The sequence below is a fragment of the Channa argus genome, chromosome 1 (assembly GCF_033026475.1).
Source record: "Channa argus isolate prfri chromosome 1, Channa argus male v1.0, whole genome shotgun sequence".
Classification (NCBI taxonomy): Eukaryota; Metazoa; Chordata; class Actinopteri; order Anabantiformes; family Channidae; genus Channa; species Channa argus.
The window spans coordinates 28,712,892-28,773,839 of NC_090197.1; the positions used below are offsets into that span (position 1 = coordinate 28,712,892).

The 60,948-nt window shown below is 39.9% G+C and overlaps 2 protein-coding genes, 1 long non-coding RNA gene and 1 pseudogene across 3 annotated transcripts; 1 reads left to right on the top strand and 3 right to left on the bottom strand.

The window, feature by feature from the left end:
* Positions 1-25,153: 25,153 nt before the first annotated feature.
* On the top strand, positions 25,154-29,212 carry LOC137102494 (uncharacterized). Its single transcript, XR_010911235.1, has 3 exons — positions 25,154-25,304; positions 27,208-27,294; positions 27,877-29,212. It is a non-coding gene; the product is annotated as an uncharacterized lncRNA (long non-coding RNA).
* A 636-nt stretch (positions 29,213-29,848) lies between these two features.
* LOC137131166 (TBC1 domain family member 12-like) lies at positions 29,849-52,112 on the bottom strand. Its single transcript, XM_067512053.1, has 13 exons — positions 50,411-52,112; positions 42,643-42,778; positions 37,604-37,737; positions 36,872-36,954; positions 36,401-36,518; positions 36,181-36,287; positions 35,654-35,737; positions 35,439-35,533; positions 35,118-35,189; positions 34,484-34,612; positions 34,268-34,377; positions 33,539-33,797; positions 29,849-33,458 (listed from the first exon to the last, which is right to left on the bottom strand). Exons 1-13 carry the CDS (start codon positions 51,763-51,765, stop codon positions 33,387-33,389), a joined length of 2,754 nt encoding a protein of 917 aa, XP_067368154.1. The 5' UTR covers positions 51,766-52,112; the 3' UTR covers positions 29,849-33,386.
* Positions 52,113-53,809: 1,697 nt separating this feature from the next.
* On the bottom strand, positions 53,810-55,140 carry LOC137131174 (CD48 antigen-like). Its single transcript, XM_067512065.1, has one exon. It carries the CDS (start codon positions 55,106-55,108, stop codon positions 54,404-54,406), a length of 705 nt encoding a protein of 234 aa, XP_067368166.1. The 5' UTR covers positions 55,109-55,140; the 3' UTR covers positions 53,810-54,403.
* Positions 55,141-56,188: 1,048 nt separating this feature from the next.
* Positions 56,189-60,516, bottom strand: LOC137131180 (CD48 antigen-like; annotated as a pseudogene).
* Between the last annotated feature and the right edge of the window lie 432 nt (positions 60,517-60,948).

The window sequence follows — 60,948 nt, forward strand, 5'->3', positions numbered from 1 at the left end:
TGTGACAACGCTCACGTGCATGAGATGTGTTTTTTTTTTAAGAATTTGCAAGGACAGCTGTTTAAATGTGTGTTACAGCTGCTCAACAGTTTGATTTTCTCCACAGAATCAGTACAATCAGACATAAAACATCCCTAAAAAAATCTCTGCTGCCAGCCAGCCTGCAGAAGACAGTTTGTCCAGCCTCTGTCTCACTGTCCTGATGAATGGAAATCAGAGGTAAAACATCTGAAAAAGCCCCTTTGGGATAAGCATCACCCAAATGACTGGGTGAACCTAAAAAGCACTGAGTGAAAAATGGCTACATTTCATACATATAACTCAGTGACCATGCAACCTACATCTACATGCTGTAGATGCTGCATATGGAAAATAGTATAGCAAATTAGCAGCCCCCCAGTGAGGCTTTTAGATAAAAACAGGAAACAAAACAAAACCTACATAAAACAGACAAAGGTAAAAACAAGAACCAACACACAGACTCCTCCCTCATCCCCAAGACATAGAAAAGTGAGAATGCCCTGCATGACTGGCTGATGTAGCCAAGACGACGCAATCTCCACACAAACACAGGGAGCGAAGCGGCTCTTTGAAGCTGAGGAGAGATGAGCCAGGGATCACGGAGATCGATGCGGCGACACACGGCTTTTGAAACCAAACTCAGAGTTGTGGCAAGTGGTAATTAGCAGCGTTTGTGTCTTTAAGATCCACCCTATGTCTGTTTCCAGGAAAACATGCATTACCACCACCCCCCCCCCCCCCCCCCCCCTTTTTTTTTTTCTCATTTACAGTGTTTGATCCACACATGTCAGGGTCTGTGTGACTGTGTGGGTGAGATTTACTGTTTGTGTAGTAGGTGTGCATGCTGAGGTATGAGAATTCCATCCCATTTGGTGTTTGTCTTTGCAGGTGTGACCGATTAGCAGAGACAATTCTGACTTTTTATTAGCTATAAAATATACAGACTGGAACAATGACATTATATTACAACATTTTGGGGTCTGAGGAGCTTATACACTAGCGATTTCCTCCACTTGTAACTTTAGCTCCTCCCACACATGAATGAGGATACAATAAACTAATCCTACAACTCTTTTAGACTTTACATGGCTTGTGAGGCTAAAAATATTTCAGCGTTTTGCAGCCGCTCCTTACCCACTCATTTTCTCTGACAAATCCTTTTGTGGGCCAGTGTGTGTCACATGAGTATAAGTATAAGTTGTAATGCCACTGCTGACTATGGGGGTTTGTGCCAAGCCTGTCAGTGTTTTAACATAACCGTGGACAGAATGATGAACCAAACGCTTCCTCTTCTGTTTCCACAATTTATTATATAAAGACCAAAAATGGGCAAGTAGAACTGACTAGAACCTGACTCGTTTTAACACAGAACCGTCACGTTCAGCTTCACTTGCTGGCTCACAGCGTCCACTGCAGTGTCGGAGGTCCACGCAACACTGGGTACTAGTGCCACAGATATGTTTTCTAACATAATCTGATCGTCCATCTACTCCCCTCCAACACTGCCTCCTCCTGCTAACGTTAGCAAGAAACGCAAGATGATCAGAAGTGATGGTGCTTTCAACAAATCAGAGCTGTGTATACCAACATCTGTATCAGCGGTGAAAACGTCACTGGTTTTACCGACCACTGAAAAATAAGTTAAAATGGAACAAATGTACAGTAGACTGTGTCTGTTGTTTATATGAATCATAGACTGATGCTGTTAGAAATTGGTGCTTTTGACACAGCAAGAAATTCAAGTTTGAACTAATGTGATTTTAAACCTTCACTAAGCCGAAGTGAAGTTAAAGTAGCTGGTGCATGGATACAGAGCAGAGTCAGCACGTTTTTACAGTGAACCTGCCCAGCAGTCTTTTGGAGGCTGAGGTGACTGTTTTGCTCCGAGTGCTCAGCAGGAGCGGATCTAAGCGCTGAACCAGTGCTAAGTAGAGTAATTGTCTCTTTCCTCCTTAACAGGATGAGAGCCCAGCGGTGTGGCATGTTAAGGCTTCCAGTCAACCATACGACTGGAAGTCACCCGAGGCGGCCAGCTGGACAGCTGCTAATGTTACCCAGGGTCACCGAGCTCCTACCCAGTGTGGACGTCTGCAAGCTGTTACTGTATGTGCCTCAAAGAATGCTGTAAGTTGTTCGGGTGGGTGCAAAAAGAATAAATTTTCAGGTGTAGCATTAATAACAATTACAAAATTACCCCCCCCCCCCCAGGCTGCTGAGACCCTTACTTGATCCCTTACAGTGAGAAACAGATGATTTATCTGTGCACATGAGTGAGGAGACCACTCACACTCACATTCACACTCAGGCCATTACCAGGAGCCAATTCCACTTCCTGTAACCTGCTGTGCAGTCTGACCTGTCTCTGCTCACGGCCTCCTGGAACCTGATATGATAATAACAGCAGGTCTGATCTGAACATTAATGCGAGGTGACATAATAACAGCAGACAGGGGAATGAAACAGCCTCAGGACCTGTGGTATTGACTCGCTTTGATCTTTGTGAATGCTAGTCTTCGTTTTAGACCATCAACAGGGCATTTGTGCAGAGCAAACCTATGATGACATTTTTAAACAGTGAGAATATTTTAGGAATGTGAGGACATTGTTAGACAAGGAGAGCATTTTTTTTTTTGTGCAGACTATTTGTGGGTTGATGGAAAGCCATGTGGGTTTTCTGGAAGCCATTTTCTGGACACATGGGAAAGTGAAGGACTGAGCAAGGATCCGTATCATATTGACTGCACATTAGTAAGCCTCATTATCTAATGGTGTGGGATGAGAAGGTTGGTTGTTGGTCTTTCTGATGTTGTACAGGGAAAATGAAGGAGATGTGTTCGTCACTAGTAAACACAGTGTGCACATGAAGAGAAGCATGATTCCAGCTTCTCTTCAGACAGAAGATTCAGGTCCACATTCAGTTTCAGTTAAAAAAGCTCGTCCTCTGTGTTTCTTCTTACCTCTGTATAACCTCACAGCCCACCACACACAGGCACACACTCGCACATCTTCAAACTTTAATGACACTAATTACAAGCAATTACTCGACATATCTTGTGCTGCCGCCCTCCGGCTGTGTTTAGGTGAAGTGGCCTGCAGGCTTCACGCTCTCTTTGCTATTTCACTTTACACACTTTTTTTTAGTGTACATGTTCTGAAACACCACTGCACGTTTCAGGTCTTGTCACCTCAAATCCAGGTTGAAGCGTAAAGGAAAAGGCTGCACTTCATGCAAGGAACAACAGAACTATTACCCATCCACAATATCCTCACCAAAATATTGTGAACATTTTGGAAAAGATAACCTTTTCTACAACAGTGTGCAGAGGATAGTTTGTAATGAGCAATTAAGTTTTTTGCAACACTTTTAGATAAGAGGACATTTTCTGAAACTATTCTTTTGTTATAGGACATTATAGACATATTTGGTGGTTTTTCCTGTAGAATTAAAAGTCTGGGCATGTAAAACAAAACAAAAAACACAATGTGAAATAAATCCATAACATGTTTGCATCATGAGATAGTTTAAACACCATTTTAAAAGTCTTGGTAGCATTTCACATTTGCTAAACATTCCTGGAAAAAAACACATTTCTGAGCAAATGTCTGATAAATACATTGGTGGTTTTAAGGTTTGAGTCAACACCTGAATAATGTATTTACAACTGTCTGAAGTTCCCTGTGGGACACAAATTAAAGAAGCCTAATTACAGTGTGTGGTTTCAGCAGCAGACGTTTAAACTGATCTTATCTGCTTCAACAAGCTCCAGATCCATTTCAGTCCAGAATGCAAATCCCTCTGATTGTAACTGTGCCTCTGTAAATGTTTGACTGAGTGATTATGCAGAAAGGCTGTGGAAGAGGTGGAGGAACCCAAACCTGATGCAAACATCTGTGGGTGGGAGACTTTCAGTGGAACTTGGCTCATTTCATTTACTGCAATTATTGATAATGAGGCTGTTTTGGACATCGACAGCAGAAAAACACAGATCTGTGCATCCAGTTCAAAATGAATTAAATGTCGTGCCTAATATCTTTCTTCTGCAGATGAACAGATAGCAGCAGAGCTCCTCTAATGAGTGTGTTTAGGCTATCAGTGTGTATTTGTGTTTTATCAGCGGCAGATCACTTAGCAGAGCTGAGAGCACCGACAATCACCTTCTGTCTGAGTTTACTCTCCATCCTGAGCTCCAGATAACAGCGCATCAAATTAAAATGTCACTTTCCTGCACCTTCATTTTGAAGCTGTGTCAGTGTGGATTGAAGAGGCGTGGTAAAGTGGGGGAAAAACATTAGAGTCTATATGTTAATTTTTGGAAATGAAACTCCGAAGGTGGTTAATTGATGAACATTTCACTGTCCACACTAAAAAACTAAAGCTATGAAGAGGCCTGATAGTTAAAGCATTTAGAAAACTTGTTCCCTATCCTCCGCCTCTATGTGAAATCTTTGGTTCAGTTCACATTTTTCCATCAGTATGTCTCTTCTCCTGAAATAAATATCTGCAAGGATCTGGATTCGGTATGTATGTTTGTAAATGTGCACGCACCACAAAACTAAAAAGGTCACTTCTTTATAATTCATCACAAAAACAGTATGAAGACACCAAAAGTAAGACTTTAGGCTTTTATATTTTGCTTTATTTTAGATTAAGTTATTCTCTTTTCATATACTCTGGTCTTGTTTAAAGAAAGGAAAGGTGAAAATGTGAGGGAAGTATGGGAATATGGGGGGGGGGGGGGGGGGGGGGGTAAAGTGTTTACACAACAAACTTCAATTAGCATGAGGTGACAGCGGGCGAACTGTGCTGATTAGCAGAGCACCGAGGATGTGTGTGTGTGTGTGTGTGTGGGGGGGCTACCTGTGTCTCCCCTGAAGACACCAATAATAGAATGTGTACTAATTACAGCACAGCAGGTTAATGTACACAGTGATTATAGTAAATTGTTCTACAGTTATTTCACTTTGCTCAATCGGTTAACTTATCAAAATCTGTTGTTGACAGCCACTGTGTGCGACTTAAGCTCAGTCAATCCTCCCTCTCTCTGCTCCGCTCCATCACACTCTGCACAGCCCTTCAGATGTTACTTATCATCAAATTACAATAGATAAGAAGCTGCAAAACATGATTGGTCAGTGGGTTGAGCCTTGCTCTGAACCGTCGAAGCAAGAAAGGAACCTATGGTATAATCCCAGCTACTGCTAAGGTGCACAGACGTTTGCGTGGTTGATGGTGTTTTTTGGTTTTACTATGGAGCACGTGCATTTCCTTTACCTGCTTAACACTCTTGTCAATGACCAAACACACCCCTTCCCTCTGTGCCAATTTGAAAAGACGATGAGTCCAAAACCATATACCCACCCACTAATGGAATATGATATGCGATATCTGCGACGCTCCATACTTCTGGCCACACAACAAATTAAAATGAATAAAAATATTATGCTCTTATCTAAAGATTTCCAGCTCCTCTATAATATTTGTGGCCAAACAAAAAGCGAAGCTGGTTCCAGCGCTTTCGGCAGAGACATAAAACTGATTTGAAGTTTGTTTCTGCATCTCAGTCGCAACAAAAGAAAGAATGCAAAGGATTCCTCTGCAGAGGCAGCACATCTCCTCTGGACACTGCAGATTTGTTCTTACCTGTTTGCAGTTGCAGAAGACACATACCTGCTTTGTGAGGTGTGTTCTGCAAACAGCGATACTGTAAGATGCTACACACACACACACGCAGAAAGACATTTCTGCACAGGATCCACAGATACAGAGTGTTAACATGTTAAAAGTGGGCACATGTTCACACGTGCACGCTCACATGCAATGCCAGTGCAAGCACCGATTTACTCATGACGTGATTCTAAAATGTGTTCTGTTGTCTCAACTCCATGGAAGAGGAAGTGACAAATATAACAACACACTCATCTGCACCTTTGGTTGTTACTGCAAAAGTACACAAGCAGTAGTTATAGGTTTAATTGCCCTGGGATTTGTCTTTCAGGCTACACACAGGCAGCGCTATCATCTGACTGCTGACAAAACATTGACCTGCACTGCATTTTGTTAATGCAGTGCAGGTGTGTGTGTGTGTGTGTGTCCTGAATATCCTGTCCTGACGAAGAATAACACATGTTTTATCATTATGTCTAGACATAATTAATTTATTTAATAAGTTTTACTTTGACAAATAATAGTGTTTAGTAATATCAAACAGTAAATACTGAACCTTCTCAAACATCTCAGCTGCACCTCACATTAACCAAGTTGTTTTCACATGTTAGAAACCTAGAGGAAGGAGGATGTGGTGCAACATTCTTACTGAGTCGAATCAGTGGAAACACGAAGAGGTGAGTGGTTACAGATGTAGTCATTCACATGAATTTGTCAATCTTACGGCAGATGCTTGGGATGGAGTGTGATTACAGTATATGGTGTGCAGGTTACAGCGCCGTGTGTGTGCACATATAATAATCCCTACTATATTCATAGTAAAATATTCATAAATGCAGTAGAAAACTGTACAGAAAATTCCTTTTTATTACGTCTTTATATACAGTGACAACACCTGTGGGGGAGCACTGATAAATTCATGCCTGGGCAGGGTGCGTGCTCACCCACACTCGGCTCAGTCGTACATTTGTGGGATGAGCACATGATGAGACGCATCTTTGAGTCAACAACAGCCCATAAAACAGGGGTTGCGGCGAGGTTGTGACCTTTACTGCAGGCGGTTCTGCTCCTCCCATCTCGCTCTCTGTGATGCACGTCGTCTGTCATCACACAAAAATTAGGTGATGGAATGATCCTCTGTTAGTAACATCCACCCTCAACTTCAATGTTTCCTTCATCTCAGTTTTCTCTCCTCGGTTTTTTTTTCAAGTTTATTCGTGTTGACTTTGGATGGCAGCTTTGAATGACTCTGAGCTCAGGTAATCTCAAGGCTTTTATCATTGTGAAAACACAGACACCTACACCTGGGATTGTTTCCTAATGAGCCATTGTTACAATTTGTGTTACACCCTTCGGGGCTCGGATTCTGCACGACTACTGAGAAGGAATTTGGGAAAGGCTCAGTTGTCTAAGTGTGTAGAAAATGTGTGACTGCATGCATTAGCTCTGTTTTCTGTGTCTGAGCTGAGGCAACTTTAGTGCTAAATGGTGAAATTAAATATTAAATTACATATGAACCACTTTTTTAGGGGTGTCGGTGGTTTATAAGATCATTTCAAAAGTATAAGTAAATGATGAATAAACTATTTAAATGTACATTAATACAGCTAATTGTCTACATGTACTGTTACTGCTTCATAACACACATTCCTACTATAAATCATGATTAGTTTAGGTAGTTAAAAGGCAGTTGACTTCCTAGTTAACTATTTTTGACAGCTCATCTAAGGTGAGGAATATCTGTGCCTTGTAAAGGAGATTTAACGACGGTTAGTTTGTCGAATGAATAGGAAACAAACCCAACACAGAGTGATACAGGACAAACAAATATTTACACCTCTGCAATCTCATATAAAACTAAACAAAAACTTCATTCAACAACAATAAATAGAAAGTGACAAAGTTGCCACAAAATGAAGAAAATGAGCTGAATGTAAAAGGAAAATTTAATTTATGGTTTTTGGAAGTAAAACAAAAGGGGACAAGAATATTGAATTAAAGATATGTGATGACAAAATTGAAAAAAAAATGAGTTTTTGCGATAACCTTGGGTTATTGATAGATGATACATAACAAGGAGACATGTTGATTATATAAAATATCAAAATCAATATCAATTTTAAATAAATCCAAGGGTATACTAAATTACAAATGCTAGCATATTGTTTATAGTTCACTTATTCTTGGTTATATATCTTATTGTGTAGAATTGTGGGCATCAACTATTAAAACAACTATTAATTCAATACTCGTGTTACAAAAATTAACTATTTGTCTCATAAATATGGTTGCTTATTATGATCATACAAATACATTGTACATGAACACACATTTAAAAATGCAGTGATTTAGTTCATTTTAAAAAACAAAGGAGGCCCTAAAGGATAACGTCTGTCATTATTTAAATGAATCATCGTACAGATACATCTTCTCTACTAATTTTTGGTTAGTTTTCAGTCAATGGCCTGGATTACCTTGTTCATCTGTGCTGTAGACCTCTGTTCACACACCAGCATGTTTCTTTATTTCAAAACACGTGGTTGACATGATAAGAAGCATTGCGTCACATGCTCTGAATCTGCCTTTCCTCATACTCTGGCCAGTAAAATGCACAAGTGTAACATCTTCAGTGGAGTTACGTCAAATCTCATCAATTCGGGCAGATCTTATGCCAACCACATACAATTACTGTATATTTAACCTGTGCAAGAGTTCACATGTGCATACTCACATCCAATGTCAGTATAATACTCAGTTTAACTCCTGTGTTTTCACTCATTCTAACAATGGACCTGTTGACATGTACATTTATTAGCTGTTCCTTTCCCATCATGACCTCTGAAGTTGTCAGTGTTGGGGTAACACCTTAATATTACTATACATATATCACTATGGTTCTTGGTTCTGTCTTTATTCTTTACACACACACACACATACAAAATGGCTTAAAAGGAAGCAGGGATGTGCAGGCTTCACCATTAGAGTTTCATAACTTCTTTTTTGTTTGCGTGAGTTTGAGGAGGTGGTTTGAAGCAAAATCAGGTATGCAGATATGATCTAACAGTCTCCTCCGATGGAGCCTGTGGAGATCCTCATCATCTACCACATCAAAATCATGGGGACACTGGGGATATGTTCCCATCGTTTTTTGGGTTTTTTTTTTGTCAGTCTCTACTCGCATTTAAATTTGATCCAAGTCGATGTGATTCTTTGCATGAAAGACTTCTTATTGAGCCCTCGAATGCCACCACTACCCCTCTGATCTTTAACAATCATCAGCCGCTTTCTTATCACTGACATCATTATATTTGTCTGTGGGATTAGAGCCGAACAAAGATCATGGTAATGCTTTGGGAAATGCCTCCGTCCCTGCAGTGATCACCACTTCTCACAGTTGTGGGCCTCAGTCCTTAAAGGCTTAAAGGTTCAATGCGTCTTTGGCAGCTCTGTAGCTTCTGTGTCTTTTGTAGACAACCTTAGGAGGTTTTCTATCCAGCCCAGGGTGAATTATAGCCGTCAGCACTTGGGCTATATGTAATTAGTGTTGGGGTCAAAGGTCAAGGCGAGATTTAAGCCTAAGACCTACTGGTTGGTCAACAAACCTGAGGACCAAATCTCCCTGGACTCTGGGGATGGAGAATCTGCTGCTGACAGATTTGAGCCCACACACACACACACACACACACAGTGAGTAAAATAATAAAATAATCACAAATACACAATTGCAGATGTCTACATTGGTTCAATAACAAATACAACAGCTGGGTTCTAGTTACATGTTGAATTGTACTGTGTTTTTACATCCTTCCCATTAGCTTTACCCTGGAGGATCTTATGGTGCTTCCAGGTCAGACTGGATCCCAAAGAACTTCAATAGACTTCTTCAGACATGATGGAGCTCCTTACTGTGTAAGATCCCCAAAAAAGATAAAAAAGATAAAATGTTGTGACGGGGACAAAAAGCAAAGTTAATAAGGACTGTGTTTACCTCCACAACAGAAACCTATTTAGTTTAAATCCTCGTATACGTGCAGCAGCAGAGTAACCTGATCTAATCCGTCTCTGAAAAACACTGCTTTCCAACTTTTCTTTTTGTGTCTTTGTCTCGCAACAGAGTGACAGCACAGGGGCAGAGAAAGGAAAAAAAGTGGGGAGACACATACCACTGATCAACAACAGGAACTGTCAGAATTTTAAAAATCCACAGGGGAAAGTGACTTAGTTAGACTTCTATGTGGCACTTTAATCAATTAATCATTAATCAACCAACCATTAATAAACAGCTTTCTAGACAAAGCCGACTGTAACCTGGTTTCTTTAGTCCACATACACTGACAAATAATCTTATGTGAATAATTTATTGTTTCTAATGCACTTTTTAAAATAGATAAGGTGGCCAAAAAATTAGAATCACTTATCTTATAATGCACTCCAGGATGACTCCACTTCCCACTATGACTTCAATAAGAAACAGAGAGTGGAATTATCACCTTTCTGACAATTTCATCTTAGAAACTGAGAAATTATAAAACTGTAGAAGTAGAATTGAAAGGGAAAACAGGCAAAAGCTTTATAATTTGACTCACTACATAAAAAAAAGTTTATACTATAAGATAAAATTATGATAAAACATGAAATATGTGACTTTAGTTTTCACTCTTTGTTTAATAATTTTGACTTTTTCATTTTATAATTTGACTTAAGTCAAAACTTTGAGTTTTATGTCATAATTTTGATCATCACAGAGGATTTCTAACCTTACACTTCTTTATGTCTCGAGATGACTTTGTTGTGAATTTAATTTTTCTTGCAAAACTGGGCTTCCACACCTTACAGCTGTCTTGCCCTGCAGTGCAACCTGTGTCTTAATGGGGCTCAAGCCAGAACTCAGTCATGTTTTATTTTAACAATGGGTCAAATTCTTATGCATAAAGTGAAAACGATTACCTGCAGTGACGAAGCTAAGGAGACGTAAGCCTCCGATTCACTCTCAGGGCTCTCAGCGGCCATGATTCCAGCAGCAGGCAGCTGCTGTCGTCAAAGAAGCATATGAAAACATCGAAACCTGTCCAGCAGCAAACAGACACAGCTAGAAACCAGCTGGAGGAGAAGGTGGAACATTTAGGGTCATAAAATAAAATGGGATGATAATGTTTCTAGTAAAGTTTATAGTATTGGTAGGAATTGGTATTTTTCCATAGTTACATTACTCCCTGTTTTTAAGTCACACTAGTCTGCATGTCCTTCATATTACCGCAGACACTTTACTTTCAGTACTTGTTTACTGTTTCTTAGGTAAGACTTTAAATGCAGGATTTCCACATATAATGATGTTGTGTGGTATTATCACAGCACACACTCCCTTTTTCTTTTTTCCACACAGCTCTCTTACACAACAGCAGTTCACACCTGCAGCCAGGGGCAAATAACACTGATACACGCACGCACACACAGGCAAGGAAACACACACATCAAACGCGGAGGCATTTTGTACATGCAGACACAACAGCACAATATCAGCGATCATAAACTTGTATGTCACAATCAATGCATGTGAAAATTTAAACCCACGCACAGGATCCTGTTCCAGCTTCCACACAATCCAGAAAACCTGTAATTTAATCGCATGAGTGCACGGAAAGTTCAGTAGCCTTTCTGAAAGTTTAAAGACTGAAGTGTAAATACTTTTTTTTATGGACATTGAGAAATGTCACACTTATAACAAGATTTTGACTCATCTGTGATCCAAGGCTTTAGGTCAGATGCACGTGGTTGCGCTCATATATTCGTTTCTTATACTTGCACCATAAACCTGTGTGTCCACAAGAAGACAGTGTCACAATTTACTGAAGAAGTAGAATGGAAACATAAAGCATCAACAAATCACTGCACTCAATTGTTGAATTATGGTAAGACGTGTTGACATTTTCTAAGCTTGTCTGCTCACTGTCCTCCATCTTTCTGTTTTTCTGTTTTGCTTGTTAACATCCCACCTCTTAAATTTAGGATTTTAACCAATTGGGTTGCTTGACACACAGCTCCAGTCGTCGCGTTGTTGAGATTTTGGAGTTACCCACAACACCCTTCTCACTGTGGGTCTGTGTAGATGTTTACGTATCCAGAAAAAACATTATTTTATTTTAACAGACTTCATCCACATTTTACTGTTATCAACATAGTGTAGACTCTTGAATATTATCACTCGTGTGTGTATGAGGAAGGATGATGCTTGCTCTGTTTTCCAATAATTCAGTTGTTGTGCAACAGTGTGTAGTTGGCAGAGATTTCAATTATGATCAGTAATCTGCAGCAGTTGTCAGCCTCCCCCCACCTCCCCTGAAGCAGATGAAATTATGATTGGCTTTGATGAAACATTCCAGTCATGTCACAACACTCTCATTTCACCGATTAACCCTTCTGATTCTTATTGTCAACACCATGCTGATAGTTAGATGACGATGTAAAATAGATTTATTTAACCCTTTGACTTGCATCGTAACCGCGCTGTTGACCTTTATTTGCACCCAAATTGCTAAAGTAAAAACTCTGAAAACCTGTCTTTGACTTTATCCTCATTACCCTAATAGAGTAGTGTATGTTACATCGATTATATCCACTGGGTGGAGATGCTGTACAGGAATATTGTTGTCTGAAAGCTGTTGAAAAATGGAAGTTACTTAGAAATGGCATGGAGTACGAGGTAAAAAAAAAAAAAGTGAAAAAGTGGCATAAATCAGACAATAACATATATCTATGATTCGTCAGAAAACAGGGTCAGCCACTCAGTTGAGCTGCCAGTGTAAAGGGACAGTTTAAACAGCCTCATTTGAGGTTAATTTCTCATTTTGTACCAGTTTTCTAACCATTGCTAGTCGTTCAATTTGTAAACTACAGACATAATTATATCAAAATGTTTGCCTACTTGTGAACACATTACACATATGACTCCTGATTAATATAATGTAAATATCTAAGCAGTTGTTTTTATACCTCTTTAGATAGAGCGGTCTGAAACTATCCATGCAGTTCTGGACTGCAGATAGCGCTATTCATTTGACTTTTGAGCACTGATGTTAATCAAATGATCATAGCACCAAACAACGTACAGGATCAATATCTACATGTTCAATTGTGTGAAAATTTTGATAATGATATATCAAAATACTCAATTTGCAATATGCTGTTTGACTCTCACACACACACATACCGAAAGCTAGCTAGATAGGTAAATTTATGTAGCTCATATGAACATCTGTAAAGAGATTCATTATTGTTGCATTGTTGTATTTGCTAGAGTAATGTAATAATAACTGGCAGGTTGACTTGCACATAACGCCCAAAATTACCCTAAACTGCCAGGTCAACCGGCTGGTTGACTTGCCAAAGAAGTAACAAGCAAAAACAATACAAGATAAAGTGAGAAAACAGTCATAATAATGTCCATAAAACAGGACTGTTTTTTAAAAAGTGGACAACACGGCAGACCCAGGGAGTATGAGACTACACATAATAAAAGAGTTGAGATAAAAATATACTATCAATGAAAAAAATGTAACACAATAAAACAAATTTAATTCAAAATTAAAAAGAAATATATAAGTCAAACCGATAAAAGCAATGATGAATAAAAACATAAAAATGGCAAGTGAGTAAAGGAAAGTAAAGAATAAAATAAATGAATAGTGCACATAAATATTTAAATAAAAATTGGAATCCAGGCTAAAAAGTTGTTTTTTAAGTTTGCTTTTAAAAGCATCGAGACTTCCTTTTTTCTGATATCCTCAGACTGTAAACGCGATCAGCTGCATCCAGAGGATCTGAGCGCACAGACCACTGATGCACTGGAATAGGCTGCTGCATGAGCAACAGTTCTCCGAAGTTCTCCATCTCCACAGCTCCTTAGTCTGAGAGAGCAGGTATGCTGCTAAATTATAGTTAACTTAATCCTAAACTGACACAAACCTGATGCCAGCAGGGGGCCAGGAGAAACAACGCATATAAACTTTATGATAAGTTTTGTGACTGTAATTGCAGAGGAAGCACAATTACACTCTTTTGTCTTATGGAATATTTCTTCATTCAAAAAGAAATGTGTATCTTTGTTGGTACACTAACCCAGTCCAGGGGCAACATTTAAAGGTCTATCTGCTGTTTGTGATCATCTATGTTCACCAGCTGCTCTCTTACTGCCTCTGACTGTTGTTTGGAGGTCGACTGTGGCTCTTTACCTGTCACACCTGTGTGTGTGTGTGTGTGTGTGTGTGTGTGTGTGTGTGTGTCTGTGTTTGCTTAGAAAGATGTTCATCCAATGAGCTCAGTCACAGAAATGACCCCAAAAATCAATCAGTTTTTTTCCATAACACGCCTCTGGTCAGCTGGGCCACTTCAACATGAAACTCTCATTTGCTTCAACTCTATGAGACTAAACAGCCCAGAACAGCGAGCACTGCTTGCTGAGTGTCGTGACTGTGTGAGGCTGGAGGGGGCACAGAGGCTCAGGGCTTCATTAAGTGAACTCATGAAGTGTGTTAGAGGTCAAAGCCCATGTAGCGCTGCCTAATAAGAACATCACCACCCCTCCAAAGACCCTTCACCCCGTCAGACACTGGGCCTGTCAGTTAGCATCTCAGACCTCCTTACTGGTTCTCTGTTCCGCACCAGTAAGCCTGCCTGGTAACCACTAACCACTGGGTGGTGCGTGTATGTGTGTTTGTTGTGATGGAAATAAGAATCAGACAGAACATATGAGTTTTAATGCAGCTCTGTTTTGTTTTTCCATCACACTAACTCTCCTGTCATTTCACCTGTTTCCCACCCCCTGCATAAAGCTTCATTTTCTCCTAACACTTACTCAATTTACCACCTGTGTAAATCAAAGCACTTTAACCTTAAACTCAAAGTCTAGTTTGCTTTAAGTCGTGCAGCGCTTTCCATGTGGGGTTCACTGTACCACAGACTTGTATGAACTAGATTTAGCTAATGCTGCTGCAGTGAGAGCGGCTTTAGGCGTCCTGCTCTCACTCCTGTCTTTAAAACTTTTATAACTTTTATAACTGAATCATCCAACTTGCAGACTGGAGATTATAGACAGTGTAGGAGCCATGTACTATGGTGTTATCTATCATTTTGTCATCATTGTTACATGGTGAATTTTGCTTTTTGGGAAGGAGAGACAGTGGGCTAATTACCTGTGGGCTTACCTGCTGGTAGGACGGAGGAGGAGAGGGTTGTTTTGTTTTTTGTTGACAGCTTTCTTATTGTTTTGATCTTGAAAGATTTGTCAATTTAATTATTATCATCTGCTTTTTTAATGTTTCAAATAGATCCTTGATTCAATTCAAAATACACTTTTGTTGGATCTCAGAGGATCTCTTTTTGTTCAGCGCATCAGACAAACACGGCCCTTTAGTGGAACTTGCTACAAACAGTTTGGTTCTGACTTTTATTGTGTATAAAAGTGTCCAATATAAACATCAATTTGTGAGGCTGGATTACTAACTGTGCAAAGCAGATAACTGTCCAGGAGTGCCGGAGCTTCAAGGGCCACAAAAAAAAATTTATTCCACATTAAAATCTGATTTATCATTAATGTAGTGAGTCTAAAGTATAGCAGGTCCTCCATCATCTGATAGAGAAACCAACCAATTATTTTGCTTTCACAATTAGTGAACATGTAAATGTGCCTCAGGGTAATAACATGGATTTGACATCCATAGGGAAGGGTGTTGGATTGACGATGTATTTTCTGAGTGTGCCGCATAGAATTTGTCAGTCTACATTATTATAAGCATGTATTGTGCTGTTTTGGACATGCATGGGAAAAGCTGCTTTCAATGTCTGCAGTATTAAATGGCCATTATCTTAATGGGAGGATGTTAGCACTCCCAGCTCCCTGTCGACTGAGAGTGTCCAGACCTTCATCGTCATGGTTACAATAATAAACACACACACAAACATCCTGTTTACGTTTAGGTAAAGAATGTGGTTTGGGATAAAACAACAACTTAGTAAACAAACAACACTTGGGAAACAAACAATTTCACACTCACTCACATATTAACTGATAATTTAAATTTTTCAAGTGGATCTTGGTAACAAACAGTTCTACTGTTACACTCAAAGTCTTGATCGAGTCCAGACTCAACTTGTAGACAGAGATAAGAAGAGAAGCAAAGACAAAGGAAGGAAGAAAACAAAATCATGGTGCTACTTATATATAACATATAATGACATAACTTGTGAATCCTTTTCTACACACTCTGCTGTCATTCAGGAATCCACACAGATGAACACTGTCCTCCAACAACACACTTCAGCATCTGTTTAATTGTTTCACCCAAAGTGGGACAGCAGAGACATGAGCTGATCATTGACCTGTGTGTTTGTCTTGTTAAAACAACACTTAAAGTACCTTTGGCTGTTTCCTGTTGTCTGCATAGATTTCACATCTGCACCAGCTGTGTGTGTGTGTGTGTGTGTGTGTGTGTGAGTGAGACAGGATGCCACAGCTCTGTGATCAGCTCAGTCCACTGACCACACACACACACACTCCAGGCTGTCCCCCCTCTGTCAGTAGCTCTCTGTCTCTCTCTCTCTCCCTTACCATCTCCACAGTGATGAAAGCGGCGAGGCAGCAAGCGAGAGAAGCCATCATTAAGTACTACAGCATGTTTCCACAACAACCTATCAGTGATTATTATGAGGTAGAGCTTCCTGGTTTGGCGACAGGTCGGGCGCCACTCACCTCCGAGGTGCGTTGAGTTGACAAGATGGGAACAACAAACACACAACAGCTGCAGGACATCCTGTCAGCTTCACTTGGAGTCTAATGTTGAACCTCCTGTCACACAGTCCATCCCTTCCTCTGGTCCTCTAGTACTTTCACTTGCTGGTGAAAAATTAGCTCCTCTGTGGGTCACAAAGATTCAAACACATTGTAGCTGTTACAAACAGACAAAAAATTCACAGCATTACATTATTCCCCTCCTGCAAGGTTTAGAAGAAGAGCTACAGAGCTGAAACCTACACACCAGGAGCAACTATGGCTTCAGTGTCCAAGTTGGACCAGAGAAGGTGGGGATCAAACCACCAACCCTGTGATTAGCAGACAACTCCTTTCATCACCTGAGCCACAAAGCAGAGGAGTCATCTTAGAGGCATTTTCTCTTATAAAAGATTTATGTGGAATAATGTCATTGGATTATTCACTGCTGTTTGTGCAGCTTGTTTAACACGTTCTCACACACTGCTCGTCGGCAGCTGTCAGAACCATCCATCACTTGTCTGTAACTGCTTTTCCTGTTTAAGGTCACAGGGTTGCTGGAGATGGCGTCCACCATGGACAGGTCTTCAGTCTCAGGGACAACACAGAGAGACATTCACACTCACTGGCAATTTTAGACTCACCAAATAACCTAACATGTATGTCTTTGGAATGAAAGGAAACCCACACAAGCTCAGGGAGCACATGCTAAAGGCCACAGCAGGCTCAGGACACAAACCCACAACCGCAGAGCTAACCACTCCACCACAATGCCACCTGCTATCCGAACCCCTGCAGGATAATTTGGTATAACAAAATAATGGAACCTCTAACAGATTCACTGTAAACAGAGAAAAATTTCAGTGACCTGGCAACAAAACCAGAGACTCACAGCAGTACTCCTCATGCATAGAATGGTTGACCTTATGAAAAACACATTACTGTGTACTGCTTAATATAAGGCCCCATTTAGTTTTATTTGGTGCAAATTAGCTCATCACACTTTAGATGAGATAATAGTCTTTATTCGTCCCACAGTGGGGAAATTTCCGCATCAAAGCAAAGTCAGCAAAAGTGTGCTAAATGTGCGGCAAGAACGCCACATTTAAAATATGCAGCATTTTTTAAGATGCAGCTACACATCAGTTTTCTTCCTTCTCCTTGTCAGACAGAAACGTGTGCAGACGCTTCCTGTGCCTCCTCTCTGTTCTCATCAGCAGCTCTATTGACAGAGGCCGACCATTGCTCCCTCGCTGCACCTCTTCCCCCTCCTTCCATTCTTCTGAGGGGCACAACCTGCACTAATCTGCCACCCGGCACTGGTGGGTTCCCTCGTTCACCCTTCTCGTTCATGCACAAGAAGAATACCAGCTCCTCTTCCCTCTGTTTTTCTTTTTCATTCTGTTTCTGCTGCTGCGGGGTGAGGAGCAGGTCAGCCCTGTTAGCCTTTTCACTGTTAGTGGACTGCTAAAAAAGACAAGGAAAAAAACATACACATGGACACACAAACCCGGCAGGCACAAAGGCTTGTGCACCAACAAGCTCTTTTACCTCTACATGGTCATTTTCTAATCTTTCTTACCTTTCAATTCCTCCTATTTTCTTGCCTTTTATTCTTATCTTCTCAAAATTTATGATTTATGAAAGGGATCATGGGTACTTTAATTAGCTTAATAACTCTGAGCAGGAATAAGAAATTCTAGCTGTGTTATATTAACGTGAAGGCTGTGATGTACTTTAGGATAGAGTTTGGATTAAAAGTGAATTAATTAAAACCCTGACTTACGTGGCTCTTTCTCTGAGTGGGAACCTGTGTTGACAGGTGTAACTACTTAGGCCCATCAGAAACAGTGGATGGGATCAGAAACAGTGGAGGGGATCAACAATGTAAAACTGTTTTAGTGCAACTTTTTGAGCTGTGTTTTCAAACGACCACTGTGCATTTTTGAGACTTTTGTTTATTTTAGTGTGTAGCTTCAGTAGACAAGCAGTTATTATTAAGGTAGCTACTGGCCAACCACCAGGAAGACTTTGTTATCCCAACTCAAAGGGCTGGTTGCTTTTGTGGTGGGCTTTAACACAGGTGTTTAAAATTACCTGGAGGATTAGAGGTTAATAACACTCTCAGTGGCCTCACCTCGGCTTTTAGCAATTGGCTAACCACATTTAGCCTCACCGAAGCTAAAGTTGGCTGCTAATGTTATTGGCCTTCCACTACGTGTCTCTTTTGCTAAAAACACTTGACGTATTTTGAACCTAACCAGATTTAACCTTGTTTTACTTGTTTACATTGACCTTTAAATTGCCACATGTAGCTGCAAATATTTTATCAAAACATTTTGCAATGGGCAAAGCCAAAATTACACATTATTACCAAAGTTACCGGTGGATGTTAACGTTGCATATCATGTTTCTATTTCCATATTTAAAGCTTGTATGATTTTAATGTTTCACTGTAATAGTTTACATCACTTTAGTGTGTGTGTACAGAAAATAAATACAATTTTACTGTAACAGTTAGATGCTACATACTGGACACATAAATGTACATTGCTTCAGTTGTAGCCAGGCTCTTTAATTTTTTGAAATTTATTTTAATTAGCTAATCTCTAATGGTGTTAGTGTGAAGGTGTGGTTTGCTTGAAAGTTCGCCCACTCGCTGCAAATATGAGTGAGTAATAAATAAGTGAATGTTGTTTATCATAAATGTAGGAGGAACCACAAAGCGGCTCTGTAGACATTGGACGACAGTCATCACAGAATCTCAAGTTCTTTAGTGAAAAGAAGAAAGGAGAGAATGCAACTGATATTGTGTATTTTTTCCATAATAGAATAACCTTAACCAGGATTATGGTCCAAAGAATATTATGTATATAGGTATTGCTAATGAATAACTGTTACTAACATTAGTTACATTTGTTTTAACCTTGATCCTGTGGGGTTTCTAAGTTTTTAGATCAGCCAAATTTAAATATTTTTAACCAATGATCTGCTGAGCAAATGAGATTAAATTGGGATTGAACTTTAACTTGGCCTAATTGTTGCTAAATAAAGTAGTGTATAGTATCAATAACTAATCCGTGAGCAACAGTGGCAGCACATCAATGAATTCCGCTTGCTGTAATAATTGATATTCTGGTAATGATGCAGGTAGTTAGTAATGGCATTTTTTTTCCACATATGACTGAAGTTTGATCACCAAGCCATCATACGAGATGTGTATTCTGTTTCATCAACAGCTATTCAAGAATAGATTGGATGGATTTTTCTCTACAAGAAATGGCCTACGATCATCCCACCTATTATCGAGCAGCTTTTTGCCAAACTTGTAACAGTGGCACATTTAAAACTTCCTCTATTTTACTTCTTAATACCCAAATCAGGATATGAAGACGTACCTGTGTTGTTGACTGGACAAGACTGTTGGACGTGAGTTGGATCTTGTCCGTGGGTTTTCACTGATTTTTGCAGGTGGGAAATAAGTTGCTCCATTGTAAGATTGGCTTGCTATAAAGTGATTTTTCATCCAAATCATTTGAGACTTTAGTTTCCTGAAAAAAACAAGGTTCAAAGCTTCATCTAATTTTAAAAATGAACTTTTTAAACTTTTGCTGATTATGGGTTGAATGTAAGTAATTTCTCACTGGTACCATGAGTACTTCAATTACTGGAGTATACAAGGTTAAGAAAATTGAAGAAGAAGAAGCGAAACATAAATTCCACAAAACACAAGTGAGTGGGTGTAAACTGACAAGAGCACCATATTATTTTTGGAGGCCATGACCACATAACCTGAATAATAAAGTTAAACTTGAACTGTTATTAATTTTTGAAGCTTTGTCATTAATGTGCCTTTGAAGAATTTGGTGACATGATGATACATGGATGATGCTGCTTTTTAAAAGCAAAACATCTTGCATCCTTCTTCACTCATTGTCAGAGGATAAATTATTTTGCTTCCTATATGGTGTTGCCTCTAATATTTTCTGAAGGAAAAAGTTTTTTCATTCAGTAGTTTGTTTGTGTGCATGCATGTGTGTATTGTGGTCTATATGTAATATGCATTCGTTTGTATCCTGTGTTGCAACCAGTTGCATTATGGGGCATGGGAGCTTGCCACAAACTGAGGAATTGACAATCTTTTTTTTTTTTTTGGATAAATCTGCTGCATCACTTCGTTACACTACCCCAACAACATTTTGGATGTGTAATATAACATGGTAGAATACATGGTGATAAAGTAGATCAGTGATATATAGAAAACATTTTACATTTAGGCCCATTTGTGAAAGCTCTTTGGATTAGTGCAGCATCTACTTTGTTATTGAAGCCGTCTATAGCAGCCTGATTGTGCTGAAAGTGGGTGAAGATGAGTGTGACATTGAATGAAAACTTGTTTTGGTCCTTATGAATAAGCTGGTTATTGAGATGCTTATCGATATGTCAGCTCTGTTGTTGACAGTGATTAATCACATTACGATTATTGAGAAATATTAAACATCAAGATTCTCGGCCATCTTCGTGAAGTTATCTAGAAGTTGAGTCAGAGCAGAACAGTTAAAATATCTGTCAAAGTACCTCCTGAATCACTGGATGTTTGCAAACGTCTAAGCAACACATTTCAGTGTCTGAGCAATGGGCCAAACTCTCACAATCAAGACATGTAAGTGAAATCAGCATTGTTTAGTCTGTATTTTCTTGTCTTTGTGTGTCGGTCCATTTCACAAACTTGTCACTTTCTCATGTTGAAACTTAACCTTTATGTAGCTCAACTGCCCTTTTTGAAGACCTTTTCTTCATGCTGCCTACAAATTACAGATTGTTTTTGGCTGGTGCCCCCAGCCCTCTGCTCACCCTGGGTGTGCCAGCTAGGAGTGGATGTGAACTCTGGGAAAACACCGGGGCTGATTAGGCCATGTTCATCTGCTGTCATTAGGACACAGTGGAGACACTCAGCTTAATGGGGGAGACACATCGGAGCTAATTGCCTCAATTTGGATGAAGCCTTGTGACAGCTCGCTGGTGAGGAAGGGCACACACAAGGTCAATTGTCCTGCGCCTGAATGCTAAACTCATTTCTGATGTGTTATGATTGACCAAATAGACACTAATGAACAACGAAGGGTCATTATTTTAGGGTTCAGAGAGTACAGAAGCTGCGACTGAGCACAAGGAGCCCATTTTCTGCTTCAATGCACTGAGCTCGGTGTGCGAAATCATATCATTTCAACTTCCGTCATTCCAGCGTCATCCCTTGTCATTTGGAAAATGACCTGCGATAAAAGGATTCCTTGGGGGCTGTGTTTCACTTTTGTGACACACTTATAAAACGGACAAAAGTACAAGATTTACAGTGGACCAGGGACGCACGCTCCCAGTCTGAGCAGATGGCAAGTTGTAACAATGAATAGTCTTTAAAAATGCATTTAGTAGACAGTAAGATGACTAAGTGTTTATTACTGAGGCCATAGCTGGTGGTGGAGTCCTACTAGAGTGCATTATAAAAGGTGGTTCTAATGTTTTGGCCACCTCATTCATTTTAAATATGGTGGCAAGAATTATCACCTTTCTGACATTTTCAACCTCAAAACTAAGAAGTTTTAATCTTGTAAAAGCAGAATTAATATCAGAGCTGCTGTATTGGTTTGCATTAAATTGCACAGATGGTCATAATGTTATGCCTGATCGGTGTATGCGTCAATGGGAGGTAAGTCATGGTAATTAGAGTTCAGGATTTTGGGGTCCACCATCAGGACCACTGCCTCATTACATTTGACTTGTCCCAGCCTACCTCTCTGCCTCAGTTTTAGCCTCCTGCAGCACAATATCTAAGATTATCAAACACGGTCATGTCATGGAAAATACACAACTTGATTACATGCATTGTGTGTCACGAGCGCCCGTCCCTCTTCCTCTTGGACCTGAAATGGAGCAGGCAGTTGATTGTTTTGGTGTGGTCGTCACTTATCTTTTGAATATCTCCAGAAAATACAGTTCAAGTTTGAAAAATTAAATATACACAGTATAATTAAATTTTCATCATTTGGGTCTGGTGGAAATAGGTGAGGAAGACTGGAGGAGATGGAAAGAGGAGGGGGGGCACGGGAACAAAGAACAAAAAGGGAGCAGTGTTTTGTTCTACGCTGCCCTTTTCCACTCTGGAACACCACTGGTGGCATGTTCAACCGCTGAAGCTGGTAGCCAATCGCCTCTCCTCGTTTGCCCTGTCACCCTGCATCATTGGGGTCAAAGGGCGCTGTTCCTCCTAGTTAATGAGCCAGCAAGCGCCTCGGCCCCATCCCCTCTCTGCAAAACTCCCACAATTCAGTGGGAGACAAATCGGGCAGAAGGTAAAAGGAAATCTTTTCAGCAAACCTGGATTTGAGCTTCACTCCAACAGTTTTTCCACAGGTGTTTGTCCACAGAAAGCTGGTGGATCACTAGCAGCGCTGGGAACTCTTTATTTTAAACAAACTGTTCAGCTTTGTTGGACAAAAGAGTCTAGCGAGTTCCCACTTCCCCTAGAGGTAACTGTTCACCATTGTAATCAGATCATGCCTGCTGAAGGGTCAAGAACAAAGGCATGCAAATTCTAATTAAATGTGCAACGTTGGGACAGGCCCTGTTTGATCGCTGAGCCCTTTCATGCCCCCTAATCACTCCTGACAGCCCCTTCCAACAGATTCTGTGACAAACTTCTCGATTCAACTGAGGGGGATTTTTGAACTTTGCTTGCTCCTGCAGCCTTGTCCCTGGGTCTGTCAAACAATCCAAATCAATGACCCAATTGACCAGGGGTCCCCTTGTTGATAACCTCAATGAGCTCTATATTGCCATTCATTGTGTCACAGGGCTAAATGCCGATAGCATTTTATGGTAATTAAACACTCGTTTGGTGTTTGCATTCAAAACTACAAACCAGAGAAGTGGGTCCGGGAAGCACGGGGCAGCACTGGCGGGGGTGCAGGTGCAGAAAAAGTACGGATGGATGAAGTGAGGAGGGGCCCACCCAAAGACTGGTACAACCAGGGTATTTTCCCACCAACATGGCCCGGCGCCACCGGCACACTCATTAGGTCATTACAATAAGAAAGGATGCATTTTTTTGTTTTATTAAAAATCTCATTAATCCCAAAACAAAAGGCACGTACTGACCTCATCGGTGCCCCTGTTATATGAATATGCTTTTATATAATGGTGTCTAATTGCAACTCGACGCCTTGTCGCTTTCCCTCTGTCTGACCCGGCGGTGTTTGGTGTGTGTGTGTGAGGAGTGAAAGGAAGCTAAAGACAATTGGCCTCCCCACTGACCTAATGGGGAACCGGCTCAGACAGTTCTTCTCTTTAAGTTCTGAACCTTTCTGTGGAGGTGTGATACCCCAAGTCTTTTCGTAAGTGACACTACTCTTCACTACCATTTTAGTGCCAATTTTACAACATACTGTCAAAAGTGAATCTTAAAAAAGTTGTGAGCATTTTCAAAACTGAGGTGATGCATTTCAAGTGGTACATATACTCAATATAATGATGACAAAGCTTCTAACTGATGTTTAAAAACAACTAAAAATACTCACTAGCACACCAGATGTGTATAATGTCACTGAATAGAGTCCCCAGTTAATGCGTTATGTCACATTCATTTGATTGATATTTCTGTCACTGTCCTTCAGTGTCCAGTTGATTTTAATACATTTTTAAACTTTTTTTTTTTTGGTCACTAATTGAGTCTAAATCTGTATGGGCTAATGTTAAATCTGATCAAATACTTATACTAAATAATTATCTACAACAGAACTTAATTAAATATGTGCACAACACATTGAAAATGAAGGTTGTATCTGTTGTAATATTGGACACTTTTTTAAATTCTGAAAGAGCTTATTGGTTCAACAAAAATACTGTTTTATAACCTTGGGTCATTGATATGTGAAGGGAAGAATAACTGTCAATCAGTTAACAAACGGTACAAACTGTAAAGAGCATTACATTTAACTGTTGTTTGGTTGTGACAAATTAAAGAGGTTTAGTGTACAAAGTAGTTTGCTCTGGGAATGCAGAATGTGCTGCAGCTTTATTTTAGAGGATCCTTTTTAAATATCCTTTAGATGAGCTGAGGAGTTCTCTACTGAGTAGTGTTAATTTTTATTAATACTTCCACAGACAGAGATGGGGAAGTCAGTCTTCTGTCTCACACATTATCAGATTTGCTTCCTGGGATTGTTGATGATAAATAACATGATACCATCAGCTAAGTACCCCATGTAAATTTGAAATTTAACATTTAAATTGTTTCCTGCATTTTGTGCGTCACTCTAGTTGAAAATCCTGGTGCAAGTAGTCCCTTAATCTTCTGTGCAGTTGTAAGAGGACATAGACATACAGTATATTACGGCTGGAAAACAGGGAAGCCAGGGCACACATGAATGAGCCGTGTGTGTGCAAATCTCATTTCATTGATAAGATATCCTAAGGCGATGTGTGTATGGCAGATTTTCCTTTCCCTGTTTATAAAGAGGACAAGAAGTCACGTGCAGGGAGCAGGAAGATTGTGTATTCGTGTTAATAAATAATAGATCAGATAAAATTATGCTAAAAGGAAAACAACAACTGGAAAGTATGGAGCTAATTCTGTGCAATAAATATTTGTATTTGTATCTTATAATTTACAAATTTAAATTATAGTGATGTAACATTTGTGCAAAATTGCATTTGTCAATTTTTGTGCACAAAGACTCTTTCAAGTACAAATCTTGTTATGCAAATCTTGATTTAAGCATTTGTTGACCTCGAGTTGTGGATTTACAGCTCTAATCCTGTGAATACAAATCTGCTCACACATACCCGGCTAATGTGCAAGTGAGTTCATATTTAACAAGCTAAACATCTTGGAGTATGGAATTAGCGTGGATATATAGTTTCGTCTATGTTACTCTGTTTATTCTGCCTTTAGTTGAGAAAACCCCAGCTAAGCACCGACGTTAGCATAATAGCTTAGCTTAGCCACCGAACTCTGAGGAGGCTAGTTAGCCTGCAGCTGCTCACTGACATTAGTTTCTGTAATATAGAAACTCGGTAACTGTTGGGTCATAAGTGTCGCTGCCTCCGTGGTAGTTGGGCAGATGCAGATGAGATACGTAGTTCTCCGCTTTCTCTTTAAAATCCCTCCCGACCTGGCGAACAGCCGTGACGTACACCGTAGTGTTCGCAGGGAGTGACGTAACATCAGTGGGAGCATCATTCGTTCCCCAGACTGGGATCAATTATAGGAACATTACAGTTATCAGGGTTTATGGGAGAAATGTCATAAACACAGTTACACTAAATAATGTTGAACTTTTGCTGCCTTGGCGGCTGGACAGCTGTGGGTGATGTTTGCTGTTGTCATGGGGAGTAACGTTAGTTCCCGATTTTTCTTCTTGAATGACCTCGCGACACTGGCCACCACTGTGCCCGCTGAGTGCAGCGCTCGGCCCGCAGACGCCGGCCTATTGGTCGCTTCATCAGTTTGAACACTGCATTTAGATATCTGAGGCATCTATAATACCTTATAGCGGAAAATTAGTTAACTGAATAAATGAAATGCTTCCAAATTTTTGCTGTACTGTAAAAAAAAATTGAATCTCATGATTATTCTAAGGTTTATCCAACCAATAATCAAAGTGCAATAAGAAACAAAACCTATACATTGGTGTTAATATACAGCCAGTAATGACAGTTTGTTATTAATGAGTGAATGGACACAGTGAAGCAAATTCATATGGTCATAGTTGGATGAACTCAAAGTCTGCCTTCCAGGTGTGTCCCTGAGCGAAATATTTGGCGCTAGCTCCCCGGGCGAGTGTGTTTATGCAACATCACCTTTGTGAACTTTTGAGCGCAAATACTCAAATACAAGTACAAATCTTATTTTCAATGCATGTATTTTTATAAATCATAAAATACAGATATGAATATTTATTGCACCGAATTAGCTCCATAGGAATGTCATTATCAGGCCTTTTTTGAGTTCAAATTTAGGTTCCTGTCATGTCCATGACATAACATTTACATTGACTTAATGATTTGCATAAATGGACAAACTTATTAACCAATTCTCCTGGGATGCATTGTTTAAGAGTTAAAATTTATTTTTGTTTTGAAGAGACCACAGTTGATACAAACTTTTTATTTTAAGATGAATCATAGCGTTTCCATCAAATTTGCCAGTTGCTTCAGCTCGTGTTCTCCCTCTGGTTAAATCTGCCGTTATTGTATTTGAACTGATGATCTAAAATTAAGTTTGGTTAACTCACATTTTTAAAGCGGCACGAGAACTTTATTATTAAGTTGAACCAGCTTCAAAATGATAAACATAACGAAGAGGCAGTGGATGATCCAGTGTTGGCTGACAGGTAAAAACTACCCAGTCGTTTGTCAATCAGCGTGGTAGTTGTTGTGAAGATGTTGGGATGGTTGCAACACCGTCTGCAGAGATTAACCTGGTCTTAAACCAAACAGCCTGTGTTGACATAGTGGTGAGTAGAGGAGCAGGAACAGGGTAAAGGACAGATGAGTGATGCAGTCATCCAGGCTATAGACGTCCCTTGAGAACAGGAAACAGTTTGTTGACCGATCGTCTGCACTCCCGATTTCACTTTTTTTTTTTTAAACACACTTAAGTCACTCTACTGTATCTGATGACTAACATTCTGTCATTTAAACTGTCTCTGCTGAAATGTTCAAATATACTAATCCATGTTCATGGATCCATTTGCTGCAGAGCTCAACAAACCTGTTTTTTCTCTGCCTGGACCCACATCCAAAATGCATCCAACTACGGAGCCCATACAGCCTACCCTACACCAAGGTGAGACGTCAATAACAAGATTTTCTGCATTTTAATTGCTTTAGTTCCTCTGAATGAATTATGTTATTTACAGTTCTGCATTATTTAAAAGACACTTAAACAGCCTGCAGCTTTTATTAGACTTGAGCAGTATCCAAGCACCATACTTTATGTACTTTATGTATTTTATGTATACATATTTTATAGACATTGAAATGTGTATAAAATCTACACAGTATGTATTTATGAAGTTTTTTCCTGTTTTGTGCTTTCCTTACCTTTTTAGTCTGTAACAATGTGTATTCAAATATTTTTATAACTCTTCACATTTGAACATAAAGTAAATAAAAACTTGAATTGAATTTAAATATTCTATAATTGGCACTAATCAGAAATGTTATTAATGCTGTTTTTATAACTTGAGCTAAAAGTTGCTTCTTCTTTTATGCTCTGCAGAAACATCACACTGCTCTTCAACACAACAGTTGAAATGATTGATGTTTGCAGTACAGACTTTTATATATAGGAATAGATTTAATATTCCTTGCACTTTTCGGTTTTTTAAATCCATCATCCATCATCCATCCCTTTCCCTTCTTGCAGCCTCCTTTGTTCTGGCCTCTGTCTCCCCACCTCCTGCTGTGGTATCCCAGAGGCCCCCGGCACCAGGCTCCTTCATCCCTTCCAGCCCCACCTCCACAGGAAAGCCCCCAGTCTGCTGCCAAATACCTCCACAGATTCTTCCCTTTGCTCTGATGTGGCGCCCCACTTCCAACCCTAGGCCTTAGAAATACCTGAGATCCCCGAGTGTTGTCGCTGCTTATCTGCTGAAAGTAGGCTCAAACCACAGGAGGTCACACGGTACATTTAAATCTGCGCTTGAATCTAATTTTTTTACCACACACAAAAGCAGTGAACCTACAGTGAGGTTAAAAAGATGCAAACAGCTGCAAACAAAGGAGCTACTTCCATCCATCCTCACACTGGTTTTGCAGGTCAAAGAACATTTGATCGGCTAACATTTAAGGAAAAAAGATGCACATTCAAGTCTTAACGATGGCATGCCAACGGTGTCTGGAAAAGTATTGTTTGCTAAAAATAATATATAAGTGTGAATATGGAGGAAATTGGACACTGGGCTGGATCAACAAACCTTCCTGAAGCTGTCAATTATTTTTTGTGTGACATAATTTATAAATATAGATCAGAGTAACAACTACCTTAAATGAACAATAATACAAAAACTCAAGACTTAAGTACAAGTACTGTTCAAAAAAGTACTTAATTAATAATTATTTACTCATGTTAAAATGTATAAATGAAAAATCCGGCACAGATTGTTTTTCCACTTAAAAGTAGTGATGAATAAAACCTGAAGCCAAAGAACAGTGTTAATCCAGAGAATGGGTGTGAAATATAACCAGCAGCAGGTTTAATAGTCTGCAAAGGTGTTAGATGCATGGAGTGGAGGGAAAAGCACATAATTCCCTCTGAACTGAAGTAAAGCAGAAGAAAGCACAGGTACCTCCGTTGTACTTCAGTGCAGTTTTTGAGTAAATGTACTTAGTTACTTACCATTTGCATGAGCTGTATGTGACAGTTTTATTCCATCACAATGTAGAACTAGACCTCTGGCTCCATCATGTGGTGTGAACTGTGCACAACACCAGGTTTTCCCCAGACAGTGAAAGCTCCTCTAGACGTGAGGCTGGAAACTCTGCGACCAAATGTCCCTTTGTTTCCATTTATTTCACCTCCTAATAACTCTGGATCTCTTAATGGTTTTAGCAAATATCTCCCATTCGGTTCACAGATCTCACAATCACAGATGCAAGAGCTCATTCCTTCATTTGGGCTGAGTTGTTTTTTCTATAACTATTTTTACTGAGTTTAATTATGGATCAGTTGAATCAATACTGAAATTCTAATTATGAATCCAACCCCCTCTACCTCAACTAATCCAGATTATTATACAATTATTTTACTTTAAATACATAATATAACGATAATAAAGTGTTATAATTTGTATAATGTTTGAATAAGGAGAGTGCATTTAAAACTTTAGAAACAGTATAACGTAATATTGTAGAAATTATAACTGCTATTGTGTAGTATTATTCACATTGCAGAATAATGTATATCATTTATGCATGGGTGGTTGCAGCAGGCAGGTTGAGGTAGTTTTTATTACATCACATTATGCTGGGTAGTAAATTTCCCACAGGAGTCAAAAGGTTTATAACAGTATATTGTTAATTTCTATTTCGTAATAAATTGAATCTGCAAAGTCACTGTGTGGAATAATGTGGAGAAAAAAAAAAATCATCAGGTTTAATGACAGTCCATGTTTTGACTAGAGGTGGTGAAAGTATTAGATTTACTGTCAGACGTGAAATTCATTTTAAAACCGTTCTCTGCTCAGCGTCCACTTATTTGCTGTTTGTACTACTCAGTGACTGAAGAAAAGACACCTACAGTATTTCAAAATGAAAAAAAAAAATTAGGTTCCTGTAAAGGCACTTTTGTATAGTTGTCACATCGGCGGACTTCTTCAGAATAAATTAAAAAAAGACAATTCAGTTTGCTGACATATTTATTTACACATTTAACTAGTGGCCATTATATGAAATAATATTTACATCCCCTTGTAAGGCATTAAGAAAAAAACTGTACATTGAAATTGAACAAAAATAAAAAACAGCCTAAATGAATGTACAAAGTATGAAGTACAAAGCAACAATAAAAATTAAATACATGGAGCGGGTGTGGTGGGGGTGGAAGTCACAATCTCATTTTTCCTCTGCTGCTGTGGGAATATTTCATCAGCATTGGAAAACTGGACAGAGGTGAGACAGTAAACCAACCTACTGAAGTTTCTGGGGAACCACACTGATCATGTATCTTATGTCAAATCCATATTGCTCTTTTACTTTGAAAACAGAGTCAGCATGAACAAAACTCCATTCATCAGAGTGGTCCAATTTTGGATTTTGTCCCCCCCAGCCACAATCAGTGGGGATCATTACTGAGCACGAGTCATTATTTATATCATGAGTTACAATCTGCTCAATCGATTTGTTGTGAATGGATTAGTTGATGTGCAGCCTCTAAAACTTCAGAATATCTCAGTCCGACTTTACAGGAGCCATCAACATTTCTGGAGCCTATTTCTACTACAATATTCAACTTTAATATTCAAATTTAATATTTTCCAAAATGAAAAACAAACATTTTTTAACATTTCAAACCATTAAACTTGAAGGTTCATCTCAAAACATCGCAGACTATTGAAACTCAGTGAACAGGTGTATCTGTCCTGACTGTATTTTCAAAAAACATCAGATTTTTTTTTTTTTTTCTTTCAGAATCTTTGACTTAAATGTGGGTCAATACACAACAGGCCCTTTTTGGTCCTATAGTGAATCAAGCTGCCAACTATAAGACAATGATCTAGTTTCCCCGACTTCACAAATGTATAGAAAATAACAATTCAAAAAGTGTTAACAAAAAAGATCTACATCGTCCCCAAGTGCAGAGCAGAACAGTCATGTTAGTGCTTCTGGTTTGTGTTAGGATGCAACATTTCTGTGTTTGAGGCTAAAAGAAAATTTTTAAGTTAGATTAATGGAAACTTGAAGCAACACGAAGACAATCATTGTTACTAGGAACCAGTTACCAAGCCTGTTTTACTTGATTACTTACTGAGCGTCAACTGCAGAGTAATTAGTGTAACTGGCTTTTTTATTTATTTTTTTTAAAGCCTTGAAGCAAAAAAGCCTACTCTAAATCTACACCAAATCTAGTATGTGCTAGTTCGACAGCTGAAGTCTTCTTTCAAAAACACTGATTTCTGGTTTCTGTTTTCTCTTTCTCTAGTAGAACATTGGTATGGAGTCTGGAACAGGTTTCTCTTTGACTCAACACCTCACCTTTTTTGCTCTTTCTTCTCACGTCGTTTGACACTTTTATTGCTCTACACACAGTAGTGATGGCAGATTGCCCAGTTCCCACTGTATTCACATGCTGCTCTACAATGTCACTGTCTCTCTGGTTTGAAACACATATGCCAAATACTTATTTGCCCTTGTCTCCTTTGTCCCTCCTCTTCCTTTCTCCCAGGGGCTACTGGTGAGTTTCCTGCTCTAGCAAACAACTAAAGGTTGCAGTCTGCTTGACGGTTCAGAGGGTTCACACGTGACCTAATTATAAAGTGGTGGCTTGGTCCACATTTTGAAGGCTTGCTCATTTGCTGGTTGGTAAGTAAAATGTTTTGATCCTCAGGTGTGTATGTGTGAGTGTGTGTGTGTGTGTGTGAGAGAGGGGGAAAATGTGTGGTCTGTGTTTTGATGGTTAATGAGCAGTAGTGCTGGAATAAATAGAGTGTTCAAGTGACAGTGGAGATGGAGGTGATCTAAAGCAACCGACAAGCAAATCATCGGACAATAATCCAGATTAGAAATTATTCAATCCACATTCAGAGAGAACTTAATTGACACACTTGTTTTTAACTGGCCATGATGGCAATATTTGCTATATTCTTTGAACAATTATCCTCATCCTTTCCTTCCTGCTGAATACTTTCTCAAAAACTGGATTTGCTTCCTATTCAGCTAAGTGCCTGAAAATGAAGAAAAATATGTATTGCAGTTTGTAAGAGTCCAAACATTCTAACACACAAAGAAAATTCAATTTTCAATTTATTTTTAAAAAAAATACATTTGAGGGGATTTTAGCTTGGAAAAAACAACGTCTTCACAATGGTTATCGATCATTCCTTTAAATATCGACAAACTAATTCGCAGAACTTCTGTGCTCTGGGAAATTGTATTTTTTGGTTTTGGTTTTTATTTTTTAGACTTTAAAAATGAGAACAAGACGCAGGTATTAAAAATGACAGTTTCTGTTGTTGTCCGAAATGTCCTAAGCACTTAGCAGCCTTTTTCTAACCTGTTTGTCTCATTTCTTCCCTATAATCACCAGCAAGGACACGACTCACTTAATGCCCCATTAGATCAATCTGTGTGTAGTTTTCAGAGGGTATTTTGTGCTTCTGAAAGCTAGTGTTCGTGATGTAGCTTCAGTGTAAAGTGCTCTAAGAGTGAACCTGAAACCCTGACGGGAAGCTTTGATGGTCCCGCACTCCTAGAGTACAAAACACACTTCATTTACTGTTGGCTCACAGTGGCTCCAAATTCTGACCCGTAAGCTCACACTTGTCTTTTTAGCTCATTTGGAAAGGGAGGAAAGAAAAAACATTTTCTTTTACTCTAAATCCTATGAAAGTCTGCCATTGTTTAACAAAACAGTAATTGTAAATATTTTACTTCTACCTTTTCTGCCCTTAACATTTTAAGATTCAGGATAACATTATTTAGTACATGGAACAATTAACTGTCAATATTTAGTCATTAGCATCAGTGTTGACTGTTTAATTCACCTGTAATAAGTCTGACTTAAATTCCAATTTTTTTTAAGATTTACTCCTACTCAAAACTTTTCATACCATAAATTATTTTTGTTCTACAGGTGAAGATTTTAAAAAGATTGAGGTTAAAGTGGGAGGCAAATTAATCAGTATATTAGCATCAGCCATGCTAGTGCAGAATTGTCATTTTAAGATCCAGAGGCCTGGTTCAAGCTAGAAATGCAGCAAACAAATAAGTGTGTGAGATCAAAACCATTAGGACATACATTAAGAATCCCACCACCGAGGTGTTTATTGGAGCCTTTAGAAAATCAATAGCACCAAAACTTAGAACTGGAGTCTTTGAGAATTACACAGGGTGTAATGCTCGGTGTTAGTGGCGTCTATGTAAGCAGACTGTAAGACCGAGCTGTGACAATCTAAAAGTCAGTTTGAATCTTCCACATTTAGTAGGCTGGTAAAGTAGTGACACTGCTGCTGAAACAATCAAAGCTGACAGATTGCGTCTGTCCGGTGAAATACTGACAATTTATCAGAGTTTAAGTTTGAAGTTTGGATTCCTGCTCTGGTCCCAACACAGGTTTTAGGAAATGTTGCTGCTCATGCTGTTTGAGGCACATTCAGCCCCTGACATCAGGCTTCCAACTTCAGAGTGAGCATCTGGCATTAGTGTCGAGGTCGGCTAGTGTTAGCTTCTCAAGGCTGGGCTGCTGTTTTTGTCTGTCTCTTTACTTCCATCCTTCATTAATGCAGAAAACACCTAAAAGGACACAACCATTAAAACTTTTTTTTGTCTCCAAAGAATATTGGACAGGACTAATTCTGCTCTGTGACACCGACCTGAGCCCAGCGACCACTTTTGCTGGTCATGTGCGTGTTGGCCATGGCATTGAAGAGCGTGTGTGGCTGCAGCTCTTCGGGCAGGCGGGTAAGGAACTGAGCGATGTGGATAAAATCCATCTGCAGCAGGACGTCCTCGTACAGGCGCAGGATGCCCAGCCCCGTTCGAAACAAACTCTCCTCGCCGTCGCGACAGAAGACGTCCCAAACCCGGCACGCCACATCCAGAGGCAGGGACTTGCTGTACAGAGTGAAGATCCTGGATGGAAACAGGCAAAAACATTCATAGCTTTACTTTGCTGAAACTTTTCCTTGAGTTATTGTGCCCAGAGAGAGAGGGAGAGAGACCAAGACCTGGGGCGAGAGAGAGAGATGACAAGTCAATAACTTTGATCTCAGCACAGCTTCAATTATTAATGAGTTTAACAGTCTCTCTCATCGCTTTCACGTCTTCTCCAGATACTATTCCAAGTTGTTGTTGGTTTTCAGTGAGGGGTCAGTGAGTACATTATATTAATATGATGCAAGAAACTTTGTTTGGATAATGGTACATCAAATCTGTGGCTGTCTAATGAAAGAAATCCAATTTCAGAGAAAGTTGCATGCTCTCGCACATAAACTGGACTTTGTTTTAGGAGACTTGCAGCATAAAGACTGGAGAAGATCAGTATTCAAGCACGTGTGAAACAGGCTCTTTCTCTAGCTCCTAAAAATCAATGTATGTCTCACCAGTCAATCAGATAGAGGTCAGGGGTCAGACTGTTGGTCTGGAAGTGGCTGAAGAGACGAGGCAGATTCTCCTCAAAGAAAACTTCAAATGCTGCAAAATACTTCAACATCTGACACAGAGTGGAGAAAATAGTCAGGAGGGAGTCAAAGATCTCATGAGACACAATGACACTTTAAATATATTTGTTTTAAATTAATTTCAGTGCGTGTGCGTACCAGTTCATGGTCGACTCTGAAGAAGGCCATTTGACAGGGTTTATTAAGCAGGTTGGCAAAGGTGATGAAGGCTTCTGCCTCCTCCAGGTTGAGAATCAGCACAGCAGCAATAAAAGACATGCCCTGAACCTTAAATGCCACAAACAAAGATGCCAGCTCAGCATTAACCATGTGTGTATATTCATGCCGTTAGTCATTACACCTGTGTAGGTTTTGCTGGGAACAGCTATTGTACACCAAATATCACAATCCAAATGCTATGTGTATGTAGCACGACACAACTGTACACAAAGCTTTAACAAAACACTTTGCAAATAAGATTTTAACTCCTTCCTCTGAAGGTTCTGAGGTAACAACAAATTGCAGCCCAAGTGGTTTCTAACTGGAAATCATATTGTTTTGTGACCATGTCAAGAGCCTTGTAAATTATGTGTCAGTTTATTGAAGGTTAGAATGGCGTACACGACTTTAGCTTCAGAATTTTATTTGGCACGAGTAAGGCTTAATTATGTGATGATAAAGCTTTTAGATAAATTATCTCAACTACCAAATATGTACAAAATAAAAAATTATCTAAACATAGATGTGTGGAAGCTTCTACAGTTTGACTTTAAATAGGAAAAAGCAAACTCACATAGCCGATGTCAGGTCTGTAACAGGTGTACGCCCCAAGTACGCTGTGGAGGAGGTCGTGGTAAGGACCGCCCTGCAGGAAGATAAGAGGAAGGCTGAGATTAATACAAGCAACGCAACTGGGGGGGACAAACAGGGAATAAATGAAGGACGCATGCTGATGACAATGAAAGAAAATAAAATAATAAAGTCAGTTACTGCAGACTTCTTATCTTTTTCACACACGTCTCACCATCAAACCTAATCTGTATAGTCCCAATCCTTCCCCTAATTTCAACCTTTAAACAACTGTTAGATAAGAATACAAGAGGCCACACGGTACCTTCTGAAAGATGAAGAGAGGGGGGAAGGTTCTGGAAATGTCCAGTTTAATGAGGTCCAGACTGGACTCTCTGTCAGCCAGAGACGCTCCTCCATCTGACAAAAACATTTCAACATGTGATATCAGATGCAATGGCTTTACTTACTTTTTCCTTTATTCATTTTACAGTGACTTGTTAGAGTTTTCTAAGAGTCCTGACTGGTGCTGTGTCCTACCGCTCTCACTGTCGTTTACTGAACTGGTTTCACTGTAGCTCCTCCACTTCTCTTTGGCTCTGGACAGGAAGATCTCATACAGCTCTGCACAGAAAAACACATCAAGACTGTATATGAGTAATAACTCAATGGGAAAGTGAGTCATTCCGCTTGGCTTTCTGTCTGCTGTGCACTTTGACACAAAAAACATGGGAAACTGTGGAGCTTGCATAGCTTGTCTAAAACAGCTCAGTGTCACTGTAGTTTTTAATAAAGCAAACATGAGGAAATAATGGTAATTAATTTGTCAGGGTCTATTTTCTGCTATGGAATAATCCACATTGGTGCTTTACTCATTATCTATGGCACCAGGACATGTCACGGTTCAACAGTGAGGCTTACTGATGTGTTTTTGTGGCTCAGAGGATTGGAGACACAGATGGGGAAGGTATTGCACGTGGTATTAGATGAAAACATGAACCTTGTCCAACCACCACAAGTATATAGAAATGGACACAATCCATAGAGGATGTGCACAGTGTTTGTACCTGGGGTGATGTTGAGTTCGTTGCCGATGGCGAGGCTCCACACTCTTCCTCTGACACTGGGAGGAAGTCCCTGCCACCAGAGCTCCCTTACCCTCCTCGTTCCCTTCCTACACACACACACACACACACACACACACACACACACACAATGAATGAAATCAATGTGCTGCACAAAGACAGACACAAGCTTTCAGACATAGACAAAGCCATGGAGACCAACATAATGTCCCAGTGCGGCAGAATCTCGTTATTCCAGGTGACCATGGCTTTGGAGATGCTGTCCTCCTGTCTGTGTCTTTCCTTCATTTGACGCTTTTTCTTCTGTGCTTCTTTCAACTCTGACACAAAGAGATGCAGATTAAGACATTTTAGAGCCTGAGTTGATCGCATTTAAACAGAGCAATGACTCATTTTCAAACAAATGATAAAAAAAATGTATCCACCACTGAAAAATTGTTCTTTTCAAGGAAGAAGAGATAATTATAGAACCTGTTGAAAATTAGCACTTGAGCTTTGTATAATGTGTGTTTTTGAGGACTAACTTCAGTCTGAAGCATCATAGCGAGATGGACAGTCTCTCACTACTCAACATTTCAAAGGATTAGAATTAAGTTTAAGGTCATTATTAAACTGTGTAAATGGCATATGGTTACAGTTAGGGGTGAAAAAACGTGTGTGTGTGTGTGTGTACCTCTCCTCTTGGCTCCTGCCACCATTTCCTCATACTCCAGTTTGTGCCTCTGAGTTTCCTCCACAGATTTGGCAGGTAGGTTTCTGTAAGACACACACACCAAGAATCAGTTGGGGGACATGTGGACAATGTGCATATTCCTCCTTCCTCCACTCTGCTGCCACACAACAGCTGCACACCCGCATCTACATCTGCCCATCTAGATTTCCACCTGGAGTGTCCATATTTTATAACAAACTCTTTTTAGTTGACAAGGCTGAAAAGCATGCGTTTAAAATAAAAAGGTTGCTCTTCAACGTGTTTTAAACGAGTAAACTACATGAGAAGCCAGAAAGGGACACACAACAGAAATCAGGCTGCTCAAATACAAGGATAAACGCTGCATGTTTTTAAGCACGTATTAGCTCTAAACTACACAATGTAGAGATGAGCCTGACAAACTTGGCACTTGACATCTTCCCCACAGTGAAAATACACGGTGAGAAATGTCTTCTAGTCGTAATGTTAAAGTCCCTGAAACACCACAGGACAATTAAATTCTCTAATCAAGCCCATTATACTGCAAACAATAATGTTAATTGAATATCTAATTGGAGAAAGCTTGACACAAGCATACAGTTATTATTTATTCTTCTTGTCCTGGGAAAATCTAAAATCAACATTTAATCACCAAGAGGGGAACTGTCTCAGAATTAATGATATTTTAACTCCATTTGTTTGAGAGGTACTCACGCTGGCCGGTCCTCCAGGATAAGAGCTGTGGTGGAAAGAGGCTCAAACTCCAGGTTCTTCCTCCTCCCTGTTGCCAGTGGCTGCTGAGGACATGGCGATGCATCAGAGTCCTTCACCTGCTCCTCTTGTGGACACTAGACAAGAAGAAAGAGGCGTTACATAGAGCTGAAGTCCTGCAACCAGATTTCTTTTAAAGAGAAGTAAAAACCCAAGTGGACAGACATGTGCTCTGACATTTCAACTATGCCTTCTTCAGTGTGCAATCGTTTTACTTTTTTATGACCGAGTTCATGAGTTATTTTAGCTTTTCACAAAAAATGAGTGATAATCAATTCTTCAGCAGGTGTGTCAAATGGAATTTCACAAATCTGCATTTCTATAAATCCCATTGGCCCCTTAAAGAAACTATACCCTACAATAAAAAGAAAAACCAGGTACAACAAAAGGCAAAAAGCAAACACACAACAAAACTAAAAAACATTTTAAATGAAATTATTTCTTGTCTTATACTACACAATATATCAGCTAAATCTTGAAAAAGAAACATGTGTATGTCTGTGTATGTTGTCCCAAGAAAGGAAACTTATGAAATGAGTAACAGCCATGATATTGTATTAAAAAAACATATCCAGTAGGCTTCTTGTCGTGGTAGTAGCTTTTGCAAATTACAACCTCTATGTGGCAAAGTCACCTTCTCTGTATCCACACGTCTGAGCTGGAAAACAGAATGATTGTTTTCTGGAAATTGGCGAACAACCGCAGACATAAAATCTGCACGAGAGTGACTGTTGTTCTTAACTGTTGAAGTTTCTCCTACATAGATTTTTGGCCATTGAGACCGCAACATATGCATCACATTCTTAATATAAGTGAGATATGACTGGATGGGAAAATGCCAGAAATGATGCTTATAAAATGTCCCGTTTCTATAAGGAAAGAAGCCGTTATTACAAATCTCCTTTCATCTGACGACGTCAGTTCTAACAAGCGTGTCAGTGCTTTTCCACTTGTGATGAGCTCTGAGCTTTACTGTAGAAAAACCTCTGAAGACTTGGGTGTGTAAACGTTTTTACGTGGTTTTGACAATTCAAGCTGAATCCTGTATAACTGAGAAAAACCTACCAAAAGGCCCATTGTTTGGGTCACATGATCTTCCTCAGCAGACGTTTTCCCAAAGGCGTAGATGTTAATTGTTCAAACACATTTCTATTCATTAATAGTTTCTTCCATAACAGCTTCAAGATCTGAATGGTACAGAAGATCAAAAACCAAAAAAAGTACAGCATCAACAACTGCGCAAAGTCTCTCAACGGAAGACGACTGATTCGATCAAAAGCCCTGTTGATGTTAAAATATCATACTTGATATTAAAGCTCCAGCATCTTTTGAAATGCTGATGTGTCCGCATGGGATCCAACGATCGAAGCAGTGATGTGTGTGCGTGTGTGCGTGTGTGTGTGTGTGTGTGTGCGTGCAACAGCTGCGGGTCAACGAGACACCGAGACAACGGTCTTTTCATAAACGGGTTCCTGAGCAGCACCAGCAGAGGGAGACACAGTTCCTCCTCTCAATTATACTATGAAGTGAAAGTCACGCATCAAATCATGTGACTGATCCAGTGCTTTCCAAGTAAACTATAGCATGGAAGCTGATCTGTATTATTTGTAGAGCATTTGTAAAAACTACTAAAGATAAAGATGGTGAAAGGCACATTACTTCTAATACCTGTGTTCAGCAAAGGAAAGTGAGCAGGCAGCAATGTGGCTGAAGGGAAATAAATGTGGCCATTAAGTGATTATATAACCTCATTACAAATGACATTTTACATCAGGTGAAATAATTTGCAACATTTAAGATGCCAAAATTAATTAAACAGTACAAACCAATACAATACTGCAATATTACAACAGGCTGTACCAGGATATTCAACGTTCAACCATAAATCCTATAAGCTGAGTGTAGCACATCCCACTAAAACCTGGCTATAATGTGAAGTTCCATAAATGCAGCATTTAAACTGTTAACAAAAGATGAAAAAAACAGCAGTTTGTATAATGAAGCTACAGGGTTAACACTCATTTTAGGAGTGAAAGATGTGGGGAGTGAGTCATTGTTTTCTCTAAGCACAGATTTCTCATGAAGAAAATGAGGATTCTTCCCTGTAATCGTCAGAGCAGTCTGGACGGGACAAATCGACTCACACTGAACTTAATGTGCTTGGATACTACAGCTTATTAAACTCTGTAAAACAAACTGAAACACAGTACATAAGCTAAACGTGTTTATGTACATGAACGTGTTGCTTGCACAGCCTTTACTCCTCTCATTGCAGTCTTCAAACCGGATGTTGACCCAGAGAGCAAGGATTGAGCACTCATTTTGGGTGCTAATCTGTGGGATGGGTCGAAGTCTGTGCAGGTTATGAGTTCTTCTACCCCACACAAGCAAAACTGTTCCTTTAAGGAGCTAGCCTTTGTGCACAAAGACACTGTCATGTTGAAAGAGGAAAAGGCAGCAGTTGAGGGGGGAAGAGCGAGTTTAAAGCACTATTGTCTAAAATTTCTCTGTATGGAGCAGTACAAGTTTCCTTTATATGAAATCAGAGGCCTAGACAGAACTATGAAAAACAGACAGAATGTAAAGTAGGGCTAAACAGTAAATCAAACCCGTATCGTTTAACAATGTTTGAAAAGCAAAGCTACAATTTAAGTAGCATTTTTAAAACTGCAAATTCTAAACAAGACCAGCATAAACACCTTTTCCCACATGCTTCTTATAAAGCCTGTGGAGAAAGTGATTGAGTGTGCATGAAAAAGATTGCCAGGTCAGCTCATAACTGTATCCAAACATTAATCAGAAAACCACTTGCAGACTGACTGGGAGAAAGCCAAGTTATAGGAAAGGACATGATGCTCCTTAACACCATGACTAAGTCTGGAATCCCAGCTTTGGTGAAAACATAGTCCTCATGTATATACTTCAAAATTGGAAGTGTATGAAGCCGCAGGGAGAGAATTGAATTAAAAAAAACATTTAAAAAAACAGAAAGAACCTTGTGGCATCACAAAAATTGCACCGTTGCTGTAACGAAATATTTGCCTATTCTGTGTCATTCAGTTTAAAGGCCGCCAGGTCATGCGGGGGCCCACTGCTTTGTTGTAGGTTGTGTTTAATCCTTGGTATCAGTTCCGTTAATACTGCATATTATAGTCATCATAAGAGGAAATGTAATTGTTAAATGTTACAACATAATGTTGCTGCTGATTTCTGACCATGGGTTTGGATAGGTTCACCACACATAAAAATACAAGTCCTCTAAAATATAATAATACTGCCTGGAGTGTCCACACACTTTTTGTCATAGAGTTTTTTATATTTAGGATGGCGTCTGTAGTTGAAGAGTTACATTAAGATGTGTTCAAACTGCAGAAATGGTCATGCAGATTGATAATGAGGGTTACAAGACATGATCACAACAACAGTACCATTATTTATTCGTCCCTCAGCTAACTGATGCATTTCTTTACCGGCTGAAGTCAAAGAAAGTCTCTGGACTCAAATCAGTCCTCCTTGTCCTTCTCTTCCACAGTTTCGTGTCTGACGTGTCAACCAACTGAAGTTAAACCACATCTGGCCTTATGACTCATCTGCCTCTGGCTGCCACGATGTGTGTAGAGCGAGTGCAAAGGCTGACGGCCCTCAGGCAGTTTGTTGTTAGTGATGTCAGCTCTTGGTCTGTCTCATCTGTCTTCATACTACGCAGGGAGGTCAGAGGTCACACCTACAGCAACCCTGGGGCTAAAACTAGAAGTGTAGTGGTTTAGCAAAATGGGATTGTGCCAAGGCGTCCTGCTGAAAGTTCAGCCACATGATAGAATAAACTGACAGCTGCTGCCTGATAGTTTTCCTTGTCCAATATAAAAATGTATCTTTGTCTAATTATAAACTAAACCAGAAAAAGGTGTGTGTGTAGGAGATGGGCAGCTGTGAGTGTCTGAATGTGAATGTGCTGGCAGAGCCTCAGCCAGTGCGGCAAGTGTGGGACAGAGGGACGAATTGTTGGTGAGGATAATCACCTGCATCTTCAGCTGCAGTCAGTGTGTGGAGGTTGCCTAGCAATGACACACACTCACATATACACACACTTAATCCATTTTACAGCTTCACTCCAGCCATGAATGCAAGCAAGCTAGCACATGCAAGCTAACATCATTAGCTACTGGAGCCTGTCGAGCACCAGGCCAACCACACAAACATCTAAAAGAGCTGATGACACACTGCACTTTACTAGATTTGTAGGTTTAACTTCTGTGGTTGACTAAGCAAGAAGTCCCTGCATGTGTAGCATCTGGGCTTCACATCCAGCTGCTTATACAATCAAAAGAAAATGCCACACTTGCTCTGTGTGCTCTCTTATAGGCTTCACTCTAAAGCTGCAAAAACCTTTTTTTAAGAATTTTTTAATCAGAAAATCCCAAGGAATATCAGTCGAAAGTTAGAAAGTTTACAGTTTTACAAACTAGAAAAAAGCAAAGTACACCAACAAATGTTTGAACTGTTTGCTTGTTACATGTTTAAATCCACTCATTTCCTGTGTGTTTATGGGAACACCTGAAGCCACGTCAGGGGAAATAGATTTTTATAGAAATCATAGGCACTTTTGTCATCTTAAAACGAAAAACAATTTTTTATTTATTTGTTCCTTTCGGCTTATCCCGTGAGTTCAGGGTCGCCACAGCGGCTCATTGTCTGCATGTTGATTTGGCCCTTCCTGACGCAACCCTCCCCAATTTCTACCAGGCTTGGACCGAAAAACAATAATCCTTTAATTTCTATTGCTAAATGATTGGATGCTTCACACTAAGAAGCACTGTGGGAGCCGTAATTAACTTTCATCTTTCATCTTCTGTCTACAAAGAACCAGATATTCTCTATCAAATCTGTTTGTCCTTATGTCCTTCCCGAAGTGGACCTTACTCGGTCCATGAAGAAAATGAACCAGAAGAAAAGGAAGGAAAATGTGTGTTTACAGAGCAAACCTGCTTATTGGTCAATGAGGAGGCAGAGTCTTTAGCTGGATCTCCCTCTTTGGCTGTTGTCTTTCCAAACAGTCGCCACCCTGTTGCATTATTGGACACCACCTTAGGTTCTTTGGATTTCCTAGAAAACAGGCTCCTGAAAGAGACACAGAAATGCTCCAGTCAGTTTTTCAGAGAATCTGCTCAAACTGAACTTTAACAAAACTAAATGCTTAAGTCTAAAATCCTGAACCAGTGGATTGAGTATAACAGCATATCTGGTCCAGAAAATCTCTTCCTATAAATGTACATAAGAATGTATTATCTTACATAATTATGGTGTCCAGTGACTCTTTTGAGAATGTAACAATTTTATACAACAACAAGACAGCTGTGCTGCATGAAACTGCACGTTATTTGCCCAGATTTTATTGTGATGACGATGATACAATCGCTGCAGGAAACTGTGTCCACGCAGGAGGAAGCATCGAATCAGAACATAAAAGACATATGAGACTCTTTAACAGCACCAAGAGGAAAACTTTGATCCAGAAAACTTTCCACATGCTGTTCATCAAACTGAAAGGCTTACATCTGTAGAGCTTTGTCTGCCTGCACTTTTACACCTTTGGTAATTAATCAGAAAAACATAGCGTAATTTGGTACTTACCTGTGAGTTCAATCAACATACTTTAAAGATACAGTTACTGTGGAGAGGTGCTGGCAGCAGTGCAAAGATATTGAGCAAGACTTGTCCTTCTAACTAATCGGATCATTTCTATCATTTGCAGTTGATCAATAAGTTTTGCAGCTTCTAATTTATTGTAATGTGATAATGACAGATGCCTGAATGCCTGCGCAGAGTGTGACAGAGTGTAGCAGATGGTAGAATAGTTTAGCAGAACAGGGAGGGAGGGGGCTGGGTGGACTGATTTAGTGTCTCATGCTAGCACCAGTTGAATCTTGTAGCTTTGAGTTGAGGTTGAATCTAAACAACTGAGCAAAACTCAAGGCAGCAAGACTATGAAATGTGGTTTGCATTACCAGAAATAGCTGATAAGGGATTTTTGGGGTAAAACTATAGTTTTAGGGTTTAGGAACAAATTGTTAGATATCCAACCAAATATTAATAACCCAGTTTCTGCGCATATCTAGAACTAAACGTATTATAGGAAAATGGGTGCTTAACTATGTCTGCTATCTGTATTTATTTGTTTAAAATTAATCACAAATTGCACACAGTAGTTTTTTACTGGAAATTAGTAAGAGACTGGAGATATTGGAAGTATTATCGGACTGTTGTACAAAAACAAGACTTTCACAACAAACTGACAATGAGTTGATCAGTCAGCATTTCCAGATTAATAATGTTGAGAAATCAGGGAATATTGTCACTTTAAGGTTGTTAATGCAAAAACTGTGGAAAACGAATTAACTTCCTCAAACAAATGAAGGAAGAAGCAAAGTTGTCAACAGTGACAACGTAACATGGTGAATTATTCCTTATCGTCATTCTGACCACAACTCTGCAGCTGTAGCAATTTTTGAAATGATGCTGGAGGAAAAAAAAGTTGCCAGCTCGACAGAAAGAGGGGAGAGAAAGAGGGTAGGAACTCCAGGACTTATAAAAAGGAAGTTGTGCTGCGAAGAAGAACAAGAGCAAGCACACAGCACTGTGGGCCAACTAGACAGACAAGCCAGTATTATTCCCCCTCAGTGTACGCTCCAGTTCCTTCAGTCTGTAAGAATCCAGCTCAGTATCTTAACAAGGCTGCAAGTTGACCCTTTGTCAGGTGTGATTTATTATTCTATTGATTGTTTTCTCAATTATTCAATTAGTCCAAGTCTGAGATGATGCATTAAATGCAAACCCCAAATATTCAATTGACTACAAACTAGAGAAAAGCTGTTTCCGAGCAGGGTGAGGAAGGACTGGTCAGAGCAGAAAGGACTGATTCAAAGTCTTGTGTAAGCACAAGCTTAAGTTGCACTTGTCTTTCCAAACAGTCACCACCCCGTTTCATTATGGGACACCGCCTTCGGTTCTTTGGATTTCCTAGAAAACAGGGTGCACTGTAGCTTTGATTTAAAACAAATGTGTCCGCCATCTTTAAAGACTTCAAATGTAATAGTTTAAAAAGTTGTTTCAGAAAAATGGTTTTCCCTTGAAGTTCAGTGATATTCCAGTGTATGGATATTAGCACTAAATATCACTGCATTTAGACCTGTGCTCTGTATTAGTGCTGTCTTTAACAGTTTATTTTGCATTGCACTTCATGGCGGAGTCCTGGATCAGAAGAACAAAATTTAAATAATAGTAGGGCTGTTGTGTGCAGATCAAATAGTTACTGTAATTCTGTATATTTTTGGTTGTTCGGTCAATGATTTATTCTATCAAAAATCAAAGTTGTAAAAACAATAATTCTTATAGTTTCCAACAACACAGAACAATATCTTTAAATTGTTTATTTTTTCACATCAAGTGTCCAAATTACAATGATTTTCTGTTATCGAACCGCAGAGAATTCTGTATAAATCATCATTATTTGACAGATAATTATTAAATGGACAGCTGTGGTTTGCACTTTTCTTAATCTTGTGTGATTTGTACCTGAATATTTGAAGACTGTCAATCTAATGATGAGTTTTGACGATTATTCCAGTTTTTTTAACAAACCAAAAGACTCATTGATTCACAGAAACTAATGAAATAATCATTGTTTTCTTAGTGGAGCCCTTTTACTTTTGTACATGGTATTTGTGGAGGAGATATTTTTAAGCCAATACTTGCACTTTTACTTAAGTACTGAGTTTGTGTACTTCTAGCACCTGTGCCCAGTGTACCACATGTTGTTATCTGTGGGGCTGTGTAGCTGCAGACTGCTCAGAATGGCCATGTTGACCCTGGTCCTTCATGATATCATTAACACCACAAGTGCTAATGTTGTGGCTGATCAGTGTACCTGAGCAGAACTTCAAGACTGATGACTATCAGACGAAGAGAAGTCATAGTTCAACCAGAAAATCAAAGAGAAACTGGTAAGTTGTCTCAACTACTTTATCTTCATTCTCACTTTCTGCAGCTGTGAGACAGCAGGTGAAGCAACAACAGAAACAGACACATTTGAACTAGAAAGTGTTGCTCTTGAAATGGAATTACTCATGATCTACATTTTTGCCACAACTGAAAGCAGCCTTAATAAACCACGGCCAAAATACAAACAAACACTGAACCTCCTTTAGTCCAGTTTCTACAAAAACCCCTTTAGAGCTGCAAACCAATGCAGCTCTAACTGAAAAGTGATGCATCTACCTTTGGAAAAGAAAAAGTGCTGTTAGCAGTATTGCAGTATTGGTACTGCAGATGCAACAGATTAAATTATCATTATTCATACACTCTGTGTGCCAGCCACATCAAGCCATTTCCTCAGATCAGAAGCAGTTCTTCTCAATAGTGCACCAGCAGCTGCACATATAAAAGGCATCAAAGTGTGGCTCTCGTATTGTTCAGCAAAGCAAGAAAAACGTGATGAATACGATGCAGGTATTCAGTGTGAGCGTAGTGTGTGTGTGTGTGTGTGTGTGTGTAAAAGCATCTTAAAAGCAAATTAGAATGGCCAAAACTGATTTCTGCCATCAAAGCTTTAAAAAGGCACAAATGTTAAAAAAGCACAGGCCTAACATAAATTAGTAACATATTCAAGTAATCATTGTTTTCTCTATCTTTTTGCACCATCAGTACATGTAATTTCCCCTGTGCATCCATTATATCTTATTTTAGATAATCTCTGTCCAGGAGACTAAAAAAAACGACTAATTCCATGTTTGGGTGGAATGTTCTGTTGTTTTGTTGCTAATTTAACAGCCGCATTCAGAGCTGCCTGACTAGGATTACAATAGGTGTGGGAAGACTTCCACGTTTTGGTAAATGGATTCAATGAACCCTGAAACAGTCCTAAACTCTCCACACTGCTAATACAACAAGAGCCAAACACTGACGATTGATGGATAAATTCAGTAGCATTTCTATTTGTACTGTAAGGGTTTACTGACACTCCCTGTCTTGCTCACAGCACTGTGAATCAAACAGCCAGCGTGGAGCTTTTCCCAGCATGGCTGTTTTCTCCTCGGCATTCCTCTCCATCTGTCTGGATTTCCTCTGAGACGCCGTCACATTAGAGCCAGCTGCTGGGGCTCACGTCCAAACCAAAACCAGGCCTGACACAGACGGAGATTTAGCAAACAGAAATTTTCCTTCACCTGCCAGTCAGACAAGATTTTATTGCCTCAGTAATCAGAAAGGGAAAAAAAAAACACCCTGGTTCTGATGTCTCTTCTGAAACCATCAACACTTTCTTAACCTCTCTTTCACTTCCTCTTATATCTTTCAAAGAACATTTGGCATTTGGTACATTAGTAAAACACTCAAGCCTCCTTGGATACACATTACAAAACAGTACAAATATTGAGATGCACATGCTGCATGTAACATGGTTTTGTCTTGTGCTGTATTAGACCTACTGTGTCATCTACAGCACTTTCACTTAACACGAAAACTTTCTTTCCATTTTATTATGCCAATAACAAAACAAAAGCTATAAAACTTTGACAAAATGTTTTATATTCTTCAAGAAATATAATCACAACAATGTGCAGATATTGCTGCGTAATGCGAAGTCTTACTCAACAACCTGCAGCATGTGTAGCTGTAACTGTAGCTCAAAATAGCTCTGGTTCAAAAGTTGATTTAGCTGTTAATTCAGCTATTAATATGAAGTTCCAACAAGCAGTGAGATCATCTGACCTTACCGTTTGTATGAAGAAATGCGTTTATGAATTATATAAATCTACTGAGACAGCAGTTGCCACAAAATACCTTGGGACATATTAATATTCCATTGTATAGGTAAGTAAGTAAGTAAGTAAGTAAGTAAATAAATAAATATCAAGAAACGCAGGAAGAAAATAAAACTCACAAAAATCCAATATGCCAAATAAAATGTGACTAAAATGAATGTGCACTTTCATCAAAGTGCACATTCATTTTAGTCACGACAAACTAAATCAAAATCTGGCTCCAGACTAGTATAATCTTACAGCATCTGACTAAAACATAGCATCTAAATAAGCAGTGGATCGGACCTTAGTTAGAATCAGGACCTGAACATCCCAAGCACCAGCACTTCAAAGCAGCGTTGTGTCAGTCGCATACAAATACAGGCCAATGCTAAAATATAAGAGGTTTAGGGCGTCTTCTTCATCTGTGTTGTGTTGCTGGTTATGGATGCAGCATGAGTGAGATGAGTGCTGCCGTGGCTGAAAAAGCCGCCCAAACTCTCTCACCTGTAGCTTCTCAGCTTTACATGTATCACCTGACCTTTCAGCCTCCAGGATCTCGTCTCCTCGACCAACCAAATCTATTCTACTGTGATTCCTGACATTTCTGCATGTGCTCCCTGGTGTTAGTGTGAGCTCTGATGACGTTCAACCACACATAAACATAAGCTTTTGTTTACAGTCTGATGTGAGCCACTGCACTGTGTATAGTATTTGAAATGGGACTGACACAGATTTAATGAAAAACAACATAACTGAGTGAAACAATTAAATCATAAACAGATAAGAAAGGAAAAGGTACTAGAAACAGTAACACAGTAACATAACTCAACTAGTTGTTAGGATGAAAAATTTCTTTTTCAGACTTCAAAACTTCAAACTTTTAAGGAACTAAGAACATGTGATGTTTTTCATGCCTGTGAAGCAGACGGTCACAACATCTGCACTGCCTCGTGGCAGCTGTGCAGGGGTGAAGTGATGGGCTGAATCGGCCAGATAGTACAATTGCACTCAGAAATAGAAAGCAGAAGAGCAGAGACAGCAGTGATAGTGAGCTACAGCCTGAGGAAACTGACTGCACTGAGTCAGTGCCCGCCGAGCCCTGCTGCATCACCTACTGCACATACACATAACTGGGGCTCGATTAACATTATGCAACTGCAGGCCACAGACCACAACCCTGAGATTGGATGAAATGCTACAGATATATGTCAGTCAGTTCACACAGCTAATGTTCTCTCTAGCATCATGAACAGAAACCCATATTACATATTAAAATAATCTATGGTATCTCTGACCATCTGTAGCTGCCAAAAAACAAAAACACTTAAAAAATTTGTTTTGCAGGTTTGCATGAACAGAAGGACTCATGTTTGTAAAGGGTTAACTTCAGTGCATTAAATTGATTATTTCCATCTTTGGAGGTGATAAACTATTCTATTACCAGTTGGTGTTTGGATTTGTTGCTTGCAGAGATGCAATGTTTTGTCAACCAACAGAACAATAATGAAATTGGGAGCTGCAAATTTGTCTTTTCCAGCATCTCAAACGTGAAGATTTTATGCGTTTTATGCGATTGTATTTTTTGATTGTAGTACCAATACTAATACTTTGGCTTTGATACGGTTTCCTAAACAATACATTTTTTTTATATACAATTTAAAAACAATTAATTTTAACAAAAAGGAAATTAAACTAGACGTTACAAATTAGGTTACATTTTTAACAACATAACCAATAAACCTAGGTATCGCAAGTTGTCCTCTAACAAATCAATGTATGAAAAACTGATTTAAAGTGACCATCGGACTGATGTACCACCTTAACTACATCCACACAAACTAAAAAATAAATTACAGTGAAAGGAACAAAATGTAATAATACAAACAATTACTGTTGAATTCTGCATGTTTACTGGCTCACTGATGCTGGTGATATTTATTTTTTGATAAGGAAATTTGGAATGACAAGGCCTTTTTTCGCTATTGAAGCAATTTGGTCTTAGCCTTTAAGCATTGTAGTTTGGAACCCACGTCCTGTGTATGATGTTGAACTAAAGGTCTTGTTGGTCAGACATTGGTCAGCATTTGAAGATGTCCCTTTTAGCAAGCATTTTTAATATTTACAATATTTTACAGACAAAATATTTTTATCTCTTAGTCAATCAATTTGCAGGATACATGCACATCCAATTCATGAGTTGCAGTGCAGGTTGGATGATCAAAATTAGAAGTAACGATTCAGAGACTAAACAGATTAATCCATGATAAAATAATTATGAACAGCAGCCCAATGTCCAGCCATCTTTACAGATGGTGAGATGGACCGGTCCTTCATAAAGTACTGATTTCTTATAAGTTGTTTATTTAGCAAACTAATTGCATGGTGGCAGCCACTGCAAGGACAGGAACAGGGATTCATGACAATCAAACGGTGTATACACCATTTGTTTGATGCTTTCCATTTGACTTTTCTGCTAAGTGAACGCTGTTTCAGCCTCAGAAGTTAGCTTCAGGTCTGAAACACTGCATGAATCTTATGCCTGCTTCTGACACAGCATCCAAGAACATTTTTCCATCTTTTCTGGTCTGACCTTCAGCCGGCTGCCTGCCTACACACCATGCAAAGACTCGAACTAAACACCCCTCTTCATTTCAGTGGCAAAATGCACGTGGAAATCTCATGATTATCATCAGCAGCTGAGCATTTCTGTAAGCTAAACATGTTTTTTTTCTGATTAGCCTCATTGTTAAACTCTTACTGACTAAATGATGACGAAAAGTGGAAACCTGCAGCTTGTGATGAGCATGTGTTGGCTGTTTTCAGTCTGTGTTTATGCTCTTTGAACATTTTGCACGTTAAGATTTATTCGGTGATGAGACAGAGATAGACACTGGGTAGTTTTAAAGTGCAGTGTTTTAACGTGTAACTACTTCGGCAACTTGAATTTTACCTGGTGAAGAAATCAGCGATGCCGAACCTCTTCGGCATCAGTCTGGTGTCCGAGCTGTCGGTCTGTTCGGCCTGGTCCGGCAGTGTGTCCGGGGCGCTCTGCCTGCGACCCGCTTCCAAAACGTTCCGAAGGTCCTCGTCGTGCCCCTCACATCCAAAATAAAAGCCTCCATCCGCGTCGGGGGACAACGGAGTGGCATCACAGCTGAGTGACACCGCGATGTTGGGATTAGTCCTTAAACTCTGCGGCCTCACAGGTAAACTGAGGTCACTGAAATCCCCCCGCTCGTCCTCATCGTCCCTAGTATTGGGCTCAGAGAGCGGGCTGTCACCGTTCAGGTTGGACAAGGTTGAAGGGCAGGACGAGGAGAATTTGGCACTTGATCCCGGAGTGGACGAGTCGTTATAGGGAGCGAGAGAATGAGGGAGCTCATCCGTACGTGGCGCATCCTCCCCCGGGCCGTGAGACATCAAATGTCCGCTGCATTCGCTTTGCCCCCTCACACAAAAACCCGACCCACCCCCCCGTTCCTTCCTTGTCTGCAGGTCGAGGTTGTCTTCGGATGAACTGTCCGAGTCACATGTTGTGTTCCCAATGTGCAAACCACCGTTGGCTAATTTCACTTCCTCACAGTCTGCGTGGACGTCGCATGAGCCGAGGTTCTGGCCCAATACCGGGCTGTCAACACCCCCGTTAGGCATGTTTACATCTGGTCGCCAGATATCCGCATCGGTACACGCGCAGTTCCGCCGGTGCTTGCCCGTGCATGGCAGCCGTTCATGCGTGAGACAAATCCTGCTACAGTCAGTTACTGCACCAACACCCGCCGGCTCTTTTTCCGAGGTAACGTCGCCAAAATCCGGCGCTTCCTCCTTCTCTCCCGCAGAGTGCTGCAGAATCTGTGGACCCCGGAGCACAGCTGGACAGGAAGCGGCTCTGCTCCCCGAGAGGCCGAGTCCTCCTCCTTCCTGCTCAGCCATCGTCGGTTCATCCTCACCGAGTGACTCAGTAAATCCGTTCAAGCCGCCGTGGTCGCCACATCCCCCCGAAAGCACACATCTGTCGGCCAACTGTCCTGGGAGATGCTCCCGAGCCGCGACCAGATCTAACATGATCTCCCTGCCGTGTGGGGGCGGTTGACCCGATGCGTCTCTGTTTACATTCCTCCCGTTACCGGTCACATAAATATGACCCTTCGCAGCCTCCTGACCCCCGCTGACACCGGCTAGCAGCGCTATGCTGCGGTCTTTGAGTGCGACGTAGGGTCTGTGACACCCTTTCTCCTCACACCCTTCGACCCCTTCTTCGTTTTCGTTTAAGTCGACGGAAAACGAGCCTCCGTTCTCGTCCTCCATGGCCACTCAGTCCGCTAAGCCAGCCTCGGCCCCGGACGTGAAATCCTGCAACGAGTTCTCCTGCAACGAGTTCTCCTGCCCCGTCGGCCAAGCTCCGCAGCAGCAGGTTTCGTTGTTCTCTGAGTAAGGGGCTACCATCTTAGCCAGGGATGCTTTAACGTTACCTGACATTCACTGGGCGCGACGCGGCCATTCTTAGTGTCTAAAATGCCAACAGCAATCCCCGTGTGACGAAGCTAATGTCGCCGCCGGGCAGATTAATTAAATCCCCGGACGTTGAGCTGGCTGCAGCGGCGGCATCCCGGTCTCAGTCCAGCGCCATCTTGAAAATACCCCAACAGTGACGTCATGCTGCCTTACTCCCTGGCTGTGTTTTGATTCGCTGAAGGGTTTGCAGCGACACCCTGCTGGCGACTGCTGGCCACTCCGTGTAACTGCAGCAGGAAAAGGACTTCGGATTACTTATTTTAATAAAGGACACCGTGTTTCAAGATCAGATTAATGGAAGCCTGGATCCATTTCCAGGATCCTTTATCTCAAAATAAGGACTTACTAAGTCTAAATAATGAGATACTTTCTCAATATTTTGACTGAGTAAGTCACTGTGTTGAGCATTTTTTCCAGCAGTGGTGGAAACAGCTTTCCATGGTGGCGAAACTTGAAGTGGCTAAAAAATGAACAGTATCTGTACGTATTTTTCTTAAAACACTGATGCTTGTCCCCCTAATGTAACATGAACGTATGATTTAAAGACATTTTTAACCACTTTAGATTTCTATATTCAGTCTCAATTTTATTTTTTGGCATGAAAGCGAGTCCAAACCGCAAAGCTTTATCTTCATCAGCAAGAAGAACATGAGCCATAAAGGTTCTCAGTCATCGAGGTTTGATTATCTAAAAGTTAGGTCACTGAAGAATCTAATTGGATGAGTAGAGAAACATTTCAAACCGAGAAAAAAGAAGCCCATTAAATGATTCAATGAATGAAGAAATATATGCTGCCACAGAGTCCTGATCTCAGCATCACGGAGGGGCGGGGCCGGAGGGCGGGTCTGGGGCCACTAGTCCAGACTAAAAATCTCATTGCCAGAGTGACAGGGGAGTAGAATTTTGAGCACAAGACAAACAAACCAAATCTAAAACTGAAATAAACCACTATCATTTAAAATAGATACGATTATATTGTTAAGCACATTTTAAATGGTTTTATATATTTTGTCACAATAGAATCTTGCAACCAGGCAGATTGTTTAAAAGGATGGATTTTTATATCTCACCAACTATTTATGATTATTTGTGAAAAATAGACATAAGTTACATATTATTCCTGACACTGATGAAACACTTTCTAAACACGCTAGTAGCCTATTAATATACCATTTATTATTTACAGAAAGGTTTTTAAGTTTGAATTGAAAACCTTTTAAATCATTTTCTTTGAGCATGTGACCTCTGGCCCCCCACCAATGAAAACTTCTAGATCCACCCCTGGCATCATGGAGTTAGTCTGGGATCACACAAGCCTAAAAGCCTATATATATATATATATATATATATATATATATATATATATATATATATATATATATATATGAAAGAATTTCACTGAAAGAATTTCTAAAAAGTAATAGAAAGTTTCTTTTTTAATTATAAATATTATTAATCAGTATTTTAATAGATCATTTGAATGTGTTTGCAAGAGATATTTAATATATAAATGAACACTAAAAGTTATGCATTAACATTTTTATGGCACTAAAAGTACATAAGTATTATGAGCAAAATGTACGCAAAGTATAAAATAGAGTATGTGGTTTGAGGGCCTGATGCAGAGCATCAGGTTCGGGTACAGAAGTCTGCAAGGTTGAATCCCACCCCACAAGGTGTGGCCCCAGTCATCCACAAAGGGCCACCTTGGTGCCGGTCCCGAGCGCGGATAAAAATGTGAGGGTTGCAGCAGAAAGGGCATCCGGTGTAAAAACTCATGCCAAATTAACGTGCGGAACACGCTCCGCTGTGGTGTTGAGCCGTTGAGCCGTTGATCTATAAGGACCAATGTGGTGTCTTTTTATTGATTCATTACAGAACAGTGGAAAACACAAAGCAAGATAATGTGATTTAAAACATCTCAGCAACTTTCATTTGGTTTTCTAATCTCTATATTAACATCTGAATTGTAATTTCATTATATTTGTAACACAGCTACAGTCCATTAACTGTAAAAGCAAAAATTAAAACAAAACAAAATGTTAAACTGCGACAAGAATACAGGTAACGTCCAAAAATAACGATTGACGTTCAAAACATAACCACAGGCTGTAAAACTAAAAACAAAGCTTTCTTCATGCAGCAGGTGAAAGTTTTACCACATTGTATTTGGTTTTCCAGTCTCTGTCTCCCATCTCCCAGCTGTAGGTGACCGGTGCAGCCGCTTTGGTGTCTCGCTCACCTGTTAAATTGTAACTGTCCATATTATGGCTACAAGCAAAGCTATTATAAAAATGACATGCGGAGCAGGATTTAATTGGCAGCGGAGAAAATGTTTCAGGTTAGTTGGATTTAAATTTTAGGTAGAGAACAGAGGTTTTTAATTCAAAATAACCTTGTTTTCAAGTTTTCTGTTACACTGATGTAATGATCATTCACTTTGAGCTGCATTGTCATCAGACTTTCCCCTTTCACACGGACAGACAGCTTCTGGTTTCCTCCACACCAAGTAGACAACAACAGGTATACTTTCATCCTCACTGACTGGGTTCTTCATCCGGCAGCTTAAAGTTTTACCACTTAAAAATTCGTCAGCTTTCGCGGTAAAGGTCTTTCCAAAGGACTCATTCCAGTTTCCGTCTCCTACCTTCCAGCTGTAGGTGACCAGTCCAGCCCCAGTGGTGTCTCCCTCACAGGTCAGATTGCAGCTTTCACTGTCAGAGTTACATGTCTGTGTTCTTAACACTACTTCAGGTTTGGGCACTTTGTTGACCACTAGCATCGTAGCATCGTAGCCACCACTCTGAACCCTGTTGTTGATCTCCACTATATACAGCCCTGCGTCACCTTCAGTCATCTTTGTGATTTCCAAATTTCCATTTGCTATGTCCAGTTCTGTCCGGTGTTCAAATCTGCCGTAGTACTTCAAGGGGACCATCTTATCCACCCATTCAGCAATCAGGTTACCGTTGTGTTTCCACAGGATGCTGGTGATGCCTCCTGGAGTTGCTTCATGAGGCATCATCTCCAAGCTACCGCCAACAGCAAAGTACGTCGCCTTGTTTTCGGCCCGAGCTGAGCTGAACAGCACCAAAAGCAGCGTTGCGATTAAACAGGAACCTTTTAGTGTCTCCATGTCCACAGCCGATGAGGAACTGTTAGAATATTGTCTGTGCACATCTCTTCTCTTTCTCTGGTAGGAAGTTATTTTGGTTTCTACAGAGCAGCAGTTTCCTTTCGTGACATATTTCCTGTATTACTCTTTCTACATTTATACACATTTTACATGCAGGATAGTATCTAAAGTCATTAATTGGTCCTAACATGATGACTAACTGTAAAATACACTAAGTGGATACATGGATTTAGGTCCATATGTCCTGCAGTTCTTTTCTGGAAGATGTTTGGTGAACAGTCCAGTGGACAGGTCTCACTAATCAGTTATCTGGAGGCTGTGGGTGTTCTCCCACCTGGTAGAACTATATTTATGAACGTTTTACATCTGGACTGTATAAAGTCCATCAGTGTTAGAGGTTTTAATAAGCTGGCGTATTTGATGCTGCATGAAAAAGCTTTTCATCCATTACACACACATATGCAAACACACACAAGTATGGTCCTGTTAGTTCCTCATAGGTCAAAGTAGTTCTTCACATCTTCTGACATTTGTCCAATTTAAGTGGTGCCAGACATTTTTATATAAGTTATAAGCTTTTGAGTATTTGATGATTAGATGTAGTTTTTATCCTCTAGGTTGTGATACAAGAAATAATGCAGGTAGTGGGCTTCGGAAGAGTTGCACTCTGTCTTTACAACTTGGGGTGTTCTCAAAGGAAAAGTCAAGAACAGAGGGACGCAAACAGTCTCTGTCGCACATCTGCCTCACATTTTGTTCTCTCTCTCTGGTCTGAGGTAACTTTATTTTACACAGAGCAGAAGTTTCTGATGGTCACTTCACTGCCCCTCAGAAATAATACAAGCTCAATCAGCTGAGTCTGACACATTTCACACAGAAGTATTCACTTGTTCTTTAGATAAAAATGTTAGTATCACCTTTAGCAGTGGTGGAAGAAGTTAAAGTACTCAGATGTTTTATTTCAGGATCCTAAAAGTAGTATTACCACATTATAGAAACACTTCTTTACGAATACAAGTCCTACATTCAGAATTTCACAATTATGGTAAAGCGGACCCAAGTGAGGAGACTGAGAGGGACTGAACTCAAACACGTTTATTGGTAAAAATTAATATAGAACAGAAGTCGCTCCTAACAGAAGGGTACAGAGGAAAACATAACTGACAAATTATAAGAAACAAAAATAAATCCCACTAAACCTAAGACACCGACCGAGAAACAGATGAGAAACAAAGTACTAAACCAGAGAGTGGGTGAAAACTTCAACACTGAAAAAAAACTAGGAGACAGGATGAAAACAAACCAAAGGTTGCTAGAAACAGAGTCCAATGCACAGGAGTCAGGATTGCTAAGATCAGGTAAACCATGAGTTCAGGACATTGGCTGGCAGGACAATGAAGAGAATATGGCAGGGACCTGTGGGGAAGGCTGGACTTAAATAGAGAGGGGAACAGGTGCAAACAATGAGGGTTAACGAAGGGTAAAGCTAAGGAACTGGGCCAGGAACAGGAAGTGGTGAAAAGGGGCAACAAAATAAAAGTCCAAAGGGAGAAAGTGCATCAGGAGTGTCAGATCATGACAGAATTTTAATTAAGTAAATTTTTTACCATCAAAATAAATGTGCAAAATGCAAAATGATGCATTCTGAATAAGATACATGTTATTTTTCTTTTTTAGGTTTTGATATTTGCAGATGGAATTTAGATCACATTTTGTTATAACTTTGTTGTTATTGAATTCCGAACAGTCGGTTTTAGAGAATGGCTGCACTGAAAAAGTTGAATTATTAGTACTTATATGACATAAATTAACATTGTTCTGCATTAATGTATACACAGCATGTAGAAACAGCATGTATGTGAAGATATACTTGTAAAAGTTAACATTTGATATGTTATCATTTGTGTTAATTAGGAACAAAAGTTAACAAAACATAAAGAAAACCTGAGAAATGATGGATCACAAGAAAAGAACAGCACTGCTGTCAAGTGATTAAGATGTTCACGCATGACCATTAACACAAAGTATCGATTGTATGAGCTAAACTAAAAAAAGTGTACAAAGGACAATTGTGGAAGAATTCTTGCAATCTTCAGTAAGATCATTATGATAACCTACAGCAGGTTAATTTTAGAGGCAAACAATAAAGGGAACAGGTCTCTCATTGGGCCAGTGGAGCCCTGGACTACAGTGGCCTCTAGGAACAGAACCTTGAAGTCTAATCCAGGCTCAAAGCTGCTATATATGATATCCAAAGATTGGATCATATCATCTACACTTCTTTTTTTTTTCCAGTTGACATAATTCCATCTTCAGAAGACCAAACCTGGATGACTAAGTCCCTTTACCGACATATATGTCATCCTAGAACTGTCAGTTTATATAGTTTTGGTCGCTTTTCAGATGAGAAAATAACCATTTAGATCTAGATTATGTGGACAGGTTATACAAATATTGGGTATTTGTAACTTTGTTTCAAACTTTTCGGTCATGTGTGCAATGTGTCAATCAGCAGGGACCAACTCTGTCCTAGTTCTCAGTGCAGGAACACAAAGAATGGGCTTTGCTCTGCTTTGCATCTGGCTGTTCCAGAGCACATGGCACAGAGAGAAGCCCCAACAGGGGCACCACATGGTTACCAGAGGCATCCCCTGATCTGCCTCTCCACAAATCTCAGCCTGGCCATTGTAACGTGACATTTTGTCTTTGTACAAAGAGGGTAAAATAATTTGTACTCTAAGAATTTCAGAACAGAAATCGGCCATTAGATGTTCTGACGTTCCCTCTCCTGCTTTTCTGGTTTCCAAATTAAATATGCTGGTAAAGAAAAAGGATTTGATTTTTGTGCTGATTTGCAACTAAATACAGTGAAAGGAAACAACCCTCTTTTATGTGCTCTGGATTTTGCCAGGTTTTCCGAACCTCTAAGACACCTCATTGGGATACTTTATCTTTAATGCTTCATGGGATAAAACTGCAAACTCTCTGGAAAAAAGATTTCAGCTTCAGATTAATGCGCATATCAAACAATTCAAACCAAACTAAATCATTAGAGTTTGAGGCTACATGAGAAGGCACAGTAACAACTGTCAAGTGTGTCCCGCTTACAATAAATCAGGTGTTTCTGTGGTTAACCTGTCTGATGCATTCACTATGATTAATAAGTGATTGATGAAGATTGTTGCTTGCAGTTACTCTTACAGGTCCGTGATGTGTAGTAGCTACTACAGATTTATTTTTTTAAATCTTGGATTTACAAGAAGCTCTTGCAAAACTGCTTCCTCTTTCTCATAAAAGAGGAAGCCACATATGGCTCAATCACTGCCTGTCTCTGTGGAAAGGCAAAAACACTACAGCTAAACACTACTATTATTCTGGTCTCGTATCTTTATTTTCAGTTAACATTGCCAAGATCAGCACTAATATGACCAACAGACACGTCTCTGCCAGAGTTCTCACATCAAAAAATGTTAGTTCCTCATAGGTCACAGTAGTTCTTCACATCTTCTCTCACATTTGTCCATTTTAAGTGGTGCCAGAAATGTTTATATAAGTTATAAGCTTTTGAGTATTTGATGATTAGATGTAGTTTTTATCCTCTAGGTTGTGATACCACAAGAAATACTGCAGGTAGTGGGCTTCAGAAGAGATCCTGTTGCACTCTGAGAACACCCTATGTTGTAAAGACAAAGGAAAAGTCAACAACAGAGAGACACAAACACACAATCTTTCTATGTCACACATCTGCCTCACATTTTGTTCTCTCTCTCTGGTCTGAGGTAACTTTGTTTTACACAGAGCAGCATTTTCTGATGGTCACTTCACTGCCCCTCGGAAATAATACAAGCTCAATCAGCTGAGTCTGACACGTTTCACACAGAAGTATTCACTTGTTCAAAGACCAAACCTGGATGACACAAATATTGGCTTTGTAACTTTGTTCCAAACTTTCAGTCATGTGGGAACCGGCTGTCACCTCAGCAACTCACTTTGTGCTTTTTGATTTGCAGCAAATTATTTTTTTTTGTTTGCGCTCTCATATTTGTACGTACTTTGTCCCTAGGGGTCACCGTACTGGACCAACCTCATGCCCCGACCTCTCATTGATTTATTGTCCTAAAGTCAATCAACCATAAACAACCACACAGTAAACCAAAATTAATTAAAAGACATGCAAAGGAACTATTGATCTGCTCTCAGACTGAACCCCACAGGGCATAGCTGGACAACTCTGTCTTATTTTCCCATGGAAGAAACATACAATGTCTCTAGAAAACAGAAAAGATTGGAACAATAAAATTCTAACGTGTCATACTTTACACATGGATAACGGAATAAAACCAAACACATTTTTCCCTATGCGTTCTCATATTTTGGAACAATGCAGCACAGGTTATGGTAAGACTATCAAATTGCTGTTCAATGAAGTGTACATATCAGGATTAGGAATTTTCAGTCCATGAGTCCACCTACACATGGACAGGCAGCCTCTCGGTTCCTCCAGACCAGGTAGACAACTGCCCACACAAGCGAGATGATTCCCAAGACTTTCAACACAGTCAAAAAAACATCAACCCAGCGTCTGGACTTTGAAATTGTTTTTAGGAAAAAGGGATTAGAGCGAGTTTCACTTTCTTCCTCACTAACTGGGTTCTTCATCTGACAGGAAAACGTCTTAACACTTTGGGTTTTCTCTGTGTTGCTGATGATGATGCTCTTCCCTGACTCTTTCCAGTCTTCTTCTTCCATCTTCCAGCTGTAGGTGACGGGTTCAGCCTTGGTGACGTTTCCTTCACAGGTCAAAGTGCAACTGCCTGAGCCTGAGCTGCACATCAGTGGTTGCACTGATATTTCAGGTTTGGGCACTTTTTGAATCATTTTAGCATCATAATAATCACTTTGGAGCTTCTTGTTGATCTCCACTGAGTACTTTCCCGCGTCAGCTTCAGTTGTGTTTCTAATTTCCAGACATCCAGTGGTTGTGTTCAGCACAGAACGGTCTTTAATTAATTATAACGCAACTCAGCTCCACCATCCACCCACTCAGCCAGGAGATCACTGTTGTATTTCCACAGGATTTGGCTGATATGTCCAGGGGCCACAGTAGGCCTCAACATCAAGATACCACCAACCACAAAGTACAAGGACTTATCTTCAGCTACAGCAGAGTTCATCATCACCAACAGGAGCACTGCCATGAGACATGAACCAGTCTGTGTCTCCATGTCCACAGACAGTGAGTTTAATCTTTACAATGAAGAAAATGAGAAGGGCTGGTTCTTCCCGAGTCACCTCATCACACTTTTTCTGACTTTCTTCCTGTTTTTAGTGATGCAAATTTGTTATTGGGACATTTTCATCCAGCAATGTCTTCAGTGACTTTCCTTGAGGTGTAAATTGCTGAGACCAGATTGCACCATAAGCCGTTATTAGCAGCCCTGTTCTGATATGTCATTAAAGTAAAAAATGAGAGAGAGAATAGGCTTTTAATATTCACAACATACGATAAAATAAAATGCAAAAAAAGAACAGATTGCATTGTTGTCAAAAATAATATAGTAATGTGTCTTTACAAATGCAACCGCAAGAGGGCACAAGCCAGTGTCTTCTTGTGCCAGTCCCAAGTCTGGATAAATGCAGAGGGTTGTGTCAGGAAGGGCATCCGACGTAAAACACATGCCAAATTAATCATGCGAATCGTGACAATGACTTCCATACCGGATCGGTGGGGGCCCGGGTTAACAACGACCGCCACCGGTGCTGTTGACCTACAGGGTACCGGTGGAAATTGGACTACTGTTGGTCGAAGACGAAGAAGGAGAGGAGGAAGATGTGTTCCT

Excerpts from the sequence above, each read along its gene's own strand:
- LOC137131166 (XM_067512053.1), bottom strand. The coding sequence starts at position 51,765 with ATGGAGGACGAGAACGGAGGCTCGTTTTCCGTCGACTTAAACGAAAAC. Across the intron at positions 36,288-36,400 it reads CTGCCGCACTGGGACATTAT|GAAGGGAACGAGGAGGGTAA; the intron begins GTTGGTCTCCAT and ends GTGTGTGTGTAG. Across the intron at positions 34,613-35,117 it reads ACAGACCTGACATCGGCTAT|GTTCAGGGCATGTCTTTTAT; the intron begins GTGAGTTTGCTT and ends GTGGCATTTAAG.
- LOC137131174 (XM_067512065.1), bottom strand. The coding sequence starts at position 55,108 with ATGGAGACACTAAAAGGTTCCTGTTTAATCGCAACGCTGCTTTTGGTG.